The sequence below is a fragment of the Zea mays genome, chromosome 2 (assembly GCF_902167145.1).
Source record: "Zea mays cultivar B73 chromosome 2, Zm-B73-REFERENCE-NAM-5.0, whole genome shotgun sequence".
NCBI lineage: Eukaryota > Viridiplantae > Streptophyta > Magnoliopsida > Poales > Poaceae > Zea > Zea mays.
Window position 1 is genome coordinate 242,985,208 of NC_050097.1, and position 71,113 is coordinate 243,056,320.

The 71,113-nt window shown below is 49.4% G+C and overlaps 2 protein-coding genes across 2 annotated transcripts; one reads left to right on the top strand and one right to left on the bottom strand.

Moving 5' to 3' along the window:
- Nucleotides 1-20,712: 20,712 nt before the first annotated feature.
- On the top strand, nt 20,713-23,909 carry LOC100279488 (Tobamovirus multiplication protein 1). The gene is given in 10 exon segments (NM_001152490.1): nt 20,713-20,896; nt 21,112-21,202; nt 21,367-21,419; nt 21,533-21,625; nt 21,760-21,831; nt 22,007-22,125; nt 22,221-22,284; nt 23,078-23,131; nt 23,443-23,520; nt 23,620-23,909. Coding segments are annotated over 10 exon segments (882 nt in total). The 5' UTR covers nt 20,713-20,731; the 3' UTR covers nt 23,713-23,909.
- Nucleotides 23,910-24,785: 876 nt separating this feature from the next.
- LOC100193183 (uncharacterized) lies at nt 24,786-27,939 on the bottom strand. Its single transcript, NM_001310333.1, has 7 exons — nt 27,669-27,939; nt 26,705-27,209; nt 25,934-25,989; nt 25,718-25,848; nt 25,389-25,485; nt 25,181-25,314; nt 24,786-25,046 (listed from the first exon to the last, which is right to left on the bottom strand). The coding sequence occupies exons 1-6, from the start codon at nt 27,852-27,854 to the stop codon at nt 25,210-25,212; spliced, it is 1,080 nt and encodes a 359-aa protein (NP_001297262.1). The 5' UTR covers nt 27,855-27,939; the 3' UTR covers nt 24,786-25,046; nt 25,181-25,209.
- Between the last annotated feature and the right edge of the window lie 43,174 nt (nt 27,940-71,113).

The window sequence follows — 71,113 nt, forward strand, 5'->3', positions numbered from 1 at the left end:
GAGGATGAAGCACCAAGGCCGCCACACCCAAGAGTCCACCAAGCAATCCAACGAGATCACCCCGTCGACACCATCCTCGGCGACATTCATAAGGGGGTAACCACTCGATCTCGTGTTGCCCATTTTTGTGAGCATTACTCTTTTGTTTCCTCTATTGAGCCACACAGGGTAGAGGAAGCACTACAAGATTCGGATTGGGTGATAGCGATGCAAGAGGAGCTCAACAATTTCACGAGGAACGAGGTATGGCATTTGGTTCCACGTCCTAACCAAAATGTTGTAGGAACCAAGTAGGTCTTCCGCAACAAACAAGACGAGCATGGTGTGGTGACAAGGAACAAAGCTCGACTCGTGGCCAAGGGGTATTCACAAGTCGAAGGTTTGGATTTTGGTGAAACCTATGCACCCGTAGCTAGGCTTGAGTCAATTCGTATATTATTGGCCTATGCTACTTACCATGGCTTCAAGCTCTACCAAATGGACGTGAAAAGTGCCTTCCTCAACGGACCGATCAAGGAGGAGGTCTATGTTGAGCAACCTCCCGGCTTTGAAGACAGTGAGTATCCTAACCATGTCTATAAGCTCTCTAAGGCGCTTTATGGGCTCAAGCAAGCCCCAAGAGCATGGTATGAATGCCTTAGAGATTTCCTTATTGCAAATGGCTTCAAAGTCGGCAAGGCCGATCCTACTTTGTTAACTAAAACTCTTGACAATGATTTGTTCGTATGCCAAATTTATGTTGATGATATTATATTTGGGTCTACTAACGAATCTACATGTGAAGAATTTAGTAGGATCATGACAAAGAAATTCGAGATGTCTATGATGGGGGGGTTGAAGTATTTTCTAGGATTCCAAGTCAAGCAACTCCAAGAGGGCACCTTCATTAGCCAAACGAAGTACACTCAAGACATTCTAACCAAGTTTGGAATGAAGGATGCCAAGCCCATCAAGACACCCATGGGAACCAATGGGCATCTCGACCTCGACACGGGAGGTAAGTCCGTGGATCAAAAGGTATACCGGTCGATGATTGGTTCATTGCTTTATTTATGTGCATCTCGACCGGACATCATGCTTTCCGTTTGTATGTGTGCAAGATTCCAAGCCGACCCTAAGGAATCACACCTTACGGCCGTAAAACGAATCTTGAGATATTTGGCTTACACACCTAAGTTTGGGCTTTGGTACCCTCAGGGATCCACATTTGATTTGATTGGTTATTCGGATGCCGATTGGGCGGGGTGCAAGATTAATAGGAAGAGCACATCGGGGACTTGCCAGTTCTTGGGAAGATCCTTGGTGTCTTGGGCTTCAAAGAAGCAAAATTCGGTCGCTCTTTCCACCACCGAAGCCGAGTATATTGCCGCAGGCCATTGTTGCGCGCAATTGCTTTGGATGAGGCAAACCCTGCGGGACTACGGTTACAAAATAACCAAAGTTCCTCTTCTATGTGATAATGAGAGTGCAATCCGCATGGCGGATAATCCCGTTGAACATAGCCGCACTAAACACATAGCCATTCGGTATCATTTTCTTCGGGATCACCAACAAAAGGGGGATATCGAGATTTCATACATTAACACTAAAGATCAATTAGCCGATATCTTTACCAAGCCACTTGATGAACAATCCTTTACCAAACTTAGGCATGAGCTCAATATTCTTGATTCCAGGAACTTCTTTTGCTAAACTTGCACACATAGCTCATAAGTATACCTTTGATCATGTCTCTTTGATATATGCTATGACTAATGTGTTTTCAAGGGTATGTCAAACCAAGTCATAGGTATATTGAAAGGGAATTAGAGTCTTCGGCGAAGACAAAGGCTTCCACTCCACTCTACTACTCATCCTTCGCCGTCACTCCGAGCTTCTCTCCAACTTTGGTATAATCTTCACTCATTTATTTTATGACCAAAGGAGAAGAAAGTACTTCATTGGGCTCTAATGATTCCGTTTTTGGCGATTCATGCCAAAGGGGGAGAAAATATGAGCCCAAAGCAAAAGGACCGCACCACCACCCAATTTTAATAAAAATTTGGAGATTTTTCAATTGGTCAATTTCAAATTAGTATTTCAAAATGATATATCAAAACCCTCTTGAACACTAAGAGGAGGATCTCATTTAGGGGGAGTTTTGTTTAGTCAAAGGAACGCATTTGAAACAAGGGGAGAAAATTTCAAACTTAAAATTGCTTTGAAAAATCCTATTTACCTTTGATTATCTTGCAAAAGGACTTTGAAAAGAATTTACAAAAGAGTTTGCAAAAACAAAACTTGTGGTGCAAATGTGGTCCAATATGTTAAAAACAAAGAAACAATCCATGCACATCATGTAAGTATTTATATTGGCTCAATTCCAAGCAACCTTTGCACTTACATTATGCAAACTAGTTCATTTATGCACTTTTACATTTGCTTTGGTTTGTGTTGGCATCAATCACCAAAAAGGGGGAGATTGAAAGGGAATTAGGCTTATACCTAGTTCCTAAATAATTTTGGTGGTTGAATTGCCCAACACAAATAATTGAACTAACTAGTTTGCTCTAGTGTATAAATTATACAGGTGCAAAAGGTTCACACTTAGCCAATAAAAAGACCAAGTATTGGGTTCGACAAAAGAGCAAAGGGTCAACCGAAGGCTCCTCTGGTCTGGCGCACCAGACTGTCCGGTGTGCCACCGGACATGTCCGGTGCACCAGAGAACTCAAACTTCAAACTCGTCACCTTCGGGAATTTACAGAGGCCACTCCGCTATAATTCACCGGACTGTCCGGTGTACACCGGACATGTCCGGTGCTCCAAGGAAGGGCGGCCTCCGGAACTCGCCAGCCTCGGGAATTAACTTCGGCTGTTTCGCTAAAATTCACCGGACTGTCCGGTGTGCACCGGACTGTCCGGTGCAACAGCGGGGCAACGGCTATTTCGACGCCAACGGCTACCTGCAACGCATTAAATGCGCGCGCTGCGCGCGCAGTCGTCAGGCGTGCCCATACTGGCGCACCGGACAATGAACAGGACATGTCCGGTGTGCACCGGACACCCAGGCGGGCCCAGAAGTCAGAAGCTCCAACGGTCAGAATCCAACGGCATTGGTGACGTGGCTGGGGCACCGGACATGTCCGGTGTGCACCGGACTGTCCGGTGCGCCATCAAACAGACAGCCTCCACCAACGGTCAAGTTTGGTGGTTGGGGCTATAAATACCCCAACCACCCCACCATTCATTGCATCCAAGTTTTCCACTTCCCAACTACTTACAAGAGCTCTAGCATTCAATTCTAGACACACCAAAGAGATCAAATCCTCTCCAAATTCCACACAACGCCCTAGTGATTAGAGAGAGAGATTTGCTTGTGTTCTTTCGAGCTCTTGCGCTTGGATTGCTTTCTTCTTTCTTGATTCTTTCATTGCGATCAAACTCACTTGTAATTGAGGCAAGAGACACCAAACTTGTGGTGGTCCTTGTGGGAACTTTGTGTTCCAAGTGATTGAGAAGAGAAAGCTCACTCGGTCCGAGGGACCGTTTGAGAGAGGGAAGGGTTGAAAGAGACCCGGCCTTTGTGGCCTCCTCAACGGGGAGTAGGTTTGCGAGAACCGAACCTCGGTAAAACAAATCCCGTGTCACACTCTCCATTTGGTTGCGATTTGTTTTTCACCCTCTCTCGTGGACTCGTTTATATTTCTAACGCTAACCCGGCTTGTAGTTGTGTTTATATTTGTAAATTTCAGTTTCGCCCTATTCACCCCCCCTCTAGGCGACTATCAGCTTCCCTCTTAAAGCCAAGCCCATCCTTAATTGAGGGGTGTCTACCAATAGTGTAGGCATCCCTTGCAAATTTTAGTTTATCAAAGTCATTCTTGCTAGTCTTAAGTTGGGCATTAAGACTAGCCACTTCACCATTTAATTTTGCAATAGAAGTAAGGTGCTCAACACATGCATCAACATTAAAATCCTTACACCTATTACAAATTACTACATGTTCAATACATGAGCTAGATTTATTTGCTATTTCTACTTTAGCATTTAAGTCATCATTAATACTTCTTAAGCTAGCCACAGTCTCATGACAATTAGATAATTCACAAGAAAGCATTTCATTCATTTTAACTTCTAAAGCGAGAGACTTTTGCACACTTACAAATTTATCATGCTCTTCATATAAAAGATCTTCTTGCTTTTCTAAAAGTCTATTCTTCTCATTCAAAGCATCAATTAATTCATTGATCTTATCAATTTTAGTTCTATCTAAACCTTTGAATAAACTTGCATAGTCTACTTCATCATCACTAGATTCATCATCACTTGAAAAAGCATATGTAATAGTATTTCGAGTGCTTACCTTCTTTTCCTTTGCCATGAGGCAGGTGTGATGCTCGTTGGGGAAGAGAGACGATTTGTTGAAGGCTGTGGCGGCAAGTCCTTCGTCGTCGGAGTCAGACGAAGAACAATCCGAGTCCCATTCTTTTCCAAGGTGTGCCTCGCCCTTAGCCTTCTTGTAAACCTTCTTGTTCTCTCTCTTCCCATTCTTTCCTTGTTCCTGGTCACTATCATTATCGAGACAATTAGCAATAAAGTGACCAATCTTACCACATTTGAAGCAGGAGCGCTTTCCTTTCGTCTTGCTCTTGTTGGGACGCTCCTTGCGACCTTTGAGCGCCATCTTGAAGTGCTTGATGATGAGGGCCATTTCATCCTCATTTAGCCCGGCCGCCTCAACTTGTGCCACCTTGCTAGGCAGCGCCTCCCTGCTACTTGTTGCTTTGAGAGCAACGGTTTGAGGCTCATGGATCGGCATTGGGCCATTCAACGCCTCATCAACATATCTTGCCTCCTTAATCATCATTCGCCCGCTTACAAACTTTCCGAGCATTTCCTCGGGCGTCATCTTGGTATACCTAGGATTTTCACGAATAGAGTTTACAAGATGAGGGTCAAGGACAGTGAAGGACCTTAGCATAAGCCGGACGACGTCATGGTCCGTACATCTCGTGCTTCCATAGCTCCTGATTTTGTTGACCAGGGTCTTGAGCCTGTTGTACGTTTGAGTTGGCTCCTCCCCCCTAATCATTGCAAACCTTCCTAGTTCACCTTCCACCAACTCCATCTTGGTGATCATGGTGGCGTCGTTCCCCTCATGTGAGATCTTGAGGGTGTCCCAAATTTGCTAGGCATTATCCAAGCCGCCCACCTTATGATACTCTTCCCTGCACAAGGATGCTAAAAGAACAGTGGTAGCTTGTGCATTTTTGTGAATTTGTTCATTGATAAACATGGGATTATCCGTACTATCAAATTGCATTCCATTTTCTACTATCTCCCATATACTTGGATGAAGAGAGAACAAGTGGCTACACATTTTGTGACTCCAAAATCCGTAGTCCTCTCCATCAAAGTGTGGAGGTTTACCAAGAGGAACTGAAAGCAAAGCATTGGAATTTTGCGGAATACGAGAATAATCAAAAGAAAAGTTTGAGTTGACCGTTTTCTTTTTCTTGTCGTCGTTGTCTCTTTGGGAAGAAGAGGACTCGTCGCTGTCGTAGTAGACTATCTTCTTGATGCGCCTCTTCTTCTTCCCATCCTTCTTATTATGACTTGAGCCCGAGTCAGTGGGCTTGTCGTCTTTTGACTCATTGATGAAGGATTCCTTGTCGTTGATCACCATCCCCTTTCCCTTAGGATCCATCCCTTCGGGCGATTAGTCCCTTTCGTGAAGAGAATTGCTCTGATACCAATTGAGAACACCTAGAGGGGGGGTGAATAGGTGATCCTGTAAAAAGTTAAAACTTAAAGCCACAAAACTTGATTAAGTGTTAGCACAATGAAATCAAGTGGCTAAGGACCAAGCTCTTGTGAAACACAATAGTCACAGTGAGAACGAGCACAAGGGACACGATGGTTTATCCCGTGGTTCGGCCAAGTACAACACTTGCCTACTCCATGTTGTGGCGTCCCAATGGACGAGGGTTGCACTCAACCCCTTTCAAGTGATCCAAAGATCCACTTGAATACTACGGTGTTTTTCTTTCTTTCACTATATCCTGTTTGCGAGGAATCTCCACAACTTGGAGCCTCTCTCCCTTACAAGTGATGATCACAAAGAAGCACGGATGTAAGGGAGGGAAAAGCAACACACACAAGTCTCAAAAGCAACAGCACAAACACGCACACTAGTCACAACTGAGCTCTAAGTTCACACACGGAGTTCTCAACTCAAGAGGAGCTCAAATTGCTATCACAAAGAATCAAATGTGCTAGAATGAAGTCTTGGTGCTTAGAGATGATCAAAGAATGCTTGTGTATCTCCCTCATGCGCCTAGGGGTCCCTTTTATAGCCCCAAGGCAGCTAGGAGCCGTTGGAGGCATTCCAGGAAGGCAATTCTTGCCTTCTGTCGGGTGGCGCACCGGACAGTCCGGTGCACCACCGGACATACCCTGTTCACTGTCCGGTGCAGATCGCCTTCCTAAATTGGCACAACCGACCGTTGAAGATTTGGAGCCGTTGGTGCACCGGACAGTCCGGTGCCCCCATCAGACCGTTGGCTTGGCCACGCGTCACGCGCGGATTGCGTGGTCGACCGTTGGCGCGGCCGACCGTTGGCTCACCGGATAGTCCGGTGCACCACCGGACAGTCCGGTGAATTTTAGCCGTACGCCGCCGATGAATTCCCGAGAGCGGCCAGTTGACCAGATGCCAGCCTGGCGCACCGGACACTCTCTGGTGCACCACCGGACAGTCCGGTGCACCCAGACTGCAAAGAGTCTTGGTTGTTCCAGCCAAGTCTTTTTCCTTTTGTATTTTCTCTGATTCTAGCACATAGACAAATATGTTTGTTGGGGACTCGTTCTCAAATGCTATGAATTAAGAACAAGGCAACATAAAATGTTAAATGTTAATGTCCTTCGTCCAATGAAGCATTATCCCTTTAAGGATTAATGAACTTCGGATGAAGGTTTAAGACGATACAATTATGAAGGTTAAATCTTCGTAATTGAACTCTAATAGATTATATAAAATAATACGAAATACGAAGCATTAAAGACAAATAAATTATAAATGAACAACATCACTTTTATATTATCTCAATTTAATGTATCCAAATATTAAATACATTTATACCTCTGCCTTGACAAAGATTAATTCCCGACTGATGCGATTGCAATTACAGGAATCTGTGAATAGTAAAGGAATACTGTTCACTATTTATAGGCACGGGACACAGCCTGTGAGGAATTACAATTATGCCCCTCATAAAAGTTTACAACAACGACTCAAACATTTATGGACTAAAAGGTCATTCTACTTTTAAGTCGGTTTGTAATACCGAAGCTTCATGAAGAGGAACCTTCGGTTATCACATGCGGACAGCTTCAGCCGAAGCTGTTTCTTCCTGCAGGACCTTCGGCGACGAAGCATGGTCCCAACAGTAGCCCCTTCGCGGTGCTAGATCGTTTTTCGTGACGAGCTTGATCCGTGAAAAAAGTCTCTTAGGCTTCGGGAAGCCGAAGGTCCGAAAAACACCTTCCCTGAGCTCGTTGTCGAGAAACGATTCAGTTTCTGAGCGCGTAGCGGTCCCACTCTGCAGAGTTACTATTTGGTCTCCGCGGTCCACCGCGCAGCGGGTGCGAGCAGCTGTTCGCCTGGTGTAAAAATCCTGACGATTCACCTTCTTACCTGCAGCACTATATAAACAGACGGGTAGGTGTGAAGTTACCACAGCATTCATTGCTATTGCACTGTTTTGCTGCCAAAATTTTTAACCATAACCGAAGCTTGACTCTCGCAATCAAACGAAGCTCCAGTTTAAAGCCTACTTCGTCAGAAGAAAAAGTTTTTAGTTCCCAAAAAATTCAGAATTAAATGGCCAGAGTGCGCTCTACCGCTAGGGTTGAGCGTGAGGGAGGCGAAGCTGAAGGATCGGAGACTGTTCCCATCTCCGAAGTGATGCAACGATCCGGACTGGTGACCTCGAAAGGAATCCGTACTGCCGAGACAGAGCAGACTGTTACCGAGACAGAACAAATTGCTGCCGAAGCAGAAGAAGGAAATATTGAGGAAGCTGATCCCGATGATGATTACCATATTGTCGTGCCAAGCAACCCAGCCACTTAGACTTCGGAAAGTCGACTGTCTCTAAGGCTGATCTCTCCAAGATGGTGAAGTCGGGTTATTTCAGTGAGAATGAGAAGAAGCTACTTCGCTTCGGGGGGGAAGAAACTACCCCGAAGCCAGGAAAGGATGAAATAGTCATTTTCAAGAGCTTCCTAAAGGCTGGGTTGAGATTTCCCTTGAATAGGATGATCTCTGACGTACTGCAAAAATTTGGCATCTATTTTCACCAACTGACTCCCAACGCGATTGTCAGGCTCAGCATCTATATCTGGGCTCTCCGAAGCCAGGCGGTGGAGCCATTTGCCGACAGCTTCTGTCGAGTTCATGAGCTGCATTACCAAACAAAAGCCAGAAAAGATGGGTTGCATGAAATTTTTGGTTGCTATAACTTTGCTTATCGGAAAACCACGAAGTTTCCCGTGATCAGCTACCGAAGCAAATGGCCGGCAGGCTGGAAATCAGAATGGTTTTATGTCAAAGTTGACGAAGACAAAGAGAAGCTGGTTCAGAGCCCTCTTGAACTAACCTTCGGAGAAACAAGACCCCGATGCAGAATGGAAGTAGAAGGTCCAACTTAGGCTGCACTGGGCGAATTCAAAATTATTGCAGAACATATTGGCACTAGAGATTTAGTGCAAGAATTCCTGGCCTTCAGGGTTTTTCCAACTATGAAAGAGTGGACAATGCCGAAGCTTAAAGGGGAAAAGAAAGAGGGGGAACTCGTCCGACTGCCCTACCATTATAAGTTCAAGAAATACTTTAAAGTACCCTGCCAAGAATGGCTTGATACAATTGAAATAATGAGCAATGAAATTCTTGGGAATTACTCTAAAAAAGAGGACCAACTGATGACAGCGGCCTTCGGCACTCGGCCGAAACGAAGGCTGAACAGAGCACTTGATGTCATAGGATTTGAATATGCTGACTACGGTCGACTGGGCGGAGATGCTGGGGCCCGAAGCGAAAAAAGGATTGCTGGCACTACTGACGAAGAAGTCGTCAAGGCAGCAAAAAAGAAGAAGAAAGATTCTGATAACATCAGTGCTGATGAGTTAAATCCTGAGCCGAAGGTGCCTACGGCAAAAAAGAGAAAAAGTGCATCCCCAGAGCCGGAAACGCCGGTCCAAGAAGAAGACACTCCTACTTCTCCTTCTGCTATTGAAGTAGAAGAAATTATGAAGGTAATGACTGAACCTTTGCCTTTCAGGCTAAGTCCGCTGGCACTGGAACTGACGAAGTTTTTTCAGAAGGACAAGGCAGCTTCGGCAGTAGAAAGTCCTGCGAAGCCAAAAAAGCGGAGAATTATTCAAGTAACAGATGTAATCCATCAGACGCCGCCACCGGCAACGGTGTCAAAAATTGTTTTTGCTGAAACTGCCGAAGCCGAAGCTACTGAAATAAAAACTGCTGAAGCTGAATCCGGCGAAGCCGAAACTACCGGGGCCGAAGTCGGGGCCACCGAAGAGCCGAACCTGGAAACCACACTTGAGGTTATTGACAACATACTGCTGAAAATGGCTAAAGAGGAAGCTACCGTGGCTACAGTGAATACGACAACTGAGAAGGGGAAAGAGCAAATTGATGAAATTTCAGAAGAAGAAGATTTTAACTTTCAAGATTTGCTCGGACAAGAATTAACGGACGCCGAAAAAGAGGAGTTGAAAAAATATGCCATATCTTGCGGATACAAATCAGGGGCTATGCTTTTTGGTGGGGTCAACGAAGGGAAATTAAGATGCCTTCGGAACCACACCGAAGCCAAAATTGTTAGAACCCTTTCCAAAAGCATTGGCTTGCCGAAGCTGGAAGCGGACTTATGCCGTTACCAACGACAACACATCGCCGGAAGTTTGCTTTATGCTAACTTCAAGGTAACGAATATTTTTATTATTTTATTACTACTATTATTAACTTTTTGGGTCGTGTTCTGACGAAGATCATTTCGACAGAGCATATTATTAAGCAAGGTTCTGAAGATGCAACAAGATCTGGAGGACGAGAAAAACAAAACAGTCATTCAAGACTTGGCTAAAAAAGTTGAAAATCATGAAGCCAATCTAAAAAAGAAAGACTTTGTAATTCAAGATCTTGAAATCATGGTCAAAGAGCACGAAGGTGCACTAGAAAAGAAGGATTTTATTATTCAGACCATGGAGGGCTCTTTGGCTGAAGTCCAAACTGAAAATGACAAATTAAAGAATGAATTGCTCCGTCAATCAGAAAAATTCGAGCAAGAAAAGAAATATTTTGAAGCAAGCCTGAAGAGTGAAGTGGATAAATACTCAAATCTGCAGAAATCCTTTACATAACTTCAGGAGAAATGCTTAAGCTTCGGCATCCGATGTGTGCAGCGGCTGAAGGACGTTTTTCACTCTGTCGGAGCTAGCTCTTCGAAATTTACACCTTCAGCTGAAAACTTGCCAAGAACATTAGAACATATTGAAGGCGAAGTTGATGCCCTTGACGAAGTTATTGGTGGGCACGCTGACTTCTGCGCCCTGGTAGCTTCTCGGGGCACAGCTGCTGCTTTTTTGAAGGCTGGCTGCACACATGGAAACACTGTGAACAGACCAAACTTCAGCCTGTCACCTTCAGATTTGTTAGATATCCCAAGCTTAGCCAGAAGCATCGGAAATAGATTCATGACCCAGATCTGGGTAAGTGGCGGGCGGAAAATGGCAGGCGACGAAGCTCGAAGCCATCTTAAGCCAGTAAAAAACTAATGTTTGTTACTTTTACCTTCTCCTTTGAAATTTGTACCTTTCTTACTGTGCTGTTTGATATATACAGGATGACGAAGCTGAAGATTGACAGTGCTGAAGTTTGACAAAACTGAAGACGAAGCCTTAGCTGAAGCTTAAAATTGCTTATAATGTGCTTTCCTGCAAAAATTCTTGGAGAAAATTTTGTAATATAGATATGGAGTAACTTATGTAAATTTGTACATACCTTGTAATATATTCTGTCTCCTTTAACCGCATCCAGTCTGCTTTGCTGTGGACGAAACTTCTCTTTTGAGTCGAAGGCGAAAAACACCTTCCCTTCTTTTCGTACACAACGAAGCATAGAAAATTTTTCCTTCGAATCTTTTTCCCTTCTCTTTTTTTTCTGAAGCACCTATCTTTTTTGTGTAGCATGATGATGATTCTATATATGTCTAAATGGATGTTCATGAATGCAAATGACATGATGATATGTTATGTGCAAATGAATATTAGGGCACATGCTCAAAAAACCATAAGCACGGCCCTTCGTCCCCTCAAGAATGATAAAAATCTTTTTTGCCGTTTACTTTTCGGCTTCACCGTTTACTTTTCGGTGTATCAGCGTTGACTTTTCGCTGTAAGCCTCCCTTAGGAGCTTCTTCGCCTTTTACTTTCGGCGGAATCAGCGTTTATTTTTCGCTGTAAGCCTCCCTTAGGAGCTTCTTCACCTTTTACTTTCGGCGGAACCAGCGTTTATTTTTCGCTGTAAGCTCTGCATTCCCTTAGGAACGACTTTTGAGCTTCTCCCTGTTTTCTTTCTCTTTGCACTCGAGGGTGCGTTCTCAGCTTTTACATTTACATTTTTGGGGGATATCACTCTTATAGAATTGAAATAAGGAAAAGAAAAATTACATGTTGTGGCACCATTAAAAACCTTTCTCCCCCTTTGGAAAGGAAAAGGGTGCCACAAAAAAGAATATAAAAAATTACATCAAACTAAACATAATATCTCCGAAGCTCATCCGCATTCCACAATCTAGGAATGTCATTGCCGTCCAAATCCTTCAACCTGTAGGAGCCAGGTCTTGACGAAGATACTACCAAAAAGGGGCCTTCCCACTTCAGCTGTAATTTGCCTACTGTTTCGGGGTTAGCTACTCTTCGAAGTACCAAGTGTCCTGGTTCAATGTTCTTCAACTTGACCTTTCTATCGCGCCATTTTATTGTTTCAGCTTGATATTTATTGATGTTTTCCACAGCTTGGAGTCTGATCCCTTCAATAGCATCTTTTTCTACAGAGCAATCAGCTTCGTTTTCACCCTCTGCCGAAGCTACTGTCCTTATTGATCCTGTTTTAGCCTCTTCTGGGGTTATTGCTTCGTCACCAAATAATAGTTTAAAGGGTGTAAAGCCTGTTGATCTTGAGATGGTTGTGTTATGACTCCACACCACTTTGATTAACTCGTCTGGCCACTTTCCCCTCGGCTGATTGAAGATTGACTTCATTATTCCTATCATTATGATCCCATTGGCTCTTTCGACAAGTCCATTTGATTCTGGGTGTCGGACTGATGCAAAATGGATCTTCGTGCCGATTTGATTACAAAATTCCCTGAAGGCTTCAGAATCAAACTGTGTCCCATTGTCCACAGTGATAGCCTTCGGCACTCCGAAGCGACAAACAATATTTTGCCAGAAAAACTTTTGAATAGTAAATGAAGTTATTGTGGCTAAGGGCTTTGCCTCAATCCATTTGGAAAAATATTCCACTGCCACCACCACATATCTTAAGTTCCCCTGTGCTGGTGGTAATGGACCTAGCAAATCTAGACCCCATCTTTGCAATGGCCAAGTGGGTTGTATTAATTGAGTTAAAGACGAAGGTTGTTTTTGATCTCTTGCACATTTCTGACAACCTTCGCACTTTTGAACTAAATCCGCTGCATCCGAAGCTGCTTTTGGCCAATAAAATCCTTGGCGAAAAACTTTCCCAAGCAAGGGCCTAGATCCAATATGAGATCCACACAGACCTGCATGTATGTCCTTCATTAACTCTATACCTTCGGATCTGGATAAGCACTTGAGTAATGGGGAACAAACCCCGCGCTTGTATAACTCCCCTTCTATTATAACATATGGTCGAGCTCTTGCTTCTATTCTCTTGTTATAAGCTTCGTCGTCTGAAAGAAAATTACCCTGAAGGAAAGAGATGATCTCAGTTCTCCAATCTTCACTATAAACAGGGGATATGTTAAGGATTGCTCTTTCAAGAAGCTCGACCGAAGGTGCTTTTATTGTTTCAAAAAATACTTCCGAAGGTACGGGCAGCCCCTGGGCTGCTGACTTAGCCAATAGATCAGCGTATTCATTTTCTCCACGAGGAATATTTTTGACAGAGAAACCTTCGAAGGAAGCCTCAATCCTTCGGACCGTATCTAGATACTTTTCAAGCTTCGGGTCTCTTGCTTTGTAACTTTTGTCAATATTACCAGAAATAACTTAGGAATCAGTTTTAAGGATGGCCCTTCTGATTCCCATTGCCTTTAATTTCCGAAGACCCAAAAGCAGAGCTTCATACTCGGCGATGTTATTTGTGCAACTAAAATCAAGTTTTGCCGCGTAACAAGTTTTAACTTTGGAAGGTGAAACCAACACAGCAGCCGCTCCCGCTCCGAAGGTTCCCCAAGACCCATCGCAAAACACTGTCCATGCTTCGACGTCTTTATTTGTTTCTTCCTCCTGAGCCCCTGGCGTCCAGTCAGCAATGAAGTCTGCTAACGCCTGGGACTGAATCGAAGATCTATGAACATATTCAATACAAAATTCATTGAGCTCTACAGCCCATTTTCCAATCCTTCCAGTAGCTTCTCGGTTCCTCATAATATCCTTCAGAGGTTGTGAAGAAGGAACAATTATGTTGAAAGCTTAAAAATAGTGCCGAAGCTTCCTGGAGGCCATCAAGACAGCATACAGTACCTTCTCCAACTCTGTATAATTTTTCTTTGACAAACTAAGAACCTCGGATACAAAATATATTGGGGCCTACCTCTTAACTTGGCCTTCAAGCTTCTCCTGAACAAGTGCTGCACTTACCGCTGAGTGCGAAGCTGCCACATATAATAACAAAAGGAGCCCCTGGCGTAGGTGGAGTTAGTGTTGTCAAATCTATCAAATACTGTTTCAGTTCTTCAAAGGCCTTCTGCTGGATTGGTCCCCATTGAAAGACTTCGGCTGACTTCAGCACTTCGAAGAATGGTAAGTTTCTTTCTGCTGATCTGGATATGAATCTATTGAGAGATGCCAGCCTTCCTGTCAATCTTTGAGGCCCCTTTTTTGTACTTGGTGGCTCCATTCGAAGTATAGCTTCGATTTTATTTGGGTTGGCCTCAATTCCCTTTGTTGAAACTAAGCAACCAAGAAATTTCCCCTTCTTTACTCTGAAGACACATTTTTCTGGATTCAGCTTTAGACCAGCCTGTCTAAAATTAGCAAAGGTCTCTTGTAAATCAGCAATGTGGTTATCCTGCTTTGTGCTCTTTACAATGATATCATCAACATAAGTTAGTACATTCCTGCCTATCTGAGAATGGAGAACCTTTGCTGTCATTCTGCTGAAGCTTCCTCCAGCATTCTTAAGCCCTTCAGGCATCCGAAGGTAACAGTATGTCCCACTAGGGGTTATGAAGCTGGTTTTTGGTTCATCCTCCTTCTTCATCCAGATTTGATGATAGCCTGAATAGCAATCCAGCAAACTCATAAGTTCTGATGAAGCTGCTGCATCGACTAGATAATCTATCCTTGGCAATGGGAACTCATCCTTCGGACAGGCCTTATTGAGATCAGTAAAATCGATGCACATTCTCCATTTACCATTGGCCTTCTTCACCATAACAGTGTTAGCCAACCATTCTGGGTATTTTACCTCTCTAATAACTCCGGCACTAAGGAGTCGTTTCACTTCATTCCGAGCACCTTCGGCCTTATCATCATACATCTTCCGAAGCCTCTGCTTCCTGGGTCTGAAGGATGGATCAACATTGAGCGAGTGCTCAATAACATCCCTGTTAACTCCGCAAAGATCATTAGCTGACCAAGCAAAAACATCTTTATTGTTGAACAAAAACCTTATCAAGGTTTTCTCCTGCTCTTCGGACAATTGAGATCCCAATAGCACCTTCTGCTCTGCTATATCCTCACACAAGAGCATGGGTTTCAGCTGATCAGCCGAAGCAGCTTTTTCCCTTCTGAACTTGTACTGCTCACAAGCTTCAGTTCCATCTATATTATGGATTGCTTTTGAGTCTGTCCAATTTCCTTCGGCCCTTCTGGCAGCTTCTTGACTTCCATGAATAGCAATGGGCCCTTGGTCCGAAGGTATCTTCATGCAAAGATAAGCTGGATGCAGAATTGCTTCGAAGGAATTAAGAGTACCACGATCAATGATTGCATTGTAAGGGTACTCCATGTCAACAATATCAAACATAACTTGCTCAGTCCTTGTGTTGTTGATGAATCCGAAGGCCACTGACATTGAGATTTTGCCAAGTGCTACAATCTGCCTTCCTCCGAAGCCGCAGAGGGGATGTGTGGCATCAAGAATTTTATCTTCGGGCTCTTGCATCTGTCTGAAGGCCTTAGCAAATATGATATCAGCTGCACTGCCTGTATCAACCAAAACATTGTGGACCAGAAATCCTTTGATAACACAAGAGATAACCATAGCATCATTGTGTGGGTAATCCTTGAGTTGAAGGTCCTCTTGGGAAAAGGTAATAGGAATGTGAGACCATCTTGACTTGACGAAGGGTCCTTGCACCCCGACATGTTGTACCCTTCTCTGTGCCTCCTTCTTCTGTTTCTTGTTGGCTGGTTCTGAACATGAACCGCCCGTTATCGGGAGTACCAGCTTCAGAACCGAAGCAGCTCCAGCTTGAATATTGAACGAAGCCATTAGCTCAGAAAAGTGGAAGTGAGTTCACCGGAGGTGGGCGCCAATGTTGGGGACTCGTTCTCAAATGCTATGAATTAAGAACAAGGCAACATAAAATGTTAAATGTTAATGTCCTTCGTCCAATGAAGCATTATCCCTTTAAGGATTAATGAACTTCGGACGAAGGTTTAAGACGATACAATTACGAAGGTTAAATCTTCGTAATTGAACTCTAATAGATTATATAAAATAATACGAAATACGAAGCATTAAAGACAAATAAATTATAAATGAACAACATCACTTTTATATTATCTCAATTTAATGTATCCAAATATTAAATACATTTATACCTCTGCCTTGACAAAGATTAATTCCCGACTGATGCGATTGCAATTACAGGAATCTATGAACAGTAAAGGAATACTGTTCACTATTTATAGGCACGGGACACAGCCTGTGAGGAATTACAATTATGCCCCTCATAAAAGTTTACAACAACGACTCAAACATTTATGGACTAAAAGGTCATTCTACTTTTAAGTCGGTTTGTAATACCGAAGCTTCATGAAGAGGAACCTTCGGTTATCACATGCGGACAGCTTCAGCCGAAGCTGTTTCTTCCTGCAGGACCTTCGGCGACGAAGCATGGTCCCAACAATGTTAGTACACAAAAACCAATGTACTAAGTCTAGAATCATACCTTTGTGTCGATTTGCACTTCATCCACCATTTGGCACAATTTAACACTTGAACCATTTGTGTTGGGCACTTAATCACCAAAATACTTTAGAAATGGCCCAAGGGCACATTTCCCTTTCACCTTGAGGAAGTTGTCTCCTCTACCTGACACATTTTTTGCGACATCTCAAAGACCGCGATTTTTCCAATCACAATGGTCGGGGTCATTGTACTCAAGTCCTCCATATTGTGATGAATAGTGATGATGCTCCCGTATCTTTGTTGTGGTAGCAGGGAGATAATCTTCCTTATAATGTCCACATCACCTAGCTTATTAATGCCAATAGAATTGAGCTCGTTGATGATTAAATTTAAACGAGAATACATATCTCTAACAAGCTCATTTTCTTTCATAGCAAAAGTATTATACTCATTTAAGACTAGGCAATGTTTTTGCTCACGGACATTTGATGTGCCGTCATAGAGCTCATGCAATTTTAGCCAAATCTCATTAGCAGTTTTCAATGTAAATACTTGATTAAAAATATTCATGCTAAGAGATTCATACAAGCAATTTTTGGCTCTAGCATTTAAATGAATTTCTTTTTCCTCACTCGTGGTGGGCTTCTCGGGATTCTTGGGTGGTTTCATCCCGTCACGAGTGACTCCAAGCACCTAGATCAACGACCTCTATGTAACAAGCCATTCTAGCACTATAATATGGGAAGTTAGTGTCGTCGAAGTGTGGTGGCCTATGGGTATCCACCCCTTCCTCTAAAAAGCGTCAGCTCTTTTAGCGGTGAAGCTAAAACGTTTCAAATGAGCCAAACCAGGTTCTTATACCACTTGTAGGAAACGAGTGACGCCTAAGGGGGGGTAAATTAGGACTTCTAAAACTTTCACTAAACTAGGCCACAAATAATTCCCTAGAGCAAAATCTATGCAAATAATCAAACTAGAGTATGCAAACTAGGTTTTATCTAAGTGTTGCTATCTCTACCGCAATGGATAAGTTTCAATCTACACTATATAAGTATGAATACAAGATTGAAACTTAAATGCTTGATATAAATGCGGAAACTTAAAGAGCAAGGTAGAGATGCAAACTCTTGTGGATGACGCCGGTATTTTTACCGAGGTATCCGGAACCACGCAAGGTCCCAACTAATCCTCGTTGGTGCCCCTACGCAAAGGGAAGCCCACGCGAGGGCCAAGCACCTTGGTCGAGTAACTCCGTAGAGAGTCGCGGGCCTTCTCTACGCACAAGTGGTGCTCCGCTTCTGGCTCCTCTTGGACGCTCCCCGTCGTCTCCACTATCGAGCTTCTCATGACTGTGAGCATGGCTGATATACCAGTTTTACACTCTACAGAGGTTGCGCATCTTTACCCACAAGTCATGTTACCCATTTGCCAAGGGATCGTGACTTCCCATACATCTCTACCAAGGAAGCGAGGCAGGGTAACACTACGAGGCATTTACAAAGTTCCACTAGCTTCAGGAAACCCACTACAGTTCTAGGAAGCCCTAATGCAGGGATCCCTTGCCTGACCACCATCGCAGCAAAATCAACCCGAGGACCTCCCTACACCAACCACTCCCTACTGCCCTTGCCCATTTTGGGTAATTTAGTCATCCACTAGCTTTCCTAATTAGTCAGCCAAGGGTGTCCCATACCACCCTTGTGGTAGCACTGTTTTTCCGGGTGGTCGCTCCACGTTCCAATTAACATAATGATCTTATCATGAACAGTAAATAACAAACTGATAATAAAAGCATGATCATGAATAATGTGTATCTCAATACCCAAAATCACATAAAGCAATAGTAGGTACTACCCAAAAGTTTAGTGGTAAACAAGTATAAAAATAGCCAAACTAGGGTAACCTATTGGGTCCTATCAAAATTAACTTATGCATATCATAATGATTAATAGGAATATTATTGGGTAAATAGAAGTGATCAAGGGCACAACTTACCTTCAACGAGCTTTTGCTCAACAGTCTCCACCTGCTGAACACTTGGGTCCTTAGTGGCTTGCTCGTCTACTCGCAACAATACAAACAAACATGATATAGGAGAAATTAACATCACACCAAACAACAGAATGTAATGCATGATAATATTCTACGTGTCATAACGAGGTCGTAGGAACAAGAATCACTAAATTCGGAATTATGGTTATTGAGTTATGATTTTCAGAAGTTATTAAGTGCTCAGTATAGAATAAATCAGGTGAATAATTTTAATCTATGTTTCATAGCTAAACAGAGTTACTAGATGATAAACAATATTAATACAAAATTAATGCCACTGGAATGAATTAAAAACGAGTTGAAATGAATTTTCTATGGATTAAACAAGTTCTTGGAATTATTTTTGTACTAAACATCAAATTCTATATTCATTTATCTGATTTACCAACTATGTGGACTGCGCGTACTAATACTGAAAAGCTCGGGGTTCGATCTGTAAATTCTAGGACCCAGACGCGATGATCTTTACGTATATGTGGACGGCGAGTTTATTCTTAAAAACTCTAGGGACTCTTTAGCAAGTTTCCGGGGCCAAAGGGTTACAAGTTGATTTCAGGCGTCGGATTGAGCGCGAATGGCCCGAATTAGACCGTATTGGACCGAACCGTTATGTAAACTGACCTGCTCGATCTATGATTAACGACTGAGGACAGCGGTCCCCTGAGACCAGCCCGGATCTGCCTGTGGGTGAATCAATGGTCTGGATTTAAAAACGGCGAACCCAATCCTAGGTTCGCCCGATCCAAATCGGACGACCCGGATTCCCAGCGCCGAAGCGGTAACCTGATCTAATCGCAGGCACCCACTATTGGATCAACGACCATACGTGATCCCCTACCCGTCTCGGCCAGAGACGGCGACGCCGACCCCCAATGTAGTGGAGCATCATCGGCGCAGAGCCGAGGGGGCGCCTAACAGCCCTATGCATGAATTAAACAGGTCTACCACGAAGTTAAGGTAGTTGCGGATTAGCTGAGGCAATTCGTACCGGAAGGGGTGACGGCGGTGGCGCTGTCCTCGATGTCGGGGTGGCACGACGGTGGTGGAAAAGGCACGACGAGCAATTGACGGCATCCTCGTCCACGATTTGGTCTCGGAAGGCTCTTATTCCAAGCGACGTGACTAGGTGATCTTCGCAGCACTAGCGTCGATGGTCAAACGGCGTCGACCGAGATTACCAGCAGCGACTGTGCGAGCACTCTCACCCTCGGTGGTTTCGGCGACGGCGGCTAGTAAGCGACGACTGTTTTAGCTTGCGAGCGAGGGGAGACGGGGAAGAGGAGAGAACCACAAGGTGCCCGAGCTTTTATCCCCGAGCCATCGGTCAAGGAGTAACGGAAACCGGTCGGGATTCAAGCCGCGACGGCGATTTCGTGCGGTGGTTACGGTGGAGAAGGACGTGCTGACAAGGGGGCCCCACATGCCAGCGAGTATGCGTCGCGAGGAGACAACGAAGCGGGGCACCTGACGGCCTGATCCCGCTAGTCAACGTCGGTGGCAATTACGTGCGCGAGCCATGTGCGGCTGAACCGCGCAGAGGAAGGGTGAATGTGCCGACAAAGCACTTTGGGCCCAAATGCAAGTTCTTTCTTTTTTTCTTTATTCTTTTCTTTTTTCTGTTTCTTTTTAGATAATCATTGAATTTTTTTTATTTACTTCTTAAATTTAAGAGTTATTTAGAATAACTATTGAAGTTGCTCTTATAAGAGCATCTCCAAGAGACTAGCTAATTAACTCGCCAAGCCAAATTTTGGCTACTCAATAGCAAAATAAATCTCCAACAGACTAGCTATATGACTCGCAAGCTATCTGGCTCTCTAAATTGGCTCTCTCACTAGCTAAATTTGGCTAGCCACCTGACTAGCCAAACTAGATAGATAATCTGTTGGACTGAAATGTAGATATAGAGTGTAATCTTTATGAAAACATAAATAGATAGTCAAATAGAGAGTAAAAAAATAAAGAGTCTCTTGGAGATGCTCTAAGTATTTAGATTAGAAAAGAGAGAAACGGACGTTGGTAGTTCGAGTGGGCGACGTGTGCCGGCGCCAAACGCAATCCGCTGCTGAAAAAAAAAAGAGAGAAGGGAATCCCACCGCTCTCCCCACCTCACTGCTGCCGGGCCCCAGCCGCCGCGCACGCCCAAAACACACACTGACGCGTGGGCCCACTGCCTTTTCCCTTGTTGCCTCTCTCCTTTGTGCGTCTTCTTCCTCCCTCGCGCACCGCAGGCAAGGCACACAAGAGAAAAGCAGAGGGGGCCAGATGAGGAGGGACCTCGCATCCTCCTTCGCTACCGCCGCATCCTCTTCCTCGGCAGCCGACGCGCTCCGGGGCTGGTGGGATGACGTCAACGAGTCGCCCCAGTGCCAGGACGCGGCCTTCTTCTCCCTCGCCGCCGCCTACGCCCTCGTCTCCGCCGTCGCACTGGTACGCCCGCCCCTCCCTCCCCTCCTTGCCTCCTCTGCGGGGGACAGGGCAGCGCGGAGGCGGGGAATTAATGCTTGATCTCAGCTGCTATTCGCCGATTGGTTCCGCTCCTGCGCCCTTCTGCTTCCAGTTCCAGAGCGGGCGCAAGAGGCACCGGGCAGCGTTCAACTCCGTTGGATCCTCACCTCTGCTCCCTCTGTCATGCCCCCCTGCAGATTCAGCTCGTCAGGATCCAGCGCCGGGTGCCCGAGTTCGGATGGACCACGCAGAAGGTCTTCCACCTCATGAACTTCCTTGTCAACGGGGGTAATTAACCATTCTCACCTATATCTACTCAATCTGCTTCCTCATTGTCGATTCCATCGTTCCACATGGGGCTGGCCCTGTTTCATCAATTTATTTATACGCTGATCACGCCAGCTAAAAATAGCCAGCCAAACGCTACTGACCAGCACCTCTCCCTGCTGCAGTCCGTGCTCTGGTATTCGGCTTCCATGTCCACGTCTTCCTCCTCCGCGCAAAAGTAAGACTGTAATTTTCCTCTTCACCTGCTCTCAGACGATCGATGCACGGTCTTGTGCCTAATAAACATCAAGCTTCATTTGCTCCCCCCTCTTCCGGCTGCTTCCTCCACAGGTATACAAGTTGGTGTTGCTAGATCTCCCTGGTCTGTTGTTTTTCTCCACCTACACCTTGCTCGTGCTCTTCTGGGCAGAAATATACCATCAGGTGCCACACTCGCCTTCCATTTTAAATCCTCTCCAAATTTTTTCCCACTTTTACATCTGGAAGGAATTCCATTACATTTTACCATTAGAAAGCACAAACAAATGGTATAAGCACAGATCTTGGTTGAGTTGCAGGCTAGGAGTCTCCCAACAGACAAGCTGAGGCCTGCATACATTGCCGTTAACACCATCATATACGTTGTTCAGGTATTTTCATCTCCTACTTTCTCATTCGATAAAGCTGTCTCTTTATTCCTGTCCTGTCCTGTCCATGCAATTTCTATCTTTATGTAATTTATTGGATTTCTTTTCTATTGATGATTTTAAATTACCTTTTTATTTCTAACTTTGACTCAGTACCTTTGGTTGCACATCTGGACAGGTTTGCATATGGATATACCTTGGGATAAATGATAATGCTGTGGTCGAGCTAGCCAGCAAAATATTCATCGTAGCTGTCTCCTTCGTTGCGCTTCTTGGCTTTTCAGTATATGGTGGAAGGTAACACAATGCTCAGTGTCTTTTGCTATCGTACTCACTTGCACACCTCTAGTTTTGTATTGCCTACAAAAAAAGATGATGTTGTTTTACTTCAGGTTATTTGTCTTGCTGAGACGTTTCCCTATTGAATCTAAGGGGCGGCAAAAGAAGCTTTATGAGGTGATCGCAACCCAGCAACAACTACCTTTACTGTTCAACGGCCATTCTGTACAAACTAGGAAACAAATTGTCGATGTAACATGGTGTTAGGACATATCATTTGGTTCACGCTATCGCATACTATGAATTACGTATATCACACTTACCGTTGAATAGTGGAAATTAGCATGTGTGGAACATGGAATTCTTATGACATGTTTGCAACATCATTCTTATACCATGTTTACAACAAATTGAATTACGTATATCAATTGGTTTTTTAGTGAAAACATAGTAGGGGAGACCCAAAATGTAAGAAAGTTTTATTAGAAAGGGAAAAGGATAAAAAAAAGACTACAGGCAAGGTCTGGATAAAAACCCAAACACTAGGCAAAACAACAGCAGCAGCTAGCCCGAGAGGGGCTACAGAGCTAGACTTGATGATTATCTTTGCAGTATCTATGAGCCTGAAGTCCAGGCTTCTCATAGAATTGGTAATTTGTCTAGTGACTAACTAACCGTATTATATGATATCTCTACTTGTATTTTTTTTCTCTCGAAAGATCGGCAAGAGCATTGCCACATAAATTATTAGAAGAAACTCTACATAGAATTTCCATTGGTTTGGTTCGTAAAAGGTGATAGTTTATTTAGTGTCTGGTATCTTTTGTCCAATAAAAAAATGATCTGCTATTCTGGTATCTTAATAACGCATCTAAGTCTGTTTGGTTCTTCATGTAACAATATGACTGTTCAGGACTTCAACATCTCCATAGTTTCCATTCTGATGTTGCATTTTTTCAAAATGTTTCAGGTTGGGACTGTGACAGCAATTTGTGTTACCTGCTTCCTGATAAGATGTGTTGTGGTGAGTATGTTGTTCCCACTTTTTACTGATTGGTTGGTGTTGAAGGAAGGAAGGAAGGTTTAATTATTCCTTTGGTTGGCCGAAAGTAAATGTATGATGTTGACCTGTCTCGTACAAACATAGCACACACAGACAGTAGACTAGTTTGTACCGCACGGGATGCTGCGTGCTGTGCTGTTCTGAGAAGACTGACAAAACGAACGGATTTGTAGTTTGCTAATTATCTTTAAAGAAAAGACACCCCCACATGTAAATGCATATAAATGGTGCAGTGTTTATTTCTTCTGATAGTTGATCCTTACTGATGGTAGGTTGCATTATCTGCGTTTGATGCCGATGTATCTCTCGAGGTTTTGGACCATCCAGTCCTAGATTTCTTCTATTATATGGTAAAGGCACTAAACTAACACCGCCCTGTGCCTCGAATATGGTAGCATCTTTTCATCCCCAAAGACTAATGTTTCTTATGAATGCTCTCAACTGTACAGCTTGCGGAGATACTGCCTTCTGCGCTAGTTCTCTTCGTCCTTCGGAAGCTTCCTCCCAAGCGGGTTTCGGCACAATACCACCCTATTAACTAGAGAGTTTTGTTTTTTTTTAATGATGTTACATGCTAAGAACTCCGGATAATCTGAAACTACTGGAAACCTACAGCCGGCTGTAGTTGGATGCTTTTGCTTGTGCTGTTATGTTTATGGAAGCATCAGTGTTGGCGATGAATATAATGACGATCATTCTATATGGGGAAGTGGTGCTAATGAATGAATACTCCTTTTATATATGGTTGCATCTCATGTTGTTATTTGGTCGGTTTGTGCACTGCATGACATGACATCTCCAGCAGTACCATACCATTATTATTTGATTTGCATGTGCATTCTTGACGCAAGTAGGGCCAACGATTTGTCGCCTTGTCGGTCCCAATGAATCAGTGATGTTTATGGAATACTTTCTTGTTTAATCATTTTCACATTCAGGCCCTGTCCAATCTCGCGAGATAAACTTTAGCAGCTTTTTTTAGCTACTTTTAGCCATTTGTAATCTAAACAGAAGAGCTAATGGTGGTAATTGAAGCTAAACTTTAGCACTTTAATTTATATAGCTAAAGTTTAGCAGAAAGCTAAAGTTTATCTCGTGCGATTGAAACAGGGCCTCACTTACATGTACTCCCTCCGTTCTGTTCAAAAATGAACTAGCTGACACCAAATATTCATATTCTGACAACAAATATTCATATTCGAGAATAAAGTTTATTTGTCATGTTTTAGTTTTTAGTTCAAAATGAACTATATTTATCGTGTTTTAGTTTAAAAATGAACCAGACAAATATTTGAGAATAGAAATGAATTAGCTGACAACAAATATTCATATTTGAGAACATAGTTTATTTGTCGCGTTCTAGTTCAAAAATAAACTAGACAAATATTTTTTAAAAATGAATAGAGGTAGTACTTCGATATCTAGCTCGTGTGAGTCAAAGCTCTCTTTCGTGTCTCCTTTATCTAGCTCGTGTGGGTCAAATGTCTCCTTGGGTCAAGCTCTCTTCTTTCTTCTTGCCTGTCTCCTTTGAGAAAAATAATCCTCTTTCCATAAAAACTGATGTTTATTTGATGTCTCTGGGCCACACAACAACGTTCTCCAACGTCCAACCCATAAAAATTAATGGACGTGCTGCGTAATATAGGGTAGACAAAAAATTCAAGGTACAGTAATTAATATAGTAGTAGCAGTATGTGTGTAAATGTACATTCAATCGTTGTTTGCATTCTCATGTATGGATCCAGATGCCGATGCTTCACGGTATGCAACCATAGGAGGAACCAATTTCCAAAAAGAAAAAAAAACATGGACCAAAAATCCCTCTACACCCTAGCAGCTGTTCCTTGTGACTGACATCTTTCTTCACACGATCTCACTGCACAAAGATACAATGTATGTACTAATTATGCTTGAAAGAATTTCTGGTACTCAAATCTCGATGACAGAAACAAACGGAATGTATTAAAATCTCTGAAGGCATACTTTCTAACCAAAGGGAAAAACAATTACCTGCACTGTGGGCAGCTTGCTATCGGTAATTAATATCCATATCCCGGTTGGCATGTCTGAGCGTAAGCGTAGGGATACTGAGGAGACCAAACGAAGCAGTCGCGTCCGAACCCGCCGCCGCTGTTCCTTTGAGCCTGCCAATATTTATGCATGTAAACAACACACAGCTTGGATGGAAAGTAGCAAATAAACAAGCGACGGGAATTACCTGCTTGTCAGCAGAAGGGTAACCCCACGAAAGTTTTATGGCTTTACCTCCCAGCTGACTTCCATTCAGCATTCTAATGGCTTCCTCTGCTGATGCCCTAAAAGACGCAAGTCAGTCCTGCTGCCTAGAACATGCCAAGGGGGGCTATGCTGAGCCAGCTAAAAAGATGCACGGCACTCTTACAAACTCTACAGTTAACCACACATGACAAAGAAACTAAAAGAGCTCTAATATGCATAGTTCCAAGTCGTAATGAGAAGACCGAGCAGCTAGTTCACTGCAGGTCCACCGTCTACTGTTTCAAATGGTGATGACGAAAACAAAGGTACCTGTTAGAGTACGTGACAAACCCACAGCCCTTCCCTGGTAATGCCTTCACATCAACAAGCTCCCCATATGGACTAAAGGCTTGCATCAGATCTTCAGAAGTCACACTTTGGTCAAGTTGCCCAACAAATAGCTGCGACCAATTAATACATCCTTTATGTTAAATGTTCTTCCGTCTGGCTGCTTTGATTGAAAAAAGTGGGGAAAAAAGTACCCACCCTTGAATTGTTTGCATCGTGATAAGACTCAGTCCACTGTTTGCTGCGGAAAGAATCTGCATATCACATGAAAAAAGAAGAAGATTGGATTAAATAGTTGTATTGGGACTGCTACTACAGGCTAATATAATACTAGTTACTAGCTACTCTGAATATTGGATGCACAAGTATTTTTCTGATTAACTCAATAATACTCATGGACAATGTAACGCTAATGCATCCTATCCTACATTCTAGATTTCCGACTGATCTGTATTTTGTATTCACGTACCACAAGCCAAGAAGCAACAGAGTAATATAAAAGGTGTACTGAAAACATCTGCATGTACTGTCTTAGTATTAAGCATATACTTGCATGGATGCCCTTGTGACCAGATAACTTAAGATTGCACACACTGTATTTTGTTGCTTTTATGAAATAAGGAAGAGCCAAAAGAAACAGAAACAAAGCAATGTGGTACACAAAGAGTCAAAGACCTCTCCTTGAATGAGAAATCTAAGTAGAGTGAACTGCTCCACTGGCATCCTAATAAGCAAGCAGTGCTGATAATCCTTACTTTACTACTTACTAGGGGCTAAAAAAGTTCAGTCTTCAGACAAATTAAATGTGATGGCATGAAGAATACATTAATGCTGGAGGAAAGAAACTCAGAGGAACAGCCTACACAAAGATATATGCTTGAGGCGTTCCAACTCAAGGAAACAAAGGACACTAAAATCTATCAGAGCAGCTGAACCGCAGATTACTTAGTCATACGGTGGCGTACGCACTTTTCTTCTTGGGAACAGGTCCAATCCGCATAGGCCTGGTAGAACAGTAGGCTCCATTCATTTCTGTCAGTGCTTGTATCTGCTCATCGACATCTCCAAACTGAACAAATCCATAGCATTTTGAGAGGCCAGTGAACTTGTCAAAGATGATTTTTGCGCTCTTCACTGATGGGTAGCGGGCCTTGAACACATGGTGTAGCATGTATCCTGTAACATTGTAGGCCAAGTCCCCAACGAATATGGAATGATCAGATGAGGAATCAACGGCGGCATGCCTCTCCTGCTGCGTGGCCAGGTCGAGCTTGAAATCTGGATCAGGAAGTTTCTTGGGAGCAGGTTGTTGGGTGGCCCAGTTGAGCTTGAAATCTTGAACAGCGTTAGGCATCTTCTGACCATTGTAAGACTTGAGAATATGAGCAGCGGCGGTATGGTCAGAAAATTTGAGGAAGCCAAAGCCCTCTGATTGGCCAGTCTGCTTGTTCCGTTTGATGACAAGGGAAAGAAGCTGCATCACAGAAACATAAGATGTTGAGGGAACAAGCGGAAATTGAGAGTCATGATATCAAAAATTGGGAGGTGAAACCATACTAGCAAGCTACATGCTATTGCTACTGCAGTCCATTAATGTTCATGGAATTGGTATCACAATGAAAAGAAAACCGTTGTATGTTTTATGCTCCATACTTATAAACTGTAGCACCGTCCGGACAATTTGCTAGGAAACAATAATAGTCCAGTTTGGGCAGGCGCGATAGGTGATACCTACCACTGGTACAGTAGTAATGAGGAGGCAACTAAAGTAGAGAATGGCGGGTGTGGCAGTAGTAGTATATCAGTCGACCAATCTGAGAAAGCCCCAGGCCCCAGCGCGAATTGGGTGGAAGTCAAGCGCACCAAACGGATGATGATCGAACAAACAGCAAGATATATAGATTAATGGAATCGAAGCGGGAGCGGGACGAACCTCGCGCGAGGTGGTGAAGCAGCCGTAGAGGTAGTCCTCGTCCATCCATGGCAGCAGGCCGCCGATCCAGAGCGAGCGGGGCCCGGCCCCGTCGGAGGATGCGGGTGAGTCGGGCGCTGGCTGGGGTCTCCCGTGGTAGTGGTAGGGCGGCGCGTCGGCCCAGCTGAGCGAGTACGGCGAAGCCATCGCCGTCGCAAGTGGGCGCGGGGGGGCTGGGTGGCTAGCACGAGCGGAGCGCTGATCAAACCCTATTGATGAGTTGAGCTCCGACTCCACCGCCGCGAATCTTTTCTTGGTCTCATCTCGTCTCACGGAAGGAGGATGGACTTTATTTATGCCCAGCATCGGGTCCCACCGGTCAGATAGATAGTTTGTTGAGGCGGTGGGGGTAGGGTAGAGTTTACTACAGCGTCGGACTCGGACCCCGGAAGCTATCTGACTGGTGGGTCCTGTTTGGCGGCGAAGCTGGCGCACAGGGTGGGTGGCAAAGGGTAGGGATGAAAGCGGTCGGAAAAACAGCTAAATTGTTTTTGTTTTCATATTTTTTGTCGGGACGAAAACAAAAACCAATGATCGAAATACGGGATCAGAATTGTCGGTTATTCGAAAACGATAAACTATAGTCGGAAATATAACTATTTTGTATTTTAAAAAACATAATAAAGTGATGTATTATCAAATTTTTAAGATTTAGAAATGCACAAACAACTCTTTTCATCATTCATATTAGTTAGAGTAATTATAACATTTGATTTTCGCTTATTCACTCAGTTGAACACAAAAAAAGTCTATAACTTAAATAAATTATATGCTAGATCTATCTCATATTATATAAAACGGTAGAAAACAGTATTAGCACGACTCGGAAACGAAAAAAATACGAAAACAATCGAAAAATTAGCTAAATAGTTTTCGTATCGTTTCTAATCGGTTCCCGAACAATTCGAAAACGATCGGGAAAAACAGTATTCGAAACAGGACGGTACGGGAATTTCCCGTCCTGTTTTCATCCCTACAGAGGGCTGGATTGATGGAGCGCGTTAATGTGGCATATTAAACGGTCTGGGCCGCCATCAATTCATGAGCACCCTCCATCATCAGTAGGTCTGGGCATTCTAATTTGGTTCGGGTTTTTTTTTTTGAAATTTGGAGTTTTAAAAAATTAGAATCGAATTTTTAAAATAATTTTAGAAACTGAACCTAAATCGACTCACAATTTCGGTTCAATCTATTCGATCCACCGAATAGTAGTAGAGAGACTAATATCTTTTGTTAAAATATATATAATTAATAATTAATTGAAAGTACAATTATTATAACAAGTGACTATAGAAAATAACATACTGATATATATACTATCGTTAAGATGATATCATAGTTTTTAGCTAATAAGTTCATAAATCATATAATAATATCTTAAGAACTTTTTTATATTTTGGGTTATTCGGTCTATTCGGGTTCTAAAGGTTAGGAACCGAACTCGAACCCATACCCCGAAATATAGCACATATAGGAATCGAACCCGAACCCAAAAACCCGAATAAACCGACAATTCGGTCTATTCGGGTTCGAGTTTCGGTTTTGAAATGCCCACCCTAATCATCCATCCCTTTGTTATGCCTGGGTAGAGGCTAGGAAAACATTGTTTTCTAGTGTTTTATCAAAATAAAATCTGCAATGATATTTTCGTATTCAATCTTCTCCAGCGGTTTACACGGGATTTTAAGCTCTTTCTATCTAATGCATACAATGCATTGAAGGTAAATAATAAACCATTTTTAATAACAATGATATTGTTTAAATCTTCTTATATAGAAAAATAGCTTAGTTAACAATGAGAAGTATGGATATATTTCAACGTTTTTGTGACTCTAGACCAAATTTGACCAATAATTTATACAAAATGATATTTTTATTTGGTATATACGTATATTGCTATAAATTTGGAGCCCTGTACCGTCGCACAATCCGCACGGCCCCAGGACGCCCCTGACAAGGCAGACACACCACCCTCTAGTTTCGTACTGGCTCTTGGCTCTGGTCGTTGTTTCCTTACATGGATAATGATTGGCCAATCTATATCAAAACCCAAAAAGAAAAAACGTCACCAAAATCAGCCCACCCAGATAAAAGAACTTGTTGTTCATGATAGTTGTTGGGGGCCTTTAGCTTCCGAAGGTCCTCAAAAACATGATTTAACAATGTCTCTGGAGTATAATGTGTGGACAGGGATCTTCGAACTAGAACCCACGGTATGAAGAAGCACGGAAAGAATACGAAGGATGGAACAGAGCTGAAGCTGTGCGCAAGGGAGCTTCGGCATGATGGCTAAAAAGAGGAAACCGACTTAAAGAGGAAAAGACTATCTAGACCCAGATAGATTACTATAGAGTTATTGTCAAAAGCAAAGGGCCTGGATGTAATTTTGCATGGGCTGCGACCCGTGCCTATAAATAGGTGAACAGTATTCTCGTACTGTTCACGCTGACTTGGTATTCGCTTTCGCGTCACGCCTGTACCCTTGCTTTCCTTCGAGCCGAAGGTACATTCATAATTTGTTATTGTTGATACAGTAACGCAAATAAAAATAAGTTGATAATAATGTTTAAAGTGTTTATGTTATTTTCCATATTTTGTATATGAATCCTTCTTCATCATTTATTGTGCTTATGAAGGTATGTCCTTCATAACCTTCGTCCGGAATTCATTATATCCGAAGGGAGATAATGTTTCGAAGGACGAAGGACTTTAACGTTTAACACTTTCTATGTTGTCTTGTTCTTAACTCTTAGCATTTGAGAACAAGTCCCCAACATTGGCGCCCACCTCCGGTGAACTCACTTCCACTTTTTGAGTTTTGAACACCTTCGGCAAGCATAGACCTTCGTCATGCCGCCAAAGAAAGCTTCAGCAACAGGGGCTGCCGCTATGCAGTCGCTGGACCCCAACCAGGAGACCCTCTCTCTTCGGGAGGCCCGAAGCCAGAAGAGGAAGGCCACCAGTCCAACGCCTCAGGAGGACGACTTGGATCAAGAGATCAGGAATATGGAGATGCTCCATCAGCAGGTGCAAAGGAAGAAGGAAAAGATGGCTAGGCTAGCTGACCTGCAAAGGCAGGTAGACGAAGCCTCTGAAGAAGTTCGCCATCTTGCTCAAGATGAGCAGAACCGAAGGCCTCAGCACAAAGAGCTTCATCAAGAGGGCTTCTTCAACGAGGATGACTGGTATGAGGATTTCCATCATGGAAATTTTGCTTTTAATGATGCTTCTCCTCTGTCAGCAGAACTGCAGGCTACACCTTGGCCTCCATCTTACAAGCCACCTCAACTCCCCATGTAGGACGGACACTCAGATCCGAAGCAGTTTCTGATGAGCTACGAAGCAACAATATCTTCCTATGGTGGCAATACTGCAGTCATGGCGAAGTCTTTTGTCATGGCTGTCAAGAATGTTGCACAAATCTGGTACTCCTCTCTTCGGCAAGGAACAATCACATCATGGCAGAAGCTGAAGGATATGCTGATTACCAGTTTCCAAGGGTTTCAAACGAAGCCGGTCACCGCTCAAGCTTTATTCCAGTGCACCCAAGATCACGAAGAATATCTTCAGGCGTATGTCCGAAGGTTCTTACGCCTGAGGGCACAAGCGCCAACAGTGCCCAATGAAATTGTCATTGAGGCCATGATTAAGGGGCTTCGGCCAGGACCTTCAGCCCAATACTTTGCTAGGAAGCCCCCTCAGACTCTGGAGAAACTGCTTCAGAAGATGGATGAATACATCCGCGCTGACAATGACTTTCGGCAGAGAAGGGAGGAAGCTTACAGGTTCTCCGAAATAGCTAGGGGCTTCGGAGGGAGAATTCATCCTAGACATGTCAAATCAATTCATTCCACTCAGAATGATGACAGGGGAAGCCAGCAGCAGAAGCCGCAATATTCCTCCCAGGCTTCGGGGCAGCAGCAGAGTTATCCTCGGCCCTCAGCTCCAAGGGGCAGAGGTGCCAGGGGCTCTGGAGGAAGGTTTGGGGATCAGCCCAGCAAAATTTATTGCCTATTCTGTGGTGAGGACAAGGGCCACACCAGCAGGATGTGCCATGTCACCATCCAGAAACATAAGGAGATAGCAGAAGCTGCAGCCCAACAGAGCCAGCCGAAGCAAGTTATGCATACTGCTTCGTACCACTCGCCTTATATTCCAGAGTATGTGGGCAACCACCCTGCAGCTTCTGTTGCTTCGGCAAGCCAACCTCAGGCATCTTGGCAACAGCCTCCACCTCCACCACCAATGCAACGAGGCCAGCAGCCAGAAGGGAGTCAGCATACTCACCACCAACGAGACTTCAGAGAAGAGTCCGAAGCTCGCACAGTCAATAGTACTGTGCCAGAATCGAAGCATATTTACTAACAAATATCCTACCTCGACAGCAGTTTTTGCATTCAGTAACATTTTCTTTTTAATAAGGAACAATTATTGAAAGCCTAAGTGCTTTTTGTCATTTTCAATATCTTGTAATAGCTTCGCTTTTGCCATAGTAAAAATATACCTTCTCCACAGAATAACGGAGTCAAAAAAAAGGTTGTCGAACCATAAGAACTTATGGTTACAAAGAGAATCTCCGAAATAACGAAAAGTCGTTCTAAGGAACGCAGTGTAAGTTTCCCGAAGCAACAAAAAGTCGTTCCTAAGGGAGCACAGCGTAAGTTTTCTGCTCAAAAGTCGTTCCAAAGGGAATGCAGAGCTTACAGCGAAAAATAAACGCTGATTCCGTTGAAGTAAAAGGCGAAGAAGCTCCTAAGGTAGGCTTACAGCAAAAAATAAACGATGATCCCGCTGAAGTAAAAGGCGAAGAAGCTCCTAAGGGAGGCTTACAGCGAAAAATAAACGCTGATTCCGCTGAAGTAAAAGGCGAAGAAGCTCCTAAGGGAGGCTTGCAGTAAAAAATAAACGTCGATCTTCAGCAAATATCATTTTGCATAACATCATCACATCATTTGCATAACATAACATCATACATCATATTGCATCAATGACGCAAGAAGGGGGTTCAATGTTGATATTCGGAGATTGTTTCGAAGAAACAGTGCCAAGGCACAAAAATAATTATTGAAGAAGCATACCTTCGTCAAACTCTAAAATGAAAAGATCTATTGGTTACTGATTTTACGATTGGATGTTTTTATGAAATATGGATATTATTTACGAAGCATGAAAAGAAGGGAAGGTGTTTTTTCGCCGAAGGCTCAAAAACGGTATGTACGTAAAGTTTCATGCATCGTAAAGAATTGAATCATAAATAGCTTATATATTACATTCAAAGTTACAAAATATTACACATATTGTCCAACAAATATTACATTCCAAATGTTTTTACAATAACATTTAATCTTCCCTTAGAACTACTTCTGCAGCTTCGTTTAGTAGTTGATCAACAACTTTGTCCATGATAGCTTCGGTCATTTTTCTAATTTCGTAATCCCCCTTTACGTTGAGGTCCGCTAATGGCTCGGCGGGCTCTGAGGGAGGAGAAAGTGCGGCTGTGTTACAAAGTGTAAACAAGTTCGAAATCAAAAAGTTACAACAAAAAGCCAAAAACTAGTAGTCAATACCTATTCGCCCTTCGAGATCCGCACTTCTCAGCGGCCTCTGCTACTTTTCTAGCGTCATGAATACCTTTTTCGCTTTTCCGTATAATTTCTTGAGCCATCTCCCGGCCACCATTTTCCCAGATGTCGGTGAAAAATTTTCCACCAACCAAACTTGCTTCGGCTGAAGGGTCTTTTATGTCTTCAGAATATAAGTCGGCTTCGGTTTGTGCCAAGGATTTCACATGATCGTAGCCTTTTCTCTCCAAAACAGTGGCAATCCCCCTAGCACCCGAGAAGGCACATATGTCTCCGTGGCCATTCAAAACTTCTTCAAAAGCTTCAGCTTCGTGGCTGATCCATTCAATTGGGCCCTCGGGGTCGCCCCTTATGAAATTTTCTTCACTTGAGAACGCGCCAACGCTGGCGAAGCTGGTTTTTATTTTCTTAACACATTTTATAGACTTTTCACAACACCTTTTCTTAGATGCACGAAGCTTTTCAACGTTTTTCTCTAAATGATTTGCCCATTGTTCACTAATTTCTCGTTTAGCTTCTTCAACTGTGCATTTTTCTTTAGCTTCGACTAGCTATTTCCGAAGATCCTCAATTTCGCGCTTCTGGGCCTCAGCTTGAGCTTTGAAAGCAGCTTCGTCTTCTTTTATTTTATCCACCAACGAATGTAATATTTTATCTTTTTCGAGACCTTCATTCCTTAGTAATTTAACTAAGGAACGAAGGTTGCTCAAGGCTATGGTACACCCTTCATCTTCGGCGTCTTTTTGTGCCCTGAGGGCATTGCTAAGTATAAGGCCCTACAAAAAAATGCGCTAATAAGTTTAAGCAAATGAAAAATTTCGGCTTCAAAAAATAATACAAAGATCTCATTTTTTCACCTTTAAACTATTGTATGCTAAGTTGTCGGCCAGCTCGTCTTTTGACAACACCGAAAGCCCGTCTTCTAATGTCGGGAATCCAAAGCTCTTGCTCATCTCCCGACAGACAGAAATCTCCTTGCTGTCAGGGAGACAATACAAGAAGTCTTCTTCTCCGCTGCCGTTGAATATCAGCGCCCCTTTTGGGTATTTCAATTTTTGCGCATAGAACTGAGCTTCTCGTTTTTCTTTTTTGGTCAGATTTTTACCCGAAGCATGACGTAAGACATAGTTAGGAGCTTCGGAAGATGCTTCGAGAATAGGTGTGGCGGTTTTTTCAGATAAAATTTCTTCTGCAGATCCTTTTTCCGTTTCTTTTTCAATTTCCAAGAATTCCCTCTTGGTAGGCTCTGAAAGCCCAGTTTCAGTTTCCGCTTGACTTTTGGCAGCTTCGGCCTCAATTTGTGTCTTTGAAACTTCGGCGACTATCTTCGAAGTAGAGCTTGAAGATTTTATTGTTTCCAGCACATCTAGAACGTTAACCATTCTTTTTCTCTTGGGAGTTGTTGTAAGGTCTTTTTGTGCCCTCGGCATTGGCATTGGCACCTCAACTCTTGCTGAAGGACTTAAATTTTCCGATGTTTTTGTCTCTTCAGCCCTCGGTTCTTCCATTTTTTCCATCTCCGGCATTACGGCCGGCTCTTCAATATTATGTAGAGGAGTTGGCTCCTTGGCTTCGGTGGCCGAAGAGGTCTCACCGACAAACTCAGGCACTGTGGCCGGTTCAATATTGTCGGCGTTTCGAGACCGGGGGTCCCTCAGGCCGACGAGTGAGTGCCGCGTGCCCCAGCCCAGATGGGTCGAGCTCGTGGGCGAGCACAAAGGGGGGGAAAGGAGCGAGGCGGCCGGAGTCCGGCGTGAGAGAGGTGGGAATCCCGCGGCCTTCGTGTTCGTCCCGCGCCCAGGTCGGGTGCGCTTGCAGTAGGGGGTTACAAGCGTCCACGCGGGAGAGGGAAGCGAGCGGCCCCAAGAGAGCGCCTGTCCCTCTTCGTCCCCGCGCGGCCAACCTTCTCTAAGAGGGTTGATATGACCATGCCATTAAGCAACACATTACAACCCCCAAGTCATACTACATCAACTCAAGTACAATCAACAACATCACCAACCCAAGCCTTTGATGGACCAATTACACGTAGCCGAGCTAAGAAGCTACAACAAGAGGTGCACGCGCTACTTTATGAATTTCAATTAAACACTAATGAGAACTTTATGCTACCTAAGTCGTGTATGTTGATATTACTTAGGTTCACCAAAGAGGAAGGACAAAACATATCAAGGGCGAATCAGCAAGAAGAGCTATGTCCGAGTGAGTCCAGCGCTACAGAACCGTCCAGAAGAAACAGTCATATCTTTTGATTCCCAAAAGCTATGAAGGCCCATAAGTACTTTTTGGAAAGCTCTTGAAGTCTAGTTTCCAATGCTTCTAAAGCCGACTTAACCACATCTACCAGAAAGGCAGCCGACCTACTTTAGTGCCGACTGGTCAGAAGGTCAATAGTCAGCTTGATGACCAAGTTTTCGTATTAAACTGCATCATTCTACGAAGTTTCATTAAGCATTCTATATATGGTGAGAAAGCTTATCAAGTCAGCTTTCCAACGCAACCAGCCCCACGTCATTTGAAGATTCTTAGAAGAAGTTATTGTCAAATTACTGAAGACTGCGCAGAAGTCAAACAGCCACACGGAAATCAGCTATGCAGATCTCCCGAAGAGGCTCCTTCACATTAGCTCGTGAAAATACTTTTGTTTTGTGTTTATACCTCGCTAAGGCTGGTTATTACTAGTATAAATACCCCCCTATGTCTATGATGTAAGGCAGCTTATGATAATCTAAAACAGAACCCCTTTTGTTCAGCTGTGTGCTAACAAATATTGAGAGTGATCTATACCCCTTTGCTCTTGTGAATTCCTTCGCGGGATTGCAGAAGCGGCGGCTTCATCCGCTCCCAATTGGTGCTCCTACTCCCTTCGAGGTCTCCTCGATTGATTGTAGGCTGTGTTGGTTGGTTCTTTGAGAGTGTGGTTGGGCGAATCCTCGATTCAGGCTGCCGGTTAAAGACGGTGGTTGGCTTCGAGTTTTATTTGTCAGGTTGCACTAGTTATCGCTGCTTGCAGCAAGTTATCTTGGCTTCTTTGAAGCTAGTTATCTGAAGATTGATCCTACGTCGTGAAGATCGGGCATCGTGACGCATCAAGGGCCCTGGTCCTTCCTTTTATAGGCGTAAGGAGAGGATCCAGGTGTACAACGGGGGTGTAGCAGAGTGCTACGTGTCTAGCGGGGGAGAGCTGACGCCCTAAGTACATGCCAATGTGGCAGCCGGAGAGATCTTGGCACCCTGCTGGTGTGATGTCGTGGCCGTCGGAGGAGCGACGGTGCCTGGCAGAGGGACAGCTGTTGGAGCGGTCGAGTCCTTGCTGACGTCCACCTGCTTTCGTAAGAGAGCTGAGAGCCGCCGTCGTCACAGAGCGTGCGGGGCGCCATCATTGCCTATCTGGCGGAGCTGGCCAGATGGGACACCGGTCTTGTTCCCTGCGGCCCGAGTCAGCTTGGGGTAGGGTGATGATGGCGCTTCCCGTTGACGTGGCTGGCCTGCGCCCTAGGCTGGGCGATGTGGAGGCTCCTCCGAAGCCGAGGTCGAGTCTGTCTTCCATGGCCGAAGCCGAGTCCGAGCCCCTGGATCGGGCGGGGTGGAGGTCGTCGGCAGAGGTCAGGGCGGAGTCCGAGCCATGGGGTCGGGCGGAGCGAAGTTCGTCGTCTTCTGGGGCTGAGCCCGAGTCCGAGCCCTGGGTCGGGCGGAGCAGAGTTCGCCGTCTTCCGGGACTTAGCCCGAGTCCGAGCCCTGGGTCGGGCGGAGCGGAGTTCGCCGTCTTCCGGGACTTAGCCCGAGTCCGAGCCCTGGGTCGGGCGGAGCGGAGTTCGCCGTCTTCCGGGACTTAGCCCGAGTCCGAGCCCTGGGTCGGGCGGAGCGGAGTTTCCTATGGTGCCTTCGGCAGGGCCTGACTGCCTGTCAGTCTCACTCTGTCGAGTGGCACTGTAGTCGGAGTGGCACAGGCGGCGCTGTCCTTCTGTCAGACCGGTCAGTGGAGCGGCGAAGTGATGGCGGTCACTTCGGCTCTGCCGGAGGGCGCGCGTCAGGATAAATATGTCAGGCCACCTTTGCATTAAATGCTCCTGCGATTCGGTCGGTCGGTGCGGCGATTTAGTCAGGGTTGCTTCTTAGCGAAGGCAGGGCCTCGGGCGAGCCGGAGATGTGTCTGTCGTTGGAGGGGGGCCTCGGGCGAGACGAAAACCCTCTGGGGTCGGCTGCCCTTGTCCGAGGCTAGGCTCGGGCGAGGCGTGATCGAGTCGCTCGAATGGACTGATCCCTGACTTAATCGCACCCATCAGGCCTTTGCAGCTTTATGCTGATGGGGGTTACCAGCTGAGAATTAGGAGTCTTGAGGGTACCCCTAATTATGGTCCCCGACAGTAGCCCCCGAGCCTCGAAGGGAGTGTTAACACTCGCTTGGAGGCTTTCGTCGCACTTTTTTGCAAGGGGACCAGCCTTTCTCGGTTGCATTTTGTTCCGGTGGGTGCGCGCGAGCGCACCCGCCGGGTGTAGCCCCTGAGGCCTCGGAGGAGTGGTTTCACTCCTTCGAGGTCTTATTGCCTTGCGTAACGCTTCGGCTGGTCTGGTTGTTCCCTCATGCGAACTGGCCGTAGCCCGGGTGTACGGTCGGGGCCCAAGTTCTCGGGCTAGTATATTGACGCTGTCAACGGTTTGGCCGGAGCCGGGTTTGCGAGAGCAGCCCCCGAGCCTCTGCACAGGGCGAGAGGGCGATCAGGGACAGACTCGGCTTTTTTACATACGCCCCTACGTCGCCTTTCCGCAAGGAGGAGGGGGGGGGGAAAGCGCCATGTTACCCTCGATGGGCGCCGAACATGGTGTCTCCGGTGAGCTGCAAGCGGGTAATCCGAGTGGACGTCCGTGCCCCGTTCGTTAGGGGTCGGCTAGGGGCCCAGAGGCACGCCCAAAAGTACCTGCGAGTGATCTGCCGGACCCGGTCCCCTGGCGACGGGGTCCGAGGGCTCGATGCCTCCCTCCGATGGGATTCCGTTACAAGATCGCTCCCGCTGGTCTCGGAAATGTCCTAGGGTACCTCGGGAGCGCAGCCCAAGCCTCGGTTATGTATCGAACGTACCCCTGGTCATCCCTCGCTCGGTGTCTGAGGCGACTGTGAACCCTTCGGGGGCCAGCCTTCGAACCCCTGATTAGTAATGGGCGCGGAGCCCGGGTAGCCTGAGGCGGCCGTGGAACCCTTCGGGGGGCCGGCCTTCGAACCTCTAACCAGTAGTGGGTGTAGGGCCCACGCGATCTGAGGCGGCTGTTGAACCCTTCGGGGGCCAGCCTTCGAACCTCTGATCAGTAAGGAGGCTCGGAGCCTGGTTCCTTCACGGGGAAGGATCCTTTTTTGGGGTATCCCTCTTTCCCGGTCCCTGTTGCAAGAGAGAGAAAGAGGAAAAAACGAAAAGGATACGAAATCGAACGACGCGGCGTACCTTTTTTGGCGCGGTTATTTCGGCGAAGGCGAAGCGTCGCCCGCTTTTCCTGCCAGGAGCGCCGCCTGTCCTGCCGCGGAGTTAATGCGACGGGGCGAGTGGTTGGCGGGGCGGCCGTTGCGCGTGTGCGAGCCGTTCGAGGAACGGACCACGGGCGCGTCGTCTTCACGCCGTGAGAGGGGGTTCTCTTGCTGCCCCCGGATGGGACGTGAGCTTGGCTGACGACGTGACCGCTGCTCCCGCCCGCCTGCCACCGCCATTACTGCCGGCCCACTTTTGGCCGTGTTGACCGCCGCGTCAGGCTGGCGTCGCTGGGTCGTGCGCTGGGTCGCCTCGAGTCGCGGTACTGGTTCCGCAATCGAGGAGGCGCGGTGGTGGCGCAAGTGGCGGTGCAGTTGCTTGCATGCAGCATCCGGCGCGCCGGTTGCGTGACGCGTGGGCGTGAGCCTCCACGCTGGCGTGTCGGGGGTTAGAGAAGCGCGTCCACTTGGCGCGGTTGCATGCCGCCTGCATGGCTGCCCGCCTCTTTCGCCCGTTGGTTTGGGCAAAAGTGGAGGGTCAATTGTAACCGCTGGGCAGTTGTGTGCAGCACGCGCGGCGGTTTGGCTTCTTCTGCTCCGAGCCGGTTTGCATGACATGTGGGACCCAGCCCCCGCGCCGCAGGGGAGGACCTTGGAGCGTGTTGGAGAAGACTCAGCCCGTGACGGTTGGAGGCGCAAGCAGGGAGAGTGGCCTTTAAAAGGAGGGCGATCCCTTTCGGAAGGCGACCATATCTTCTCCCTTCCTTATGCATCGCGTCTTTCCACCTTCCAAGCCCCCGGATGGGGGATGCCCGTCGTCTTTTTGCCTCATCGTTGGAGGAACGCAACTCCGTGGGAGATGGTACCTTTCAGCCATCGTTCGGCTTCAAGGATTTTCATCATGCAGCCCGGCTGCACCCCTCCGCCGGCAGTCACCCAAGATGGTGACCTCCAGCTTGATGGTGGGGGAAAGCGAGCCGGGCTGCAGCCTCTGCCCCTCCCTCAGCCTCAAGGATTTTCATCACCAAGGCTGGGGAGGGGAGCGTGCCGAGTTGGGGTCGGCCCCTGCGTGGGCGGCGACCCGCTCCTTCACTCAGTGATCGGAGGGAAGGGCAGTCGTCGTCCGTGGCGCCGGCAGCTGCACCGTGCCTGGCTCTCGGACGCGAGTGGCTTCGGAGCCGCTCGCAGCGCCGGCGTCTGCCACGACAGCTTGAAGAGGTTCTTCCGCCGGCGCTGATAGCCAAGGCCGGCCACGGACCGACCTCCAACTCTACGGCCTTCTGCCCGTCCTTGCCTCACGAGTTTGGGCATGGGCGGGGGCCTCCTGGCAGCAGCATCCGCCCTGAGGTCAGTGCTGCCGCTGTTCGGCCCCCCGGGCAGAAGTCGTCGTCGTCGCCGCTGCTGGAGCAGGTGACGGCGCGCCGTTCGTCGGTCTTCTGTTGCTCCGCAGGCCCACCCCAATCGGGTGGGGTTGTTCGTACCTGCGGAGGGGGAACCGGAGTTCCGTTTGTAATGGCACTTCGAATGCCAGTGTTTTGTTCATTATGGCTTTCGGGGCCTGAACATGTATGTAATTTTGGCACGGAGCCGTGTTTTTTCCTCATTTTCGAGCACTAAGACTCACCTGTTAATTATCTGAACCGCTTCACCAAGCATGAGTCGCCCCGTGTCAAGGTGACGAGTGAGGTATCCGTATCCCGGAGGCGTAGGAGTCCCTCGGCTCGGTCGGCCTTGTTGTCTGAGGCTCCTCTAGCTTAGTTAAAGGGACCCCTTGGCCGCTCTTCGACGAGCCGAGGCCAGGGGTAGCGGTATCAGCATGAACAGAGGCGGAGTTGGCTCAAAAATGAAACCTGGTTGGCCAGAGCCTAGCTGGGTTGTCCGTCAGCGGGACCGACGCCGGAGTCGATCAGCCGAGGCCTCGGGTCGGGCTGGCGCCCTTGGAAGATGGTTGACCGAGGCCCCAGGGGTAACCAGCCGGGCCGCCTGCTCGGGCCGGATTCCCGGAGAAGTCCCTGGCAGCGGTTGCCCGGGCGTGATGATGACGTCGTCCTCCAGAGCGGAGATCCTCAGACCGCGTCGCCGTCCGAGGCTAGGTCGGATCTCGCCGAAGGTGTCGTCGATGCCGAGGGTGCTGCTGCCCCCTTCCAGCGCCAAGACCCGAGCCTGCAGGATCAGAGTGTCTTGTAGCGTGTGCCTTCTGCGGCCGCCGAGGCCAGAATACACACCCTCGCTGTGTTGTAAAGCTGCGTCTCCTTTCCTCTTGTTTTGAGTATCTGGACTTTTTTGTCGGTAACAGGGATGTTTGTGCGGGCGAGAGTTGCTTCTCGCGGAAGGTGACGAGTGAGGTATCCGTATCCCGGAGGCGTAGGAGTCCCTCGGCTCGGTCGGCCTTGCCGCTTACGCGCACCTTTACCCGTCCATGAGGCCCTGTCACCGACTCAGTCGAGAAGGCTCGAAGGATCGCTTCGGCAGAAGAGCTTCCGAACGTAAAGACTTGTTCGGTCCGCGGAGTCACTTTATCCGAACGCGAGTTACTTCTCGCAGAAGGTGATGAGTGAGGTATCCGTATCCCGGAGGCGTAGGAGTCCCTCGGCTCGGTCAGCCTTGGCTGCTTACGTGTACTCCGTCGTTTTCAGGATCCACTTTTCGAAGTAGTCAAAAAGCACGAAAGATATTCTGGCAGAAGAGATCTTTTTTTTCGAGGAAAATTTCAACGCAGAGGGGGTTCCCCCCCTTTTAGCCCCCGAGGGAGGGTCGGGCTTTGCCGAGGCGAGGCCGACCCTTCCTTGATGACTAAACTTTGCGTGGGTGCGAGGTATATGAATAACTTGAAAACATCTTAAGGGTAGAAGCGACGTAGCTGTTGGATGTTCCAAGCGTTGCCGTAGACCTCGCCTTGGCTGTTGGCCAGCTTGTACGTTCCGGGCTTCAGAACTTTGGCGATGACGAATGGCCCCTCCCAGGGGGCGTGAGCTTGTGCCTCCCTCGGGCGTCTTGCCGCAGTCGAAGCACCAGGTCGCCCACCTGGAGGTCTCGGGGCCGGACCCCTTGGGCGTGGTAGCGTCGCAGGGACTGCTGGTACCGCGCCGAGTGTAGTAAGGCCTTGTCCCAAGCCTCTTCCAGCTGGTCCAGCGAGTCTTCTCGGCTAGCTTGGTTGCTTTGATCGTCATAGGCCCTCGTCCTCGGAGAGCCGTATTCCAGGTCAGTGGGCAAGACGGCCTCGGCCCCGTAGACCAGGAAGAACGGCGTGAAACCCGTGGCTCGGCTCGGCGTTGTCCTCAGGCTCCAGACCACCGAGGGGAGTTCCTTCATCCACCGCTTGCCGAACTTGTTGAGATCGTTGTAGATCCGAGGCTTGAGCCCTTGTAGAATCATGCCGTTGGCACGCTCTACTTGCCCATTCGACATGGGATGAGCCACAGCAGCCCAGTCCACCCGGATGTGGTGATCCTCGCAGAAATCCAATAATTTTCTGCCGGTGAACTGGGTACCGTTGTCGGTGATGATGGAGTTCGGGACCCCGAAGCGATGGATGATGTTGGCGAAGAACGCCACCGCCTGCTCGGACCTGATGCTGTTCAGAGGTCGGACCTCGACCCACTTGGAGAATTTGTCGATGGCGACCAGCAGGTGCGTGTAGCCCCCGGGCGCCTTCTGCAAGGGGCCGACGAGGTCCAGACCCCACACAGCGAAGGGCCAGGTGATAGGTATCGTCTGCAGAGCCTGAGCAGGCAGGTGGGTCTGCTTCGCATAGAATTGACACCCTTCGTAGGTGCGGACAATTCTAGTGGCGTCCGCCACCGCCGTTGGCCAGTAGAAGCCTTGCCGGAAAGTATTCCCGACAAGGGCTCGAGGCGCTGCGTGATGGCCGCAAGCCCCTGAGTGTATCTCTTGGAGGAGTTCCTGACCTTCGGCGACGGAGATGCATCGCTGGAGGATGCCTGAGGGACTGCGGTGGTAGAGCTCCTTCTCATCGCCCAGCAAGACGAATGACTTGGCGCGTCGTGCTACCCGCCGAGCCTCGGCTCGGTCGAGGGGTAGCTCTCCTTGGCGGAGATATTGCAGGTACGGGGTCTGCCAATTTCGATCAGGCGTGGCCCCGCTCCGCTCCTCCTCGATGCGCAGTGCCTCGCCCTCGGAGGCCGAGGGTACCTCGGGCTGAACCGAGGGCGCCTCGGGCCGAGCCGAGGGTGCCCCGGGCTGTGCCGAGGGTACCTCGGGCTGGACCGAGGGCGCCTCGGGCTCGGGCGAGTCATCGATCTTGACGGAGGGCTGATGCAGATCCCGGGAGAAGACGTCCGGGGGAACCGTTGTTCGCCCCGAGGCTATTTTTGCCAGCTCGTCCACAGTCTCATTGTAGCGCCGAGCGATGTGGTTGAGCTCGAGCCCGTAGAACTTGTCTTCCAGGCGCCAAACCTCATCGCAGTAGGCCTCCATCTTCGGGTCGCGGTAGTGGGAGTTCTTCATGACTTGGTCGATGACGAGCTGCGAGTCACCGCGAGCGTCGAGGCGTCGGACCCCTAGCTCGATGGCGATCTGCAACCCGTTGACCAGAGCCTCGTACTCAGCCACATTGTTGGACGCCGGGAAATGGAGGCGTAGCACGTAGCGTAGGTGCTTCCCGAGGGGCGAGATGAAGAGGAGGCCCGCGCCGGCTCCCGTCTTCATCAGCGACCCGTCGAAAAACATGGTCCAGAGCTCCGGTTGGATCGGAGCCATCGGTAGCTGGGTGTCGACCCATTCGGCTACGAAGTCCGCCAAGACCTGGGACTTGATGGCCTTCCGAGGGGCGAACGAGATTGTCTCGCCCATGATTTCCACTGCCCACTTTGCGATCCTGCCTGAGGCCTCTCGGCACTGGATGATCTCCCCCAGGGGGAAGGATGACACCACAGTTACCGGATGAGACTCGAAGTAGTGTCGCAACTTCCGCCTCGTCAGGATCACAGCATACAACAACTTCTGAACTTGTGGGTAGCGGATCTTGGTTTCGGACAGTACCTCGCTGACGAAGTAGACTGGCCTCTGAACGGGCAATGCATGCCCCTCTTCTTGCCTCTCGACCACAATCGCGGCGCTAACCACCTGGGTGGTCGCGGCGACGTAGACCAAGAGGGCTTCTCCGTCAGCTGGAGGCACCAAGATAGGTGCCTTTGTGAGGAGCGCCTTCAGGTTCCCGAGAGCTTCCTCGGCCTCAGGGGTCCAAGCGAAGCACTCGGCCTTCCTTAAGAGGCGGTACAGAGGCAGACCTCTTTCGCCGAGGCGTGAGATGAAGCGGCTCAGGGCCACGAGACATCCCATGACCCTCTGTACGCCTTTTAAGTCCTTGATGGGCCCCATGCTGGTGATGGCTGCGATCTTCTCCGGGTTGGCTTCGATGCCCCGCTCGGAGACAATGAACCCCAAGAGCATGCCCCGGGGCACTCCGAAGACACACTTCTCGGGATTGAGCTTGACGCCTTTCGCCTTGAGACATCGGAATGTCACTTCAAGGTCGGAAAGGAGGTCGGAGGCCTTCCTCGTCTTGACTACGATGTCATCGACGTAGGCCTCGACCGTGCGGCCAATGTGTTCGCCGAACACATGGTTCATGCACCGCTGGTACGTCGCACCCGCATTCCTCAAACCGAACGGCATGGTGACATAGCAGTACATGCCGAAGGGTGTGATGAAAGAAGTCGCGAGCTGGTCGGACTCTTTCATCCTGATTTGATGATACCCTAAGTAGGCATCGAGGAAAGACAGGGTTTCGCACCTAGCAGTGGAATCCACGATTTGATCGATGCGAGGTAGAGGGTAGGGAACCTTCGGACATGCTTTGTTGAGACCAGTGTAGTCTACACACATCCGCCATTTCCCCCCTTTCTTTCTCACAAGCACAGGGTTGGCAAGCCATTCGGGATGGAATACCTCTTTGATGAACCCTGCCGCCATTAGCTTATGGATCTCCTCGCCTATCGCTCTGCGCTTCTCCTCGTCGAATCGGCGTAGAGGCTGCTTGACGGGTCGGGCTCCGGCCCGAATATCCAGCGAGTGCTCGGCGACATCCCTCGGTATGCCGGGCATGTCCGAGGGACTCCACGCGAAGACGTCGGCGTTCGCGCGGAGAAAGTCGACGAGCACTGCTTCCTATTTGGGGTCGAGCCCGGAACCGATCCGGATCTGCTTGGAGGTGTCGCCACTGGGGTCGAGGGGGACGGCCTTAACCGTCTCCGCTGGCTCGAAGTTGCCGGCATGACGCTTCACGTCTGGCACCTCTCTGGAGAGGCTTTCCAGGTCGGCGATGAGGGCCTCGGACTCGGCGAGGGCCTCAGCGTACTCCACGCACTCCACGTCGCATTCGAACGCGTGTTTGTACGTGGGGCCGACGGTGATGACCCCGTTGGGGCCCGGCATCTTGAGCTTCAAGTAGGTGTAGTTGGGGACGGCCATGAACTTCGCGTAGCATGGCCTCCCTAGTACCGCGTGGTAGGTTCCTCGGAACCCGACCACCTCGAACGTCAGGGTCTCCCTTCGGAAGTTGGAGGGAGTTCCGAAGCAGACGGGGAGGTCGAGTCGTCCGAGGGGCTGGACGCGCTTCCCGGGAATGATCCCGTGGAAGGGCGCAGCGCCTGCTCGGACGGAGGACAGATCGACGCGCAGGAGCCCGAGGGTCTCGGCGTAGATGATGTTGAGGCTGCTGCCCCCGTCCATAAGGACCTTGGTGAGCCTGACGTTGCCGACGACGGGGTCGACGACGAGCGGGTATTTCCCCGGGCTCGGCACGTGGTCGGGGTGGTCGGCTTGGTTGAAGGTGATGGGCTTGTCGGACCAGTCTAGGTAGACTGGCGCCGCCACCTTCACCGAGCAGACCTCCCGGCACTCTTGCTTGCGATGCCGAGCCGAGGCATTCGCCGCATGCCCACCATAGATCATGAAGCAGTCGCGGACCTCGGGGAACTCTCCTGCTTGGTGATCTTCCTTCTTGTCGTCGTCGCGGGCCCTGCCACCCTCCGCGGGTGGCCCGGCCCTGTGGAAGTGGCGCCGAAGCATGACGCACTCCTCCAGGGTGTGCTTGACGGGCCCCTGATGATAGGGGCACGGCTCTTTGAGCATCTTGGCGAAGAGGTTGGCACCTCCGGGGGGCTTCCGAGGGTTCTTGTACTCGGCGGCGGCGAAAAGGTCCGCGTCGGCAGCGTCGCGTTTCGCTTGCGACTTCTTCTTGCCTTTCTTCTTGGCGCCGCGCGGAGTAGACGCCTCGGGAGCATCTTCCGATGGACGGCCCTGGGGCTGCTTGTCCTTTTGGAAGATAGCCTCGACCGCCTCCTGGCCAGAGGCGAACTTGGTGGCGATGTCCATCAGCTCGCTCGCCCTGGTGGGGGTCTTGCGACCCAACTTGCTCACCAGGTCGCGACAGGTGGTGCCGGCAAGGAACGAGCCGATGACATCTGAGTCGGTGATGTTGGGCAGCTCGGTGCGCTGCTTCGAGAATCGCCGGATGTAGTCCCGGAGAGACTCTCCCGGCTGCTGCCGGCAGCTTCGGAGGTCCCAGGAATTCTCGGGGCGCACGTACGTGCCCTGGAAATTTCCGGCGAAGGCTTGAACCAAGTCATCCCAGTTGGAGATCTGCCCCGGAGGCAGGTGCTCCAACCAGGCGCGAGCGGTGTCGGAGAGGAACAGGGGGAGGTTGCGGATGATGAGGTTGTCGTCGTCCGTTCCACCCAGTTGGCAGGCCAGGCGGTAGTCCGTGAGCCACAGTTCCGGTCTCGTCTCCCCCGAGTAGTTTGTGATAGTAGTCGGGGGTCGGAACCGGGTCGGGAACGGCGCCCGTCGGATGGCCCGGCTGAAGGCCTGCGGACCGGGTGGTTCGGGCGAGGGACTCCGATCCTCCCCGCTGTCGTAGCGCCCCCCACGCCTGGGGTGATAGCCTCGGCGCACCCTTTCGTCGAGGTGAGCCCGACGGTCGTGATGATGGTGCTCGTTGCCGAGGCGGCCCGGGGCCGCAGGCGCGGTGTTGCGCGTGCGCCCGGTGTAGACCGAGGCTTCCCGCATGAATCGGGAAGTCGCGGCATGAGGTTCCGAGGGGTATCCTTGCCTTCGGGAGGCAGTGCTCTCGGCCCGTCGAACCGCGGCGCCTTCCAGGAGATTCTTGAGCTCCCCCTGGATTCGCCGACCCTCGGTGGTTGATGGCTCCGGCATCGCGCGGAGGAGCATCGCTGCTGCAGCCAGGTTCTGACCGACCCCACTGGATGCGGGCGGCGGCCTGACCCTGACGTCATCGGCGACGCGGTGCTGGAGACCCTGGGGCAGGTGACGTATTTCTCCGGCCGGGGGTTGGCCCGCCCATACCTGCCCGACGTCCCGGCGGATCGGCTCAAGCGCTCTTGCTCCCTCGTCGAGCCTGGCCTGCGCCCCGCGGACTTGCTCGAGCTGTGGGTCGTAACCCCCCGCCGGAACGGGGACCACAGCTAGCTCCCGCGGGATGTCAGCGCGAGGCACCGGCCTAGGGAGATCACCGTCCTCCGGCATGCCGAGATGATTGCCCTCGGAGGGACCCCCTAGCTCGACGTGGAAACATTCGCGGCTTGGGCCGCAGCCCTCGTCGTCGAGGCTGCGGCTACCATCGGAACAGTCGGAGAGGCAGTAGTCGCATGCGGTCATGAAGTCCCGCATGGCACTGGGGTTGCCAAATCCAGAGAAATCCCAACAGATGTTGGGATCGTCATCTTCCTCGGACCCAGAGGGCCCGTAGGTCGAGACGTCCGTCAACCGGTCCCAAGGCGACCGCATGCGAAACCCCAGAGGGTTTGAACTCGCCTCTACGAGAGCGCCCGCCAAAGCAAGGTCGCTAGGCGGGTTGAGGCTGAGTCCAAATGACGTAGGATGGGAATCGGTCGGTACCTTTTGGTCGTCGAGCAGCGATGAAGTCACGTCGAGGACTGACTGCACCGTCGCCTCAGGTACGAGGGCGACGTCCTGCAAGCTTTTCGCAAGCGCGCTGGCATCGTCCACTTGCTCGAGTTTGGCGTGTCGCTGGGAGACGGCGCTCGCCTTCGTCCCAAACGCGAGGTTGACGCCCGACGCGCCCCCCGTTGGGGCGCTAGGGACGTCGACTCGCTCGACAGCCGACGAGGCGCGGCCTCCTGCTTGGCCTTGGTTGCCCCGCCTCCTCCTCCATTGGCGGGGGAGAGGATGCGGCGAGCTCGAAAGTCGTTCTTCCACCATGCGGGGAAGACGTCATCGATTCCGCCGCCGGAGGGCGGGCTGTCGGCAGCCATTGTCGTTGTCGCGCGGCGGTGGAAGGAGTATCATGTCGTAGCTGCCGTCGAAGGACATGAACTCAAGGCTCCCGAAACAGAGCACCGTCCCGGGTCGGAGAGGTTGCTGGAGACTGCCCATCTGGAGCTTGACGGGAAGCTGTTCGTCAACACGCAACAGGCCCCTACCTGGCGCGCCAACTGTCGGCGTTTCGAGACCGGGGGTCCCTCAGGCCGACGAGTGAGTGCCGCGTGCCCCAGCCCAGATGGGTCGAGCGCGTGGGCGAGCACAAAGGGGGGAAAGGAGCGAGGCGGCCGGAGTCCGGCGTGAGAGAGGTGGGAATCCCGCGGCCTTCGTGTTCGTCCCGCGCCCAGGTCGGGTGCGCTTGCAGTAGGGGGTTACAAGCGTCCACGCGGGAGAGGGAAGCGAGCGGCCCCAAGAGAGCGCCTATCCTGTCCTCGTCCCCGCGCGACCAACCTTCTCTAAGAGGGCCCTGGTCCTTCCTTTTATAGGCGTAAGGAGAGGATCCAGGTGTACAACGAGGGTGTAGCAGAGTGCTACGTGTCTAGCGGGGGAGAGCTGACGCCCTAAGTACATGCCAATGTGGCAGCCGGAGAGATCTTGGCACCCTGCTGGTGTGATGTCGTGGCCGTCGGAGGAGCGACGGTGCCTGGCGAAGGGATAGCTGTTGGAGCGGTCGAGTCCTTGCTGACGTCCACCTGCTTCCGTAAGAGAGCTGAGAGCCGCCGTCGTCACAGAGCGTGCGGGGCGCCATCATTGCCTATCTGGCGGAGCTGGCCAGATGGGACACCGGTCTTGTTCCCTGCGGCCCGAGTCAGCTTGGGGTAGGGATGATGGCGCTTCCCGTTGACGTGGCTGGCCTGCGCCCTAGGCTGGGCGATGTGGAGACTCCTCCGAAGCCGAGGTCGAGTCTGTCTTCCATGGCCGAAGCCGAGTCCGAGCCCATGGATCGGGCGGGGCGGAGGTCGTCGGTAGAGGCCAGGGCGGAGTCCGAGCCCTAGGGTCGGGCGGAGCGAAGTTCGTCGTCTTCTAGGGCTGAGCCCGAGTCCGAGCCCTGGGTCGGGCGGAGCAGAGTTCGCCGTCTTCCGGGACTTAGCCTGAGTCCGAGCCCTGGGTCGGGCGGAGCGGAGTTCGCCATCTTCCGGGACTTAGCCCGAGTCCGAGCCCTGGGTCGGGCGGAGCGGAGTTTCCTATGGTGCCTTCGGCAGGGCCTGACTGCCTGTCAGTCTCACTCTGTCGAGTGGCACTGTAGTCGGAGTGGCGCAGGCGGCGCTGTCCTTCTGTCAGACCGGTCAGTGGAGCGGCGAAGTGACGACGGTCACTTCGTCTCTGCCGGAGGGCGCGCGTCAGGATAAAGATGTCAGGCCACCTTTTCATTAAATGCTCCTGCGATTCGGTCGGTCGGTGCGGCGATTTAGTCAGGGTTGCTTCTTAGCGAAGGCAGGGCCTCGGGCGAGCCAGAGATGTGTCTGCCGTTGGAGGGGGGCCTCGGGCGAGACGGAAACCCTCTGGGGTCGGCTGCCCTTGTCCGAGGCTAGGCTCGGGCGAGGCGTGATCGAGTCGCTCGAATGGACTGATCCCTGACTTAATCGCACCCATCAGGCCTTTGCTGCTTTATGCTTATGGGGGTTACCAGCTGAGAATTAGGAGTCTTGAGGGTACCCCTAATTATGGTCCCCGACAAATATAGCGTGGCCGGTGCGTAAGAACCTTCATCTTTTTCCTCTTCGGCGCTGGCTCACTAGGAGCGGCCGAAGCAACTTCCTTCACAGAAGCCGTATCTTTTCTTTTTTGACCACGTATTGGGTAACGGTTGTCAGGATAGAAGAACCCAATGGCATCAAAAACTCGGTTGAGTCTTTTCTTCTTCCGGCCTCCAAAGGCCGCAGATAGTGCAGTATCTTCTGCCTTCGAGTATGGCCCAAGCAGTTCGTCGCTTGTGGCCTCAATACATTTCAGCCAATCATCATCTGGCTCGACAAACTTATCTCCATATCTGAAGGTGTATTTTAACCTAACTAGTCCACCTTCGTCAGGTTTGCTGATGGTTTCCTTTGGCATTTCCCACTTTTCTACAAGTGGCCATACTCTGAAGGCAATGTGTTCCTGGATCAAATCCCTTGTCCCGATGAAAGAGCAAACTACGCCGAAGGCCCTCTGGCATTCTTCGGCTGCTTCGTCAATATCCACCTTCGGTTTCCGAAGGCCGAAACGCTGCCAGATAGGGCGCATGATGATATCTTTAATATCTTCTCGTGTCTTCAAGTCGTTTTTCACATAGAACCATTCCTTCATCTAGTCCCCGGGCCATCTCTTCCAAAAAGTTGGCACGGGACAGCTTGACCCAGAGCGGGCACCGAAGCTATAACAGCCAAAATTGTTATGATATTGCTCTTTACCCCAGGGTTTTGTCTCATATAATAACTCATGCATACTGCAGAAACTTTTTGCATTTGGCTCCAAACCTTGGCTCTTCACGACCCATACGAAGATTCCCATCCTTATGATTGCTTCGGGAGTAATTTGATGAAGGCAGATTCCAAATATCTTCAAAACTTCAACCACGAAACTGCTTAGAGGAAACTGAAGCCCAGCCTTGAAGAAACTTCGGAATATCACGACTTCATTTTCCTCGGGAGTAGGACAAGTTTTCTCTCCTTCGTCAGCCCTCACAATAGATAAATCCCAAAAATATCTACCCCTCATATTGACAAGATGGCTTTGTTTAATGCTTGATTTTCCAAAAACTGCATGGCTTGGCCGCCAGGGTCGATCTTCCGAGTCTTCCCCACCACTTTCCACATCATAACTATCGCTATCGCCAGTGTCTTCAGATAAACCTTCCAAAATTTCCCTTGTAATCTTTTCTGTATTTGTCTTTGATATTGATTCAAGAAAACCAAGATTCTTCTCCTCAAGAAGGCTCAGCTTTGTTTCAGCAACAGCTTTTTAATCTTCAGACATCTTCGGAAATGCTAAAAACTGCTCTTGAATATGAAGCTTAAAAATTCAAAGCCAAGAAAGTGTTGGTGCGCAGGGGCTAAAAATTGGGTGAGCAAGAGCAGATGGCAAGAAAGCATGCCAAATGAACTCGTGGTGAGCTCTTATTTATACGCCTAGTGCGTTAAAAACTGGAGGGTCCCGCTTGTCAATGACTGTTGCTATTCTAGCAAAGGGAAGGTGTTTTTTCGGACCTTCGGCTTAAGGGCTTTGTCCATGTCGCAATCTGAATTTATCATTCTAACAAATTAATATTGCGAGGGGCTACTGTTGGGGGCCTTCGGCTTCTGAAGGTCCTCAAAAACATGATTTAACAATGTCTCTGGAGTATAATGTGTGGACAGGGATCTTCGAACTAGAACCCACGGTATGAAGAAGCACGAAAAGAATACGAAGGATGGAACAGAGCCGAAGCTGTGCGCAAGGGAGCTTCGGCATGATGGCTGAAAAGAGGAAACCGACTTAAAGAGGAAAAGACTATCTAGACCCAGATAGATTACTATAGAGTTATTATCAAAAGCAAAGGGCCTAGATGTAATTTTGCATGGGCTGCGACTCGTGCCTATAAATAGGTGAACAACATTCCCATACTGTTCACGCTGACTTGGTATTCGCTTTCGCGTCACGCTTGTACCCTTGCTTTCCTTCGAGCCGAAGGTACATTCATAATTTGTTATTGTTGATACAGTAACGCAAATAAAAATAAGTTGATAATAATGTTTAAAGTGTTTATGTTATTTTCCATATTTTGTATATGAATCCTTATTCATCATTTATTGTGCTTATGAAGGTATGTCCTTCATAACCTTCGTCCGGAATTCATTATATCCGAAGGGAGATAATGCTTCGAAGGACGAAGGACTTTAACGTTTAACACTTTCTATGTTGCCTTGTTCTTAACTCTCAGCATTTGAGAACAAGTCCCCAACAATAGTACTTGTATCTACTAGCTTTATGGCTAAAATCGTTGCTGAATAAGCAAAAAGTACAACCAATTCAAACTCACAATCTAAAGCACATGATACAAGACAAGAGGGGAGTAAACTTATGAATCGTCACCTCACTAGCATCCCATGGTTCAGGGATCTAGACATTCGTTAGAACAGGTGGCGTGCATGTGCTTCCGCCCTTGTGCTCCATCACAGTTTCGCCTTCCTACACCCCGAGTGTGCACGTCCCCTTCCTCCAGTGCCACCATAGAGGTGGTGGTCGTCTACGCCCGCGCTGCTTGTATCCGCTCGTGCATGCGCGCCCAACAAGGTTGCAGTGGGCCCTCTAAGCAAGAGCGACGCTGAGGGAATGCGAGCTCGATGGACCCTTGTAGGATCTAGGACACCGGTTAGAGGGGGTGAATAGACAATTTTGACTAAAATCAACAACCCTAGAGAAATTTAATCAATACGACACGAGATATACATTCTCTAGCTAATATAAGTAAGCAACTAATGGGAAAATCAAATAACAAAGCTAGAAAAGAATGACAATTCAATAATCACTAGTGAAAGGAAATAAGGTTAATCTTTTCCTACAATTAATTTTGTTGGTTGAATGTCCAACACAAACAAATGGACTAACTAGTTTGCTCTAGAACTCATGTATTACAGGTGCATAAGGTTCAACACAAACCAATAAAAGATTCAAGTTAGGGACTAAATTGAACCGGAGCAAAGAACTGAGTGTGTTGTGGTCTGGCGCACCGGACTGTCCGGTGTGCCACCGGACAGTGTCCGGTGCACCATGCCCATACAAATCCGAAGCAGCCACTCTCGGGAAAACGCAAGCGCGCTTCGCTATAATTCACCGGACTGTCCGGTGTGCCAACGGAGCAATGGCTATCCAGCGCGCAACGGTCGACTCTGACAGCGGAACAGTACAGCAAAGTGCACAGCAGAAGTCAGAGCAGCGAGTGAGAGGGGCACCGGACTATCCGGTGCACCACCAGACTGTCCGGTGCCACAAGAATACAAAGGAGCTAACGGTCAACTGCTCCAGAACCCTAACGGTTGGGTGACGTGGCGGCGCTGAAAGGGAAATGTGCCCTTGGGCCATTTCTAAGTGTTTTGGTGATTTAGAGTCCAACACAAGTGCTTAAGTGTTAATATATGCAAAGTGGTGGACAAAGTGCAAATCATGTCAAAAGGTATGTTTCTCAGACTTAGTACATTGTTTTAGAGACTAATGCATTGTGTCTAAGTGCTGGAAACAGGAAAAATCGAATTGGAAATGAGATGGCTTTGTTCAGCCAAAGTCTGCTCAGTCTGGGAGCACCGGACTGTCCGGTGGTGCACCGGACAGTGTCCGGTGCGCCAGGCTGGCTCAGGCGAACTTGCCGCTCTCGGGAATGAATTAGCGGCGTACGGCTATAATTCATCGGACTGTCCGGTGTGCACCGGACTGTCCGGTGAGCCAACGGTCGGCCGGGCCAACGGTCGGCCGCGCGATCTGCGCGGGACACGTGGCCGAGCCAACGGCTAGAAGGGGGCACCGGACTGTCCGGTGTGCACCGGACATGTCCGGTGCGCCAACGGCTCTCTGGCTACCAACGGTCGGCTGCGCCAATTAAGGAAAGAAATCGGGCACCGGACAGTGTCCGGTGTGCACCGGACTGTCCGGTGCGCCAGACGACAGAAGGCAAGATTTGCCTTCCCGGATTGCTCTCAACGGCTCCTAGCTGCCTTGGGGCTATAAAAGGGACCCCTAGGCACATGGAGGAGCACACCAAGCATCCTTTGAGCACTATTGATCACTCACACATCATTCTTGCGCACTTGTTCGACATTCTAGTGATTTGAGCTCCGTTCTAGTGTGCTAGCCATTTGAGCTTAAGTCTGGGTTCTGTGTGTGCGTATTTGCTGTGATCTTTGTGTCTTGTGTGAGTTGCTAATCCCTCACTTGCTCCATGCTTCTTTGTGAACTTAAAGTGTAAGGGCGAGAGACTCCAAGTTGTGGAGATTCCTTGCAAACGGGATTAAGAAAAGCAAAGCAAAACACCGTGGTATTCAAGTGGGTCTTTGGACCGCTTGAGAGGGGTTGATTTCAACCCTCGTCCGTTGGGACGCCACAACGTGGAGTAGGCAAGCGTTGGTCTTGGCCGAACCACGGGATAAACCACTGTGTCATCTCTGTGATTGATATCTTTGTGGTTACTGTGTTTTGTTGAGACTCCTCTCTAGCCACTTGGTGATTATTATACTAACACTTAACCAAGTTTTGTGGCTTAAGTTTATGTTTTACAGGATCACCTATTCACCCCCCCCTCTAGGTGCTCTCAATTGGTATCAGAGCCGTTCTCTTCAAGAAGGGACTAATCGCCCGAAGAGATGGATCCTAAGGGAAAGGGGATGGTGGTCAACAACAACGAGAAGGAGTCTATCTTCAACGAGCCGAAGGATGACAAGCCTACTGACTCAGGCTCGGGCCACAAGTGAAAAGACGGGAAGAAGAAGAAGACAAGGCGCATCAAGGAGATCGTCTACTACGACAGCGACGAATCTTCCTCTTCCCAAAAGGACGACGACGACTACGAGAAAAAGAAAACGGTCAATTCAAACTTTTCTTTTGATTACTCTCGTATAGGGCTGGATATCGAGATGGCTCAACTCGGCTCGGTTCGACTCGAGTTGGCTCGTTATGATAACGAGTTAGCTCGACTCGACTCGTTATGATAATGAGCTGGAGAAGCTGCTCGGCTCGGCTCGTTTGGTAACTCGGTCTGACTCGATTAACTCGTGAGCCAGCTCGTTATCAAAGTTGGAAAATCTTCTTAGCTGCTGGCACAAGCTTCCTCGTGCTCGTGCACTGCAGCCTTCGTGGTATTCGTGGCAGTGGCGGACGCGAATGACCTTCGTGCCCATCCGGTTCTTGGGCTTCCATGGAGGCGAGCCGCCGACCGGCGATGGGCGAGTGGACGCCGGACAGCCGCCGAACAGGGCAGACGGGCAGACGGCGGCGCTGTCGGGGTCTCGGCCTCTCGGGGAAGACAAGCAGACAGGGCGAGGGCCAAGGGCGTCGTCGGGGTCTCGGGGAAGACAGGCAGACGGCGGCGCTGTAGCCTGCTCTGCTCCACGGACCGCGGCGGCCGGCGACTCTAGGGTTTAGGTTTTGGGGAGAGAGAGGGAGAGACCGAGAGGGTAGGGTCGCATCGCAGTCGCAGCCTCGTAGGGAGAAGCCAAGCGCTCGGTGGAAGAACGACTGGGGCACTGGGCGCACGCCGCACGGGCTGTTTGTGTGGGCCGTTTGTGTGGCTGCCTGGCTGGGCTGAACGCCGTGTGTGTGGCTGTGTGGGCCGTGTGACTGGACTGAGACCTTGCAGATTTGCACAACTCGTTTGGCTCGCGAGTAACTCACGAGCCAGCTCGAGTTTGGCTCGTTAAGAACCGAGTTAAATTGTTAGCTCAACTCGTGACTCGTTTTAAACGAACCGAGTCGAGTCGAGTCACTAATGAGTCGAGTCGAGCGAGTTACCGAGCCACGAGTTTTTTGTCCAGCCCTACTCTCGTATTCCTCAAAGTACAAATGCTCATTTATTATCTATTCCACTTGGTAAACCTCCTCATTTTGATGGAGAGGACTACGGATTTTGGAGTCATAAAATGCGTAGTCACTTGTTCTCTCTCCATCCTAGTATATGGGAGATTGTAGAGAGTGGAATGCACTTTGATAGTACGGATAGTCCCATGTTCATTAATGAGCAAATTCATAAAAATACACAAGCTACTACTGTTCTTCTAGCTTCATTGTGCAGGGATGAATACCACAAAGTGAGCGGCTTGGATAACGCCAAGCAAATTTGGGACACCCTCAAGATCTCTCATGAGGGGAATGACGTCACAATGCTCACCAAGATGGAGTTAGTGGAGGGCGAACTCGGGAGATTCGCTATGATAAGGGGAGAAGAGCTAACCCAAACGTACAACCGGCTCAAGACCCTTGTCAACAAGATAAGAAGCTATGGAAGCACGCGATGGACGGACCACGACGTCGGCCGCCTAATGCTAAGGTCTTTTACTGTCCTTGATCCTCATCTTGTAAACAATATTCGTGAGAATCCTAGGTACACCAAGATGACGCCCGAGGAGATACTTGGAAAGTTCGTAAGCGGGCGAATGATGATCAAGGAAGCAAGATACGTGGACGACGCATTGAATGGTCCAATCAATGAGCCTCAACCTCTTGCTCTCAAGGCAACAAGAAGCAAGGAGACGCTACCTAGCAAGGTGGCACAAATTGAGGCGGTCGGACTTAATGATGAAGAGATGGCTCTCATCATCAAGAGATTCAAGACGGCTCTAAAAGGTCGCAAGGGGCAGCCAAGCAAGACCAAGACAAAGGGGAAGCACTCATGCTTCAAATGTGGTAAGCTTGGTCATTTTATTGCTAACTGTCCCGACAATGATAGTGATCTGGATCAAGGGAACAAGAGGGAGAAGAAGAAGAACTATAAGAAGGCTAAGGGCGAGGCGCATCTAGGCAAGGAGTGGGATTCAGATTGCTCCTCTTCCGACTCCGACAATGAAGGACTCGCCGCCACCGCCTTCAACAAGTCATCCCTCTTCCCCAACGAGCGTCACACATGCCTTATGGCAAGGGAGAAGAAGGTATGTACTCGAAACTCTACTTATGCTTCTTCAAGTGAGGACGAATCTAGTGATGAGGATGAAATAGATTATTCATGTTTATTTAAGGGTCTAGATAGAACCAAGGTAGATAAAATTAATGAATTGATTGATGCCTTGAATGATAAGAATAGGCTTTTAGAAAAGCAAGAGGATTTGTTGTATGAAGAACATGACAAATTTGTAGAAGCACAAAAATCTCATGCTCTAGAAGTTAAAAGAAATGAAATGCTTTCTTGTGAATTATCTTCTTGCCATGAGACAATTTCTAACTTAAGGAGCATTAATGATGATTTGAATGCTAAGTTAGAAATAGCTAGTAAATCAACATCTTGTGTAGAAATTGTTGCAACTTGTAATAGGTGTAAAGATTTTGACATTGATGCTTGTAGTGAACACCTAGTTTCAATTTCCAAACTTAATGATAAATTGACTAGTCTTAATGCTCAACTTAAGACTAGCAAGAGCGAATTTGATAAGCTAAAATTTGCGAGGGATGCCTACATGATTGGTAGACACCCCTCAATTAAGGATGGACTTGGCTTCAAGAGGGAAGCCAAGAACTTAACAAGCCATAAGGTTCCCATCCCCGCCAAGGAGAAAGGGAAGGCTCCTATGGCAAGTAGTACTAAAAAGAACCATGCTTTTTATGTATCATAATAGGAGACATGCTAGAAATGACTATAGAAGTTATGATTCACATACTTATGATTCACATGCTATGTTTGCCTCTAGTTCTTCTTATATGCATGATAGAGATATGCCTAGGAGTTATGTTCATCATGTGCCTAGAAAAAATATTGTTCATGTTTTTAGGAAAGTTATGGATGGTCCTTCTACAATATATCATGCTTTAAATGCTTCCTTTGCTATTTGTAGAAAAGATAGGAAGATAGTTGCTAGAAAATTAGGGGCAAAATGCAAGGGAGATAAAACTTGCATTTGGGTCCCTAACACAATTGTGACTAACCTTGTAGGACCCAACAAGAGTTGGGTACCTAAGACCCAAGCCTAAATTTGCCTTGCAGGTTTATGCATCCGGGGGTTCAAGCTGGATTATCGACAGCGGATGCACAAACCACATGACAGGGGAGAAGAAGATGTTTACCTCCTACGTCAAGAACAAGGATCCCCAAGATTCAATTATATTCGGTGATGGGAATCAAGGCAAGGTGAAAGGCTTAGGCAAAATTGCAATATCAAATGAGCACTCTATATCTAATGTGTTTTTAGTTGAGTCTCTTGGATATAATTTGTTATCTGTTAGTCAATTATGCAATATGGGATATAATTGTCTATTCACAAATGTAGATGTGTCTGTCTTTAGAAGAAGTGATGGTTCACTAGCTTTTAAAGGTGTATTAGACGGCAAACTCTACTTAGTTGATTTTGCAAAAGAGGAGGTCGGTCTAGATGCATTTTTAATTGCTAAGACTAGCATGGGCTGGCTATGGCATCGCCGCTTAGCACATGTAGGGATGAAGAACCTTCACAAGCTTCTAAAGGGAGAACACGTGATAGGTTTAACTAATGTGCAATTCGAAAAGGATAGACCTTGTGCAGCTTGTCAAGCAGGTAAACAAGTGGGAGGAGCATATCACACCAAAAATGTGATGACCACATCAAGACCTTTGGAGCTGCTTCACATGGACCTCTTCGAACCCGTCGCCTATCTAAGTATAGGAGGAAGTAAGTATGGTCTTGTTATAGTTGATGATTTTTCCCGCTTCACTTGGGTATTCTTTTTGCAGGATAAATCTGAAACCCAAGGGACCCTCAAGCGCTTCCTAAGGAGAGCTCAAAACGAGTTTGAGGTCAAAGTGAAGAAGATAAGGAGCGACAATGGGTCCGAGTTCAAGAACCTTCAAGTGGAGGAGTATCTTGAGGAGGAAGGGATCAAGCACGAGTTCTCCGCTCCCTACACACCACAGCAAAATGGTGTGGTAGAGAGGAAGAACAAGACGCTTATAGACATGGCGAGGACGATGCTTGGAGAGTTCAAGACCCCCGAGCGCTTTTGGTCGGAAGCCGTGAACACGGCTTGCCACGCCATCAACAGGGTCTACCTTCATCGCCTCCTCAAGAAGACGTCATATGAGCTACTAACCGGTAACAAACCCAATGTTTCGTATTTTCGAGTTTTTGGGAGTAAATGCTACATTCTAGTGAAGAAGGGTAGGAATTCAAAATTTGCTCCCAAAGCCGTAGAAGGGTTTTTGTTAGGTTATGACTCAAATACAAAGGCGTATAGAGTCTTCAACAAATCATCAGGTTTGGTTGAAGTCTCTAGCGACGTTGTATTTGATGAGACTAATGGCTCTCCAAGAGAGCAAGTTGTTGATTTTGATGATATAGATGAAGAAGAAGTTCCAACAGCCGCAATACGCACCATGGTGATTGGAGATGTGCGGCCACAGGAACAAGATCAACCTTCTTCCTCAACTATGGTGCATTCCCCAACTCATGACGATGAACAGGTTCATCAAGAGGAGGAGTGTGGTCAAGGGGGAGCACAAGATGATCATGTGATGGAGGAAGAAGCGCAACCGGCACCTCCAACCCAAGTTCGAGTGATGATTCAAAGAGATCATCCCGTCGACCAAATTCTGGGTGATATTAGCAAGGGAGTAACTACTCGATCTCGATTAGTTAATTTTTGTGAGCATTACTCCTTTGTCTCTTCTATTGAGCCATTCAGGGTAGAAGAGGCCTTGCTAGATCCGGACTGGGTGTTGGCCATGCAGGAGGAGCTCAACAACTTCAAAAGAAATGAAGTTTGGACACTGGTGCCTCGTCCCAAGCAAAATGTTGTGGGAACCAAGTGGGTGTTCCGCAACAAACAAGACGAGCACGGGGTGGTGACAAGGAACAAGGCACGACTTGTGGCAAAAGGTTATGCCCAAGTCGCAGGTTTGGACTTTGAGGAGACTTATGCTCCTGTGGCTAGGCTAGAGTCCATTCGTATTTTGCTAGCATATGCCGCTCACCATTCTTTCAGGTTGTTCCAAATGGATGTGAAGAGCGCTTTCCTCAATGGGCCAATCAAGGAAGAGGTGTACGTAGAGCAACCCCCTGGCTTCGAGGATGAACGGTACCCCGACCACGTGTGTAAGCTCTCTAAGGCGCTCTATGGACTTAAGCAAGCCCCAAGAGCATGGTATGAATGCCTTAGAGACTTTCTAATTGCTAATGCTTTCAAGGTTGGGAAAGCCGATCCAACTCTTTTCACTAAGACTTGTGACAGTGATCTTTTTGTGTGCCAAATTTATGTCGATGACATAATATTTGGTTCTACTAATAAAAAGTCTTGTGAAGAGTTTAGCAGGGTGATGACGCAGAAATTCGAGATGTCGATGATGGGCGAGTTGAACTACTTCCTTGGGTTCCAAGTGAAGCAACACAAGGATGGCACCTTCATCTCCCAAACGAAGTACACGCAAGACTTGCTAAAGCGGTTTGGGATGAAGGACGCCAAGCCCGCAAAGACTCCGATGGGGACCGACGGACACACCGACCTCAACAAAGGAGGTAAGTCCGTTGATCAAAAGGCATACCGGTCAATGATAGGGTCTTTACTTTATTTATGTGCTAGTAGACCGGATATTATGCTAAGCGTATGCATGTGTGCTAGATTTCAATCCGATCCTAAGGAGTGTCACTTAGTGGCGGTGAAGCGAATTCTTAGATATTTAGTCGCTACGCCTTGTTTCAGAATCTGGTATCCAAAGGGGTCTACCTTTGACTTGATTGGATATTCAGACTCCGACTATGCTGGATGTAAGGTTGATAGGAAAAGTACATCGGGGACGTGCCAATTCTTAGGAAGGTCCCTGGTGTCATGGAACTCTAAGAAACAAACTTCCGTTGCCCTATCCACCGCTGAGGCCGAGTATGTTGCCGCAGGACAGTGTTGCATGCAACTACTTTGGGTGAGGCAAACCCTCAGGGACTTTGGCTACAATCTGAGCAAAGTCCCACTCCTATGTGATAATGAGAGTGCCATCCGCATGGCGGAAAATCCTGTTGAACACAGCCGCACAAAGCACATTGACATCCGACATCACTTTTTGAGAGACCACCAGCAAAAGGGGGATATCGAAGTGTTCCATGTTAGCTCCGAGAACCAGCTAGCCGATATCTTTACCAAGCCTCTAGATGAGAAGACCTTTTGCAGGTTGCGTAGTGAGCTAAATGTCTTAGATTCGCGGAACCTGGATTGATTTATAGCATACATGTGTTTATGCCTTTGATCATGTTCCTTATGCATATTGTTGCTTAATAATGGTGCTCATGTTGTACAAACACTCCCTAGACCTCACTAGTCCATTGCAAAGTGATGCACATGTTTAGGGGGAGATGTGTTACAACTTGACCCTTTGAGACTGACCATGTGCTTGAGTTTGCTTGATTTAGTCTCAAAAGAGGATTGAAAGGGAAAAGGTGGACTTGGACCATGAAAGACTTCCACTGCACTCCAATGAGAGGGTAACTTATTCCAAGTTCATCTCACGTACTCTTATTGCCTTTGTATTCTTATTGAAGATTTTGGTAAGGCAATGGGGTTAGGGGGCCAAGATTAATCCCGTTTTGGTGCTTGATGCCAAAGGGGGAGAAAATAAAGGCCAAAGCGATAAATGGATCAGCTACCACTTGAGAGATTTTGAAAATAGTAGAATAGAACTTTTGGTGTGTCAAAACTCTTTTATTGTCTCTCTTGTCAAAAGTTGGCTTCTTGTGGGGAGAAATGTTGATGATGGGAAAAAGGGGAGGTTTTTGAAATCTTGAATCAATTTCTCTTGGAATGACTCTCTTTATGTCTCTGCAAGTGTGTTTGATTTAGAGATAGGAATTTGAGGTTGATTTGCAAAAACAAACCAAGTGGTGGCAAAGAATGATCCATATATGCCAAATTTGATTCAAAACAAATTTGAGTTTTCATTTGCAGTGATATTGCACTTGTTCTAGTTGCTTTATGTTGTGTTGGCATAAATCACCAAAAAGGGGGAGATTGAAAGGGAAATGTGCCCTTGGGCCATTTCTAAGTGTTTTGGTGATTTAGAGTCCAACACAAGTGCTTAAGTGTTAATATATGCAAAGTGGTGGACAAAGTGCAAATCATGTCAAAAGGTATGTTTCTCAGACTTAGTACATTGTTTTAGAGACTAATGTATTGTGTCTAAGTGCTGGAAACAGGAAAAATCGAATTGGAAATGAGATGGCTTTGTTCAGCCAAAGTTTGCTCAGTCTGGGAGCACCGGACTGTCCGGTGGTGCACCGGACAGTGTCCGGTGCGCCAGGCTGGCTCAGGCGAACTTGCCGCTCTCGGGAATGAATTAGCGGCGTACGGCTATAATTCACCGGACTGTCCGGTGTGCACCGGACTGTCTGGTGAGCCAACGGTCGGCCGCGCGATCTGTGCGGGACACGTGGCCGAGCCAACGGCTAGAAGGGGGCACCGGACTGTCCGGTGTGCACCGGACATGTCCGGTGCGCCAACGGCTCTCTGGCTGCCAACGGTCGGCTGCGCCAATTAAGGAAAGAAATCGGGCACCGGACAGTGTCCAGTGTGCACCGGACTGTCCGGTGCGCCAGACGACAGAAGGCAAGATTTGCCTTCCCGGATTGCTCTCAACGGCTCCTAGCTGCCTTGGGGCTATAAAAGGGACCCCTAGGCGCATGGAGGAGCACACCAAGCATCCTTTGAGCACTATTGATCACTCACACATCATTCTTGCGCACTTGTTCGACATTCTAGTGATTTGAGCTCCGTTCTAGTGTGCTAGCCATTTGAGCTTAAGTCTGGGTTCTGTGTGTGCGTATTTGCTGTGATCTTTGTGTCTTGTGTGAGTTGCTAATCCCTCCCTTGCTCCATGCTTCTTTGTGAACTTCAAGTGTAAGGGCGAGAGACTCCAAGTTGTGGAGATTCCTTGCAAACGGGATTAAGAAAAGCAAAGCAAAACATCGTGGTATTCAAGTGGGTCTTTGGACCGCTTGAGAGGGGTTGATTGCAACCCTCGTCCGTTGGGACGCCACAACGTGGAGTAGGCAAGCGTTGGTCTTGGCCGAACCACGGGATAAACCACTGTGTCATCTCTGTGATTGATATCTTTGTGGTTACTGTGTTTTGTTGAGACTCCTCTCTAGCCACTTGGTGATTATTATACTAACACTTAACCAAGTTTTGTGGCTTAAGTTTTAAGTTTTACAGGATCACCTATTCACCCCCCCCCTCTAGGTGCTCTCAGGCGCACCGGACACTGAACAGTGAGTGTCCAGTGGCGCACCGGACTGTCTGGTGCGCCCATCGACATCAGCCTTCCCAATGGCTACCTTGGTGGTTGGGGGTTATAAATACCCTAACCACCACAACTTCAAGCATCCAAGTTTACTGAATATCACACTCAATACAAGAGCTCTAGCATTCACTCCTAGACACAATTCAAAAGATCAAATCCTCTCCGAGTCCCAAATTCACTCCAAACACTTAGTGGCTTGTGAGAGAGAGATTTTGTGTTCTTTTGAGCTCTTGCTTCTTGGATTGTCTTTCTTCTTTTCTTTCTCTTATTCTCAAGTGCTTTGTAAGCGAGGCAAGAGACACCAAGTGTGTGGTGGTCCTTGCGGGGTCTTAGTGACCCGTGAGATTAAGGAAGATAGCTTGAGACCCATCACAAACAATATTATCATTCATGAAAGACATTTTGCATTTATCACAAAGCATGTTAGTAGTATGTGGTTCATTTGTAGGACTATCAAATAAATCACAAGTGACTCCAACATCTTCGATGACTACCAAGATGTCATGCACACAAGATGGTTCTTGAGCTTCCTTAAGCTTCTCACAACTTTTCTTGAGATTGTTGTGAGAGGTCTTTAGCTTCTCAAAACATACTTGAAGGTTTTTATATAATTCCTTCAAGGTTCTAAACTTTTCTTTCTCCTTATGCATGTAATCATCGACCTCACCTAAAATTTAACTAGATCATCATATGAATAAATATCATCATCTAGATCATCTACCTCATCATCATCATCAATATCATTTAAATAATCTATTATTTTTACCTTTGCATCTCTCTTCACCATAAGACAATGTGGAGATGAGAAGAGTGAAGGAGCCTCCTTGATGGTGATGTTGACATTAAGCTTGGATGAAGAGTCATCATCATCCGCACTTGCATCCGAATCCCATTCCACTACATAGGCTTCGCCATCCTTCTTGGGATATAATTTCTTCTTCTTCTTGTCCGATCTATCCTTCTTCTTTTTCTTCTTCTTACTTGGGAAATTCATTGCAATGTGATGGGGTTACCCATATTCAAAGCACTTTCTATCATTGAAAGCATTCCTTCTTGATGATTGGCCTCTTCTAGGTCGACCCTTCTTCTTCATGAACTTGCTGAACTTCTTCACAAAGAGGTCCAATTCTTCATCACTCTCACTTCCATTTTCTTCATCATCACTTTCTTCTTTATCAATAACCTTAGAAGCTTTAGCCTTGAGAGCTATTGATTTACTTTTCACTTTCTTTGGCAAACTTATGGCATCTGCTTGAGATTTCTTGAATATGTCTTGAGTAAGAATTTCTCCCAATACTTTGGTTATAGAAGTTGTGGTCAAATCACTTCTCACTAGCATGGTTACAGTAGTGTCATATTTCTCCAGAAGGGGTCTAAGGAACTTATGAGTAAAATCCACATCCGATACATCAAGACCAAGTACCTTGAGCTCATTTACTATCTCATTTAACCGGTTGAACATATCTGTCGGCGTTTCGAGACAGGGGGGTCCCAAAGCCGACGAGTGAGTGTGCTGCGTGCCCCAGCCTAGATGGGTCGAGCGCGTGGGCGAGCGCGAAGGGGGGAGAGGCGAGGTGGCCGGAGTCGAGCGTGAGAGAGGTGGAAGTCCCGCGGCCTTCGTGTTCGTCCCGCGCCCAGGTCAGGTGCGCTTGCAGTAGGGGGGTTACAAGCGTCCACGCGGGTGAGGGAAGCGAGCGGCCCCAAGAGAGCGCCTGTCCCGTCCTCGGTCCCGCGCGGCCAACCTTCTCTAAGAAGGCCCTGGTCCTCCCTTTTATAGTCGTAAGGAGAGGATCCAGGTGTACAATGGGGGGTGTAGCAGAGTGCTACGTGTCTAGCGGAGAGAGAGCTAGCGCCCTAGGTACATGCCAATGTGGCAGCCGGAGAGGTCTTGGCACCTTGCTGGCGTGATGTCGTGGCTGTCGGAGGTGCGACGGTGCCTGGCGGAGGGACAGCTGTTGGAGCAGTCGTGTCCTTGCTGACGTCGCCCTGCTTCCGTAAGAGAGCTGGGGGCCGCCGTCGTCACAGAGCTTGTGGAGCGCCATCATTGCCCATCCGGCGGAGCTGGCCGGATGGGACGCCGGTCTTGTTCTCCGTGACCCGAGTCGATTCGGGGCAGGACGATGATGACGCTTCCTGTTGACGTGGCGGGTCTGTGCCCTAGGCGGGGTGACGTGGGGGCTCCTCCGAAGTCGAGGTTGAGTCTGTCTTCTGTTGCTGAGGCCGAGTCCGAGCCATGGGGTCGGGCGAGGCGGAGGCCGTTTGGCCGAGGCCAGGGCGGAGTCCGAGCCCTGGGGTCGGGCGAGGCGGAGTTTCGTCGTCTTCCGGGTCTTAGCCCGAGTCCGAGCCCTGGGGTCGGGCAGAGCGGAGTTCGCCGTCTTCCGGGTCTTTAGCCCGAGTCCGAGCCCTGGGGTCGGGCGGAGCGGAGTTCGCCGTCTTCCGGGTCTTTAGCCCGAGTCCGAGCCCTGGGGTCGGGCGGAGCGGAGTTCGCCGTCTTCCGGGTCTTAGCCCGAGTCCGAGCCCTGGGGTCGGGCGGAGCGGAGTTCGCCGTGGCGCCTTTGGCAAGGCCTGACTGTCTGTCTGACTCACCCTTTGCGTTAAATGCTCCTGCAACTCGGTCAGTCAGTGTGGCGATTTAGTCAGGGTCGCTTCTGAGCGAAGCCAAGGCCTCGGGCGAGCCGGTGATGTGTCCGCCGTAAAAAGGGGGGCCTCGGGCGAGACGGAAGTCTCTCGAGGTCGGCTGCCCTTGGCCGAGGCTAGGCTCGGGTGAAGCGCGATCGAGTCACTCGTGTGGACTGATCCCTGACTTAATCGTACCCATCAGGCCTTTGCAGCTTTATGATGATGGGGGTTACCAGCTGAGAATTAGGCGTCTTGAGGGTACCCCTAATTATGGTCCCCGACAGTAGCCCCCGAGCCTCGAAGGGAGTGTTAGCACTCGCTTGGAGGCTTTCGTCGCACTTTTTTGCAAGGGGACCAGCCTTTCTCGGTTGCATTTTTGTTCCGGTGGGTGCGCGCGAGCGCACCCGCCGGGTGTAGCCCCCGAGGCCTCGGAGGAGTGGTTACACTCCTTCGAGGTCTTAATACCTTGCGTAATGTTTCGGCTGGTCTGGTCGTTCCCTCATGCGAACTGGCCGTAGCCCGGGTGCACGGTCGGGGCCCAAGCTCTCGGGCTGGTATGTTGACGCTGTCAACGGTTTGGCCGGAGCCGGTTTTTGCGAGAGCAGCCCCCGAGCCTCTGCACATGGCGAGAGGACGATCAGGGACAGACTCGACTTTTTACATACGCCCCTACGTCGCCTTTCCGCAAGGAGGAGGGGGGAGTGCGCCATGTTACCCTCGATGGGCACCGAACATGGTGTCTCCGGTGAGCTGCAAGCGGGTAATCCGAGTGGACGTCCGTGCCCCGTTCGTTGGGGGTCGGCTAGGGGCCCAGAGGCACGCCCAAAAGTACCTGCGGGTGATTTGCCGGACCCGGTCCCCTGGCGACGGGGTCCGAGGGCTCGATGCCTCCCTCCGATGGGATTCCGTTACAAGATCGTTCCCGCTGGTCTCGGAAATGTCCTAGGGTACCTCGGGAGCGCAGCCCGAGCCTCGGTTATGTATCGAACGTACCCCTGGTCATCCCTCGCTCGGTGTCTGAGGCGACTGTGAACCCTTCGGGGGCCAGCCTTCGAACCCCTGATCAGTAATGGGCGCGGAGCCCGAGTAGCCTGAGGCGACCATGGAGCCCTTCGGGGGGCTGGCCTTCGAACCCCTGACCAGTAGTGGGTGTCGGGCCCACGCGATCTGAGGCGACTGTTGAACCCTTCGGGGGGCCAGTCTTCGAACCCCTGATCAGTAGGGGGGGCTCGGAGCCCGGTTCCTTCGCGGAGAAGGATCCTTTTCGGGGTATTCCCCTTTCCCGGTCCCTGTTGCAAGAGATAGAGAGAGAGGGAAAACTAAAAGGAAACGAAATCGTACGACGTGGCGTACCTCTTTTTGACGCGGTTATTACGGCGAAGGTGAAGCGTCGCGCGCTTCTCCCGCCAGAGGCGCCGCGTGTCCCGCCGCGGAGTTAATGCGACGGGGCGAGTGGTTGGCGGGGTGGCTGTTACGCGTGCGCGAGCCGCTTGAGGAACGGGTCACGGGCGCACCGTCTTCACGCCGTGGGAGGAGGCCCTCTCGCTGCCCCAGGATGAGACGTGAGCCTGGCTGACGACGTGACTGCTGCGCCCGCTCGCCTGCCACCGCCATTACTGCTGGCCCACTTTCGGTCGCTTTGACCAACGCGCCAGGCTAGCGCTGCTGGGTCGCCTCGAGTCGCGGCATAGGCTCCGCAACCGAAGAGGCGTGACGGTGGCGCAAGTGGTGGTGTGGTTGCTTGCATGCAGCAACTGGCGCGTCGGTTGCTTGACGCGTGGGCCTGGGCTTCTAAGCTAGCGTGTCAGAAGTCGGAGAGGCGCGTCCACCTGGCGCGGTTGCATGCCGTCTGCATGGCTGCCCGCCCCTTCCGCCCGTTGGTCTGGGCAAAAGTGGGGGGTCGCTTGTAACCGCTGGACAGTCGTGCGCACCACGCGCGGCGGTTTGGCTTCTTCTGCCCTGAGCTGGCTTGCATGACATGCGGGACCCAGCCCCCGAGTCGCAGGGGGAGGCCTTGGAGCGTGTTGGAGAAGACTCAGCCCGCGGCGTCTGGGGGCGCACGTAGGGAGAGTTGCCTTTAAAAGGAGGGAGACTCCTTTCAGAAGGCAACCATGTCTTCTTCCTCCCTTATGCGTCGTGTCTTTCCATCTTCCAAGCCCCCGGATGGGGGGTATCCGCCGCCTTTCCGCCTCGTCGTTGGAGGAACGCAATTCCACGGGAGTTGGTACCTTTCAGCCATCGTTCGGCTTCAAGGATTTTCATCACGCGGCCTGGTTGCTTCCCTCAACCGGCGGTCACCCAAAATGGTGACCTCCAGTTCGACGGTGGGGAAAGCGGGCCAGGCCGCGGCCTCTACTCCTCCCTCGGCCTCAAGGATTTTCGTCATCCAGGCCAAGATGGAAGATGAGGCGAGTCGAGGGGCCACCCCCGCGTGGGTCGGCTGCCTTTTTCTTCCCCCGCGCCTGGGGGGAATGGCGTCCTCGAGTCCCACGGAGACTTCCTCCAGCCATGCCGGGATAGGTAGGGCGCCGGTGGTCCTGGGTCTCCATCTCCCTGCCTGAATGGCTGGTTCTCGTCCTCAGCGGGGGAGAGCCCTCCTGTCGTGACACCTACCCCAAAGCTGCTGCCTAAGCCGCTTCGCTGCCCAGGGCGGGGGTGGTTGTCGTCGTGGTTAGAACGAGCGGCGGCGAGCCGCTCGTCAGTCTTCTATTGCTCCGCAGGCCTTCCCCATGGAGTGGGGTCGTTCGTACCTGCGGAGGGGGAACCGGAGTTCCGTTCGTAATGGCACTTTGAATGCCAGTGTGTTTGTTCATTGTGGCTGTCGGGGCCTGAACATGTATGTAATTTCGGCACGGAGCCGTGTTTTTTCCTCATTTTCGAGCGCTAAGTCTCGCCTGTTGATTATCTGAACCGCTTTACCAAGCATGAGTCGCCCCGTGTCAAGGTGACGAGTGAGGTATCCGTATCCCGGAGGCGTAGGAATCCCTCGGCCCGATCGGCCTCGTTGTCTGGGGCTCCTCTAGCTTAGTTAAAGAGACCTCTCGGCCGCCCTTCGATGAGCCGAGGCCAGGGGTAGCGATATCAGTATGAACAGAGGCGGAGTTGGCTCGAGAATGGGAACCTGGTTGGCCGAAGCCTAGTCGTGTTGTCCGTCAGCGGAGCCGACGCCAAAGTCGATCCGCCGAGGCCTCGGGTCGGGCTGGCGCCCTTGGAAGTCGGTTGGCCGAGGCCCCAGGGGTAACCGGCCGAGCCGCCTGCTCGGGCCGGATTCCCGGAGGGGTCCCTGGACCGCGCCGCCGTCCGAGGCTGGGTCGGACGTAGCTGAAGACGCCGTCGATGCCGAGGGTGCTACGGCTCCCTTCAGCGTGAAGACCCGAGCCTGCAGGATCAGATCGTCTTGTGGCGTGTGCCTTCTGCGGCCGCCGAGGCCAGAAAACACACCCTCGCCGTGCTTGCGAAGCTGCGTCTTTTTTCCTCTTGCTTCGAGCATCTGGACTCCGTCGGTAACAGGGATGTTTGTGTGAGTGAGAGTTACTTCTCGCGGAAGGGACAAGTGAGGTATCCGTATCCCAGAGGCGTGGGAATCCCTCGGCTCGGTCGGCCTTGCCGCTTACACGTACTTTCACCCGTCCATGAGGCCCTGTCCCCGACTTAGTCGAGAGAGCTTGAGGGACTGCTTCGGCAGGAGAGCTTCCGAGCGTGAAGACTTGTTCGGTCCACGGAGTCGCTTTATCCGAGCGTGAGTTACTTATCGCAGAAGGTGATGAGTGAGGTATCCGTATCCCGGAGGTGTAGGAGTCCCTCGGCTCGGTCAGCCTTGGCTGCTTACGTGTACTCCGTCGTTTCCAGGATCCGCTTTCCGAAGTAGTCAAGAAGCACGAGAGTAATCCTGCTAGAAAGAGATCCTTTTTCGAGGAAAAATTCGACGCAGAGGGGGTCTCCCCCGTTTTAGCCCCCGAGGGAGGGTCGGGCTTTGCCGAGGCTAGGCCGACCCTTCCTTGATGACTAAACTTTGCGCAGGTGCGAGGTATATGAACAACTCGGAAACATCTTAAGGGTAGAAGCGACGTAGCTGTTTGATGTTCCAGGCGTTGCCGTAGATCTCGCCTTGATTGTTGGCCAGCTTGTATGTTCCGGGCTTCAGAACTTTGGCGATGACGAATGGCCCTTCCCAGGGGGGCGTGAGCTTGTGCCTCCCTCGGGCGTCTTGCCGCAGCCGAAGCACCAGATCGCCCACCTGGAGGTCTCGGGACCGGACCCCTCGGGCGTGGTAGCGTCGCAGGGACTGCTGGTACCGCGCCGAGTGTAGTAAGGCCCTGTCCCGAGCCTCCTCCAGCTGGTCCAGCGATTCTTCTCGGCTAGCTTGGTTGCTTTGATCGGTGTAGGCCCTCGTCCTCGGGGAGCCATATTCCAGGTCAGTGGGCAAGATAGCTTCAGCCCCGTAGACCAGGAAAAACGGCGTGAAACTCGTGGCGCGACTCGGCGTCGTCCTTAGGCTCCAGACCACTGAGGGGAGTTCCTTCATCCACCGCTTGCCGAACTTGTTGAGGTCGTTGTAGATCCGAGGCTTGAGCCCTTGTAGAATCGTGCCGTTGGCACGCTCTACTTGCCCATTCGACATGGGATGAGCCACGGCGGCCCAGTCCACCCGGATATGGTGATCCTCGCAAAAATCCAAGAATTTTTTGCCGGTGAACTGGGTGCCGTTGTCGGTGATGATGGAGTTCGGGACCCCGAAGCGATGGATGATGTTGGTGAAGGACGCCACCGCCTGCTCGGACCTGATGCTGTTCAGAGGTCGGACCTCGATCCACTTGGAGAATTTGTCGATGGCGACCAGCAGGTGCGTGTAGCCCCCGGGCGCCTTCTGCAAGGGACCGACGAGGTCCAGACCCCATACGGCGAAGGGCCAGGTGATGGGTATCGTCTGCAGAGCCTGAGCGGGCAGGTGGGTCTGCTTCACATAGAATTGGCACCCTTCGCAGGTGCGGACGATTCTAGTGGCGTCAGCCACCGCCGTTGGCCAGTAGAAGCCTTGCCGGAAAGCATTCCCGACAAGGGCTCGGGGCGCCGCGTGGTGGCCACAAGCCCCCGAGTGTATTTCTTGCAGCAGTTCCCGACCTTCGGCGATGGAGATGCATCGCTGGAGGATGCCCGAGGGGCTGCGATGGTAGAGCTCCTCTTCATTGCCCAGCAAGACGAAAGACTTGGCGCGTCGCGCTACCCGCCGAGCCTCGACTTGGTCGGGGGGTAGCTCTCCTCGACGGAGATATTGCAGGTACGGGGCCTGCCAATCTCGATCAGGCGTGGCCCCGCTCTGTTCTTCCTCGACGCCCAGTGCCTCGCCCTCGGGGGCCGAGGGTACCTCGGGCTGAGCCGAGGGTGCCTCGGCTTGAGCCGAGGGTGCCTCGGGCTCGGGCACGTCGTCGATCTTGACAGAGGGTCGATGCAGATCCCGGGAGAAGACGTCCGGGGGGACCGTCGTTCGCCCCGAGGCTATTTTAGCCAGCTCGTCTGCGGTTTCGTTGTAGCGCCGAGCGATGTGGTTGAGCTCGAGCCCGAAGAACTTGTCTTCCAG

Coding starts and splice junctions, on each gene's coding strand:
- LOC100193183 (NM_001310333.1), bottom strand. CDS start 27,854: ATGGCTTCGCCGTACTCGCTCAGCTGGGCCGACGCGCCGCCCTACCAC. Junction 27,210..27,668: donor GCTTCACCACCTCGCGCGAG/GTTCGTCCCGCT, acceptor TCTGTGATGCAG/CTTCTTTCCCTTGTCATCAA. Junction 25,486..25,717: donor TTTGTCACGTACTCTAACAG/GTACCTTTGTTT, acceptor TGCGTCTTTTAG/GGCATCAGCAGAGGAAGCCA.